The sequence below is a fragment of the Lynx canadensis genome, chromosome B3 (genome assembly GCF_007474595.2).
Source record: "Lynx canadensis isolate LIC74 chromosome B3, mLynCan4.pri.v2, whole genome shotgun sequence".
Lineage (NCBI taxonomy): Eukaryota > Metazoa > Chordata > Mammalia > Carnivora > Felidae > Lynx > Lynx canadensis.
Window position 1 is genome coordinate 109,915,461 of NC_044308.2, and position 72,089 is coordinate 109,987,549.

The 72,089-nt window shown below is 38.7% G+C and overlaps 1 protein-coding gene across 1 annotated transcript; it reads right to left on the reverse strand.

Annotated features, from left to right (window-relative positions):
- Positions 1-408: 408 nt before the first annotated feature.
- Positions 409-36,076, reverse strand: SGPP1 (sphingosine-1-phosphate phosphatase 1). The gene is made up of 3 exons (XM_030319268.1): positions 35,222-36,076; positions 14,809-14,898; positions 409-2,697 (listed from the first exon to the last, which is right to left on the reverse strand). The coding sequence occupies exons 1-3, from the start codon at positions 35,921-35,923 to the stop codon at positions 2,146-2,148; spliced, it is 1,344 nt and encodes a 447-aa protein (XP_030175128.1). The 5' UTR covers positions 35,924-36,076; the 3' UTR covers positions 409-2,145.
- Positions 36,077-72,089: the final 36,013 nt, after the last annotated feature.

Below are 72,089 nucleotides of genomic sequence, written 5' to 3' on the forward strand. Positions count from 1 at the left end.
GATTCTGCTGAAACATTTTATTCATGTTTCTTAATATTATGAAACTTTTTACTAAAAGTACAATGTCAGAATGATCACAATTGGAGCCCAAAGTCAGTTTGAACCCTGAAGAATTTCTTTGATATCTTCTATTACTGAAAACAGAACTCTGGTTTTGAATAAGATGCTTCAGAGGAAAAGCCTGCTAGAATGAAAATCCTAAGTATATTTTATAAATATCAGATAATACAGAGAACAAATGCAAAGAAGGTAAACAAAACAAAATACTCTTCAATTCTGAATTTGGCTTTTATTTTAAAATACATTTAGCATGGAGATACCATAGGACAGAAAATAATAAATCACAAAGAAATGGAATATTTTCAAATACCTTTTAAGCTAGATATAAAAATTAATAAGATAGCATAGATCCAAATTATGGGAAATAGTTCCTAAAATTCAATTCATTAAACACATTTTGAAAGAAAAGTTCTTTGCACATTTTCCAACGTACCGATATGTTCCTAAGTGCCTCGGTTTCCTACTAACAGCTAAAGGTCCCAAATTTAGTTGTTTTACTTAAAATTATCATATTCAGTGTTGGTAAAAATTACCATGTCCCTAAATTCTCAATCGGAATTATAAAAATATGAGTTCAAATAGTTATGCTGTCCAAAATAGAAACATCTTAAGTGATACTTCTGGATAATCAGACAGATATTGCACTAAAGTCAGTAATTCCATACCTGATGCTCATTTATATGGAAAGTTAATTCTCTTAAGAAAAACTTACTACAAATAAACTTAATGTTAACCTAATTACAATTACACTTCAAAATATAAAGGCACAGACAGAAGAAAGAATAGTTTAATACCCAAATTTTCCACTGTGAAAATAATAAAAATTGAAAAAATAATAGGATCTAAAATACTGATACTTTCAGATTTTATAATTTACCTTAAGTAGCTAATAAATGGGTATTAAAAGTTAACACTGCTAAATCCAATCCTTTCCAAATAATTTAGAAAAACGGTTTGTTTATAAATTAAGTGTGTGCATTGTCCCATCTATAAATTTCAATTACATTTCCATTCATTGGAAGTATCTACCTGCAGTATAATCAAGACAATGTACAAAAAATATATCTTGTTCCTAAAACTTACAATGCACAGAAAAATACCTACAAAAATGGAAATATTTATCCATTTAGCTACCCAATAAATTAGTGAGAAAGTTTAACCCATTCCACATTTCTTTCCAAACAAAGGCTAAAGAATTGAGGGTGGCTTGCTTCTAGCCCTGTTAGTTTGACATGTATTTTTAAAACATTTGCCTGATTATATGTAACTTAAGATAAAGATAGTATCTTATTTTTGTATCACAGTATACATGGCATTTCTTAATTCAGCAACAGAAAGGCACAATTAGCAAGCAATAAAATTCAGTACCTGAATTATTAAACTGATGTCCAGAACAACTGCAAATAAAGTACATTCAACACAGTGTACAGAATTGAAAAAAAAAAAAAACTCTAATTTTTCTGAAAATTTGGTCCATTAAAAATGCCTCCCATGCTCAACATCATGGGTAACATGAAAGGTGACGGCAGTGTAAAAAGAGGCAGTAAAATATTATGTGGTGGCATATGAATTCTGGTCTAGTAATTACGCAATTCAATTAGGAAATGGTTCCCATAGTAAATAAATGTTAAATATATCTGTTAATAACAACGTGCCTGTACTAAATCCAAATATACCGGCACACTGTTTGCATATTATTATTGATTTTATAATAACAGCCCCACAGTTTCAAATAACTTAGGTATATTATTTCATATATAACATACATTAGATACATAATTGTACATTATGTATCTTAATATATATTATATATAACTCGAATTCATAACAGCATAAAACTCTCCAAACATTACATGAACATTCTAAATGGATACTTATCATTTTCTCAGTGTTGAAATAGCTCAGCTCACCTAAAACAATATCTGGATGTGCAATGATAAAATGCACTGACTCTTACGAATTTACTTAAATAATTATTTAAGTTAAATTCCTGCAAAAGCCTAACTCTGATTTGGCTTTTAACTAGGATATATTTTTAGATATCAGTAACTGATACCCTCCTTTCTTATAAACAGTATTTCTGCATCAAGAGATACCAATAAAGAAAAATAGATAAGGAACCAAAAATGTGATAGAGAAACCAACCATTCCATAGGTAATATACCGATAAGGAAGTTCAACTTCCATGTGTTGTCTTGCTTTTCGAATATCATCACATGGTATACTGAAGATTTTACAGGCTAAAGGAATGGTGATCCTTTTCATTATATCTCTGACTATTAGTACAAATACCATCCCGATGAGGATCCGCAGTATGGCTTTTCCAAACATAGTCACGGTAATGGGGGGCAGAGCTAATGGTAGTATATCCAGAGAAGGATCTAACATTAGACCCACGTTATGGCTAACATGAGATCCACATGCAATTCCAGCACCACTTCCTAGAATCTCAGCTGTGTCTCCTCGGGATGTACTCCAGGTGTCAAGAGTGAAAGAAAAGATCCCCAAGGCTAAATGAAGCCCGATGATGATTAATGGAGCATATTTGTGAGTTTGGTTGAAGTCGTCAATCAGGTCCACAAACGGATAGAAGATAGCTAAGATTAAAATGGTATATAGGAATCCGGCAATAATATCCTGGGAAAAGAGAAAAGTAAAGTTGTTCAGCATAATACTATTTTTGACATTTAAAAACATATATTTCACATTTTAAATGTTAATACAGATTCTTTAGATGTCATATTTTCAAACGTTACTGACCATATAATAAATACTAAACATTTAGTGATAATAAAAAGATTAATTTGATAATAATAATGAAAGTATTATGTTTTTGGGGCGCCTGGGTGGCCCACTCATTTGCGCATCTGACTCTTGACTTCGGTTCAGGCCGGGATCTCATGGTTCATGTGATCAAGCCCTATGTCGGGCTCTGTGCTGACAGTGCACAGCTGGCTTGGGATTCTCTCTCTCCCTCTCTCTTTACCCCTTGCCTGCTGGTGCTCATGCACGTGCATGCATGCCCTCTCTCTCAAAATAAACATTTAAAAGTTATGTTTTCATAATTCTACCTTTTTATAAACTAACTACATATATACTATATAAGATTTATATTTAAATCCTTAAACTCTGCCTAAATTGTGTAGTTTTTTTTAACTTTTTTAAAAAATTATTTATTTTATTTAGGAGAGAGAGTGGGGGCGCCTAGGTGGCTCAGTGGGTTAAGCATCTGACTTCAGCTCAGGTCACAATCCCACAGTTTGTGAGTTCGAGCCCCGTGTCGGGCTCTGTGCAGACAGCTCAGAGCCTGGAGCCTGCTTCGGATTCTCTGTCTCCCTCTCTCTCTGCCCCTCCCTTGCTCATGCTCTGTCTCTCTCTGTCTCTCAAAAAATGAATAAACGTTAAAAAAAAAATTTTTTTTTAAAGGAGAGAGAATGCAAGCGGGGCAGGGGCAGAAAGAGATGTGGAGAGAGTGAATCCCTAGCAGGCTCTGCATCTGCAGTGTGGAGCCCAACGCAGCGCTGGAAACCCATGAACCATGAGATCATGACTTGAGCAGAAACCAAGAGTCAGACACTTAACCAACTGAGTCATCCCCATGTGTAGTTTTGATTTCTGGGAAATTACACAGCTGACCCTTAAACAATGTGAGGATTGGGGTGGCCACCCCACATACAGTAAAAAACTCATATATAACTTTGACTCCCCCAAAACTCAACTACTAATAGCCTACTACTGACCTGAAGCCTTACCAATAACTAAACATCAACTAAAACATATAATTAATGCTATACATGTTATATACTGTATTCTTACAGTAAAGTAAGAGAAATAAAAGAGTAAAGAGAAAGTAAAGAGAAATAAAAATGTTAAGGAAATCATAAGAGAAAAGACATTCAGTACTATAAAAAATCTGCATATAAGTAGACCCATGCAACTCAAATCCATGTTGTTAAAGGGTCAACTGTAGTTGCCTAATGTTTTTCTGTCTTAAAATTTTTATTAGGTAATAACTGATACATAGAAAAAGATACGTAGAGTGTGTATGAAGTTATAAAATTCATATCTATGAAATCACTGCCGCAAAAAAGATAATAATATTACCAGTACTTTGAATCTTTTGTATGCTGTCTCCCAACTCTATCACTCTGTATCCTCCACAAAGGCAATTATAAACCTGAGTTTTGGCTGAATAAATACAGTAAAACCTTGGGTTGTGAGTAACTTGTTCTGCAAGTGTTCAAACATTTCTAATAAATTTTAATTTGATAAATGAGTGACGTCCTGCAATACAAGTAGTACATGATGCCGAATGTCACATGATCATAACTGAGCCAATGGTTCTTGAAATTCGCTTTGATATACGAGTGCTTCAGATTACAAGCATGTTTCTGGAACAAATTATGCTCACAAACCAAGGTTCTACTGCACTTGTTAAAAGCTTTCATCACATATCTCCAAACAAACAAAAAATGATCTAGTTTTGCTTCTTTCTGAGCTTATAAAAATGTTATATAGTGCACAGTTCAAGATTCATTCCTTATATGTAGTTGTAGGTCATTCACTTTCCCAACTGTGTAATACTTCGCTGTGTGATTATACAGTTTACTTATTCATTCTTCCACTGGTGGTCATTTAAGTTGTTCATAGGTTTTGGATTAGTTTATTGGCTATGGTTGAGCTTGAGTGCTTTCTTAATTAGATCTCTTCTTAAACCAACCAGGAATATTATAACCAGTGCAACCATTTTTTTTGTTTCAATGTTGCCTGGTGTGGACAAGAGTTTCCTAGAAACAGAATGGCAGAATCATAGGGTATGTGCATGTTCCATTTTATAAGATTAAAAATTTCCAAAATGTTCGTAAAAATTTACATCCCATCAGTTCTGCATTTCTTGATGTTTAAATTGCATTTTCCTGATTTTTTTATAAGATTATGAGTTATTCCTTTTCTCTGTAATGTATATTTGTGTCTTTTTGTAACCATTCTTTTAGATTTTTTTTCTTGTTGATTTACATGATTTTTTTAATATGGTATTCATATATAAATCCTTTATCAATAAAATCTCTTATCAATAACATGTTCTATAAACATCTTTTTTGGATTTTGTAGCTTGCCTTTTCATTTTCTTTATGGCACCTTTTAGTGAAGAGAAGTTCTAAATTTAATGTAGTCATATTTATCATTGTATCTTGTTTAAGAAAGCCCTCTCTGCCACAAAATCATAAAGGTATACTATTCAAAAAGTTTTTAAGTTTGCCTTCTACATTTAAGACTTCAGTATATCCTCAAACTCTTGCCATTGTCCTGATTGTGCAGAAGTTCAATGACTTTGTCATGGATCAGTGAAGTTAACAGTACAATGCACTGTTCTAAACTATGTAAAATTCTAAATCAGAATACTGTGGAATAGAAGAAGGGCTGAAGGTACAGACAATTCCTAAAGAGAGTAAGAACTGAATGTGCAGCTAAAAATTTTGAAGAATTTAAGTTCTTTAACTACCACCTTCCTGGGAAGCGTATCACATTGTAGACACTCAAATATTTATTGGACGAATAAATGAATCCCTTACATGAATCTAACAAAATCTACTAAATTACTTGTAAGTGAATCTTTACTCTGTTTTTCAACAATTACATTACAGGCATCATTAAAAAAACATTTTAAAAATTTATTTCTATATAGAACAAGTTTTTCCTGATATTTTCCAATTCTAAAAATATGAAATGAGATTATTTAAAAGCAATTGTGTTCTCTTTATATAAGTGACTGCTTTCATAGTAGGTCGAAGAAAAATATAAGCAATTAACAAAATGTTTATCAAATTGTGAGCTAAAGCAATATCACTTATGTATTCAAACTTCTTAGAAGGCATATAAAACATTTCATATCTGGCTTCTGCCTATCCTAACACTTCAATGCCAGGGGCCCCTGGCTGGCTCAGGCAGTAAAGCATATGACTCTTGATCTCGGAGTTCTAAGTTCGAGCCCCACAATGGATATAGAGATTACTTAATAAAAAGAATCTTAAACACAAAACGCTTCAATGCCAGGTCCCATAATGAATTTTAGACTATTTCTCTCATCTTGGAATTATCTTTCCTCCTCTATTTTAGGAAAACCATTACATATCCTTTGAGATTCTGCTCAGGCACCTCTCTTCTCCATAAACTTTCTCTTCTCCTACCCCATAATAAGGAATTCCCTCCTCTTTACCTCCATAGCATCTGCTACAAAAGTTACCACATTGTTTTCCATTTTTTGCTTTCTATTTCTATTAGAAAACCAAAGGTTCACAACCTCTGTGCCCTTTAGAAGTCACTAAAGAACTTTATAAATATTGATGCCTGGGCCAATCCTCAGAGATTCTGATTTAACTGAATTGAAGTGCGAGTAGGACATCAATTTTTTTTTAATGTATATTTATTTTTGAGAAAGAGAGAGAGAGAGAGACAAAGAGAGAGAACAAGCAGTGGAGGGGCAGTGAGGGAGGGAGAAAGAGAATCCCAAGTAGGCTCCACACTGTCAGCACAGAGCCCAATGTGGGGCTTGAACTCAATGAACAGTGATCATGACCTAACCAACTGAGTCACCCAGGCCCCCTGGGCATCAACTTCTTTCTAAAAAAAAAAAAAAAGAAAGAAAGAAAAAAGAAAGAAAAGAAAAAAAAGAGCTCCCCAGAGGCATCTGAGTGGCTCCATCGGTTAAGTTTCGGCTTAGGTCATGATCTCACCATTCGTGTGAGTTTGAGCCCCATGTCGGGCTCTGTGCTGACAACTCAGAGCCTGGAGCCTGCTTCGGATTCTGTGTCTCTCTCTCTGCCCCCTCCTCCACTCGCATTCTGTCTCTCAAAAATAAATAAAAATGTTAAAAAGTATTTTTTTAAAAGATAAAAATTTTAAAAAAGCTCCCCAGTGATTCTGTTGTGCAGCTCCAGTTGAGGAACCCCTGCATTACATATTTACATTACATATTACCTATTTAGACAGCGATCTCTCAAAAGTCTTTATCTTATTTATACATATATACCCAATGGCTGGCACACAGTAAGTAGGCAATAAATATTTGTTTAGTTAAACTGAGACAGAGAAATTCTTTAGATTCATCATATTGACTATATAATCCTGCTTGATAAGAACTCTGTATGAGAAATAGATGAAACATAATTTCTTCAATTTAGGCTAAAGACATTTTCAGGGAATAACAGTCTCTACACTGAAAACACTGTTCTAATACTTTACATTTAGTGTCATATTTGATCCTCACAAACACCCTGATATGGCTTCCCTGGAACAATCTCATTTTGCTCTCCTCTGTTGTCCCCAGAATAAATACTAAAAATGCCTTTTTTTCCCCTTTCAAGGAGTGTTCAAATTTAATAAAAATTTATGGTTACATTAGGCATTTTTTTGTTTTATTTTATGTTATCTTATTTTAATGTTTATTTATTTATTTTGGGAGGAAGAGAGGGCGACAGAAAAGGCCAACCAGGCTCCATGCTGTCAGCGCAGTGGGGCTTGAGCCCACAAACCATGAGATCATGACCTGGGCCGAAATCACGAGTCGGACGGTTAACTGACTGAGCCACCCAGGTGCCCCTGGCCAGTTTTTAAATAAAGAAAACTGGACTAATGTCATAGACCTAAGTATTTAATCTGATGGATTAAAGGTGCTCAATATATTTTGTTGAAAAAAAATGAATATTCAGCATTAGGAATTATATACTGGAGTGAAAAACTAAATTTTCAAATTTTTTTAACATGAGGTCTTCCATGAAAACTCAGATACATACTAAAAGTTACCTAAGAATTCTCATTAATTGAATTTTACTGCAGTCACTCAGATTCCAAAAGTGACCCAAATTCTGACCATACTTGTGGATATGGAGACCTCAAATTATGACTGTCAGACCTCTATTCTTCATATTTCAGATCACTAATTTCCATAGAATTACACTTTTATGAGGGTATAGTCCTTTGGTTGCTATCCTACCCTTTCTTCCCTACGATGTAATTAAAGGCACAGATCTCGTGAAATAACTACAGAATTTTGGCTATCAGAATAGAAGCTGTTGCTTTATTTCTTATTTAAATTTCATGATAGGGCGCCTGGGTGGCTCAGTTCATTGAGCATCCGACTTTGGCTCAGGTCATGATCTCATGGTCTATGAGTTCACGCCTCAAATCCAGTTCACTGCTGTTAGCACAGAGCCTGCTTTGGATCCTCTGTCCCCCTTTCCCTCTGCCCCTCCCCCCTGCATCTCAAAAATGTTTTATTTAACATTAAAAAAAATAAATTTCATGATTGATTCAAAAACTTTCAGAACATGCTAATGTGGAAATGTCTGAGCCTTGTAATTCTCAGAATGTGTACCAAGTTAGAAGTTTTAAATGACAATTGATGTTATTTACATAAAACCATATGTAATAAATTTACTGTAAAGTTAAGTGAAAGGAAGGGTTAATAGCTCTGAAGTTAGCTGGTTTTTTAATAGTTTTTTCTTACTATAGATATAAGTAGATGTTCATTCCTATAAAATGCTTATCATACTTTATTTATTTATTTTAATGTTTATTTATTTTTGAGACAGAGAGAGACAAAGCATAAACGGGGGAGGGTCAGAGAGAGAGGGAAACACAGAATCTGAAACAGGCTCCAGGCCCTGAGCTGTCAGCACAGAGCCCGACGTGGAGCTCGAACTCACGGACCATGAGATCATGACCTGAGCCGAAGTCGGACGCTTAACCAACTGAGCCACCCAGGCGCCCGCTTATAGTACTTTAGAAAATGAAAAACTTAATCAATTAAGTGACTTGTAAAGACATTCCTACATTTGACCACTTTTTAAAGTTTTTTTCATGTTTATTTCTTTATTGGGATTTAGAATACCAAGCAGGCTCTGCACTGTCAGCACAGAGCCCAATGTGGGGCTTGATCTCAAGAAGTGTGAGATCTTGACCCAAGCCGAAATCGAGTTGGACGCCTAACCAAATGAGCCACCCAGGCACCCCCTATTTTTTTTAAGTTTTAATTTATTCTTTATTTAAGTAATCTCTACACCCAAAATGGGGCTTGAACTCACAACCCTGAGATCAAGAGTAACACTTCTCTGAGCCAGCCAGGTGCCCCTACATTTTATCATGTTAAGAATTCTTTTTTTTTTTTTTTTTTTTTTAATTTTTTTTTTCAACGTTTATTTATTTTTGGGACAGAGAGAGACAGAGCATGAACGGGGGAGGGGCAGAGAGAGAGGGAGACACAGCATCGGAAACAGGCTCCAGGCTCTGAGCCATCAGCCCAGAGCCCGACGCGGGGCTCGAACTCACAGACCGCGAGATCATGACCTGGCTGAAGTCGGACGCTTAACCGACTGCACCACCCAGGCGCCCCGATCATGTTAAGAATTCTTAAAAATAATTCAAAACAATTATAATTCTAGAAATATATTTCGGTATGACACAAAATATCCAAAATTTGTTGTCCTCAATTTTTTTTGTAGAGCTCCATGAATATTAAACTAGATTGTTTCAAGACTCTATACAAATTTACCTCCCTTTCTGATTATTAGTTATTTATATTATCCTGAATAGTGAGGGCAAACTGAGGCACGTAGGTGTCTCAGTTGGTTAAGCATCTGACTCTTGGTTTGGGCTCAGATCATGATCTCGTAGTTCATGAGTTCGAGCCCCATGTCGGGCTCTCCTGTCAGTGCAGAGCCCGCTTGGGATTCTCTCTCTCTGCCCCTCCCCTGCTTGCTCTCTATCAAAATAAATAAATAAACTTAAAAAAATAGTAAGGGCAAACTGAACTTCCAAGCAACAGAACCAGAAGGAAGGAAGGAATTAATTCAGGGCATAAACATGCTAGCTATAACTGTGATATCAATTTAATGTATGACATTAAAATGTATACTAAGTGGTTTTAAGCACTACAGCACAAAGTATGTAATAAAGGAAAGTTAATGTTAAAGGTAGCAAAAAGAACTTAAATTAGCAAATTAAAAAAAAAACCTTAGCACATAATTTTAGATACTAATCACAGATAACTTAATATTCCCTCAAAGTTAATAGATAATTACACACACAAAGTTAATAGATAATTTGAATGGAATATTCAAGGTTATCAAATTTATGGAAGGAAGAAGGTATCAAGTACCATAAATTCAACACAGATTTATTACATATTAAGTCTAAACTTTTATCCTTTTCATTTCTTCCGATCAGGAAATAGACATAGAGAGGCTGGTGATTTGCTAAGATTAGAATTCCAGGCTCCTATGATATCCTAGTGAGTTGCTGGGGTGTTTTCAATTATAATATTTTATTTTATTTTATGTTGAGAGAGAGAGTACACGCACAAATGGGGGAGAGGGGCAGAGGCAGAGAGAGAGAATCTTCATGAGATCGAGAGAATTGACATGGGGGCTCGATCCCATGACCCTGGGATCGTGACCTGAGCCAAAATCAAGAGTTGGACGCTCAACCGACTGAGCCACCAGGCACCTCAATTATAACATATTTTACGTGTCCTGCTTCTTATTTCAATATGCTAATACACTACTATAAGTGCACTATTAAGGACAGATTTTGGAATATTTACCTTTAATTAAAATTCAGATTTAATACGCGATCATTATAGGAAAACTAGAAAATACAAATAATAACAAGTAGGTGGTGGTGTGTTTTTTTTTTTTACATTTTATTCATTTTTGAGCGACAGAGACAGAGTGTGAGCAGGGGAGGGGCAGAGAGAGAGGAAGACACAGAATCTGAAGCAGGCTTCAGGCTCTGAGCTGTCAGCACAGAGCCTAATGCAGGGCTTGAAAGACAAATCATGAGATCATGACCTGAGCCAAAGTTGGACGCTTAACTGACTGAGTCACCCAGGTGCCCCAATAAGCAGTTATTACCCAGGTACAGTTACTATTAAAACTCTCAATGTTTATTGCTCTAGATCTTTCTCTCTAACATGTTTTTGGATTTTTGGGGGGTTTTTTTTGTGTGTATATGGTTGGTTTGATTTTATTTCTTCTTATAAAAATGGGTTTGAGGTATACTTACTACTTTATAATCTCATAATATCTTTCTAAAAAGACTTTACACATATAGACACATAAAATTGTTTGGAAAATTTTGGGTACATGGATTTACAATATATTCATAATTTTACTAATACAGAAACAAAACAGTAGTTTGACAAGTACCCAGTCCAGTAACTTAAAAAATGGCCTGTGGTTTTATGAATTTAATATTTTTTAAGTTTATTTGTTTAGAGAGAGAGACTGCATCCACACACGTGAGCCAGGGAAGGTCAGGGAAAGGGAGGAGAGAATCCCAAGCAGGCTCCATACTGTCAGCACAGAGCCTGATGGGGGGCTCAATTCCAAGAACCATGAGATCATGACCTGAGCTGAAACCAAGAGTGGGACACTTAACCAACTGAGCTACCCAGGCACCCCATGAATTTAAATTTTGAGAGCTAGGTTTATAACAAATAAATAGATGTAGTAACTCCTCTATACTTTTCTTGGAAGTTAAGAAAATCAATTTAGGAAAGTAGGCGGATGTTGAAAATAAACTAAGCTGTTGCTCTTTGTGTTGTAACAAAAACATACAGAACTTATGGAAAATACTGAATGAAGTGTTCATTATAAATCATTTAGAATAAATGATAAATAACACAAGAAGCCTCTTCTTGTGTTAATGAAGACATCCACTTAATAATAATAGGTATCTAAGCACCTATTAGCAACTTGTAGGGCAAACACTGCCTATAGCTCCATACTAATTTCACAATAAATAGTAAAGATACAAACTATGATCAAGAAAATAGTTAAAAGGGCACCTGGGTAGCTCAGGAAGTCAAGCATCAGACTCCTGATTTCAGCTCAGGTCATGATCTCAAGTTTCATGAGATCAAGCCCCATGAAGAGCTCTGTGCTGACAGCATGGAGCCTGCTTGTGATTTTCTCCCTCTCTTTCTGCCCCCCCACCCCTCTCCCTCCCTCCCTCTCTCTCTCTCTCTCCCAAAATAAATAAATAGAAAATAATTCAAAATGAAGGTAATTACTGAAATATTAAAATATAGGAAAAAGTGAAAATTGTGGGAATATATTAGATCCATAATGTAAGAAAGGGAGGGATTCATTATAGGTACAGTTTCATCCATCAACTATCAAATAATAAGCAATGTATTTCTTATTAGGAATAATTGTGGTTATAACACAGGATCATAGTTTGTAACGTCTGCAAATTACTCATGATTTTACTTTTAAAAAGAAATAAAATAAAAAATAAAAGGAAAAAAAATTTGTAATACTACACATAAAATTCAGTACCTAGTCTGAATAAAATTGATGAAACATTCTATGGGACAAGAAGGTTTTTGAATAAAGGACTAGGATTATCAGACTCATGATTTGAAAAATAATACATCAATATTGTTTTTAGGTCAGCTGATTCAAAAACAGAAGTCCAGTATATAAAAACTGAACTGAACTCAGCTTGAATGTTTGATCAATCCACTAAACTTGTTTTTAAAGAACACATCTTTTATTATTTTTATTTTTTTTTAATTTTTAACGTTTATTTATTCATTTTGAGAGAGATAGGTAGAGCAAGCAGAGGAGGGGCAGAGAGAGAGGGAGAGAGAGAATTCCAAGCAGGCTCTGTCCTGTCAGCATGGAGCCCGATGTGAGGCTTGAACTCATGAACTGTGAGATCATGACCTGAGCTGAAACCAAGAGTCAGACACTTAACCAACTGAGCCACCCAGGAGCCCCAAAAGCACATCTTTTAGAAAGTATATTAAATATAATCAGATTCTTATTCCCCTTTTTATTATGATAATGAACCTAAGGGTAATATCTAATAGCTTTATCTTCCAGAAATATCAGGGATCCATTTTTTATCACTCAAAGATACATAACCATTTGGTAAATTTTTAGGAGCAATATTACTAACTTTTGTAGTTGGAAGAGAATCATTAACAAGGCACAGAAATGGATAACATTTTCTTGTGACAAATGCTAGATATGATATAAAAATCAGATACTGGGGGCGCCTGGGTGGCTCAGTCAGTTAAGCGTCCAACTTCAGTTCAGGTCATGATCTCACAGTTTGTGAGTTCAAGCCCTGCGTCAGGCTCTGTGCTGACAGCTCAGAGCCTGGAGCCTCCTTCGAATTCTGTGTCTCCCTCTCTCTCCCCCCCTCCCCTGCTCACACTCTTTCTCTGTCTCTCAAAAAATAAATAAACGCTAAAAAAAAAAAAAAATTTTTAAATGATACTGAGGCTTATAAAATTAGTAGAGATTAATCAGAAAGGAAATTATATGTAAATTCACAATTTGTATTAATACAATTAATTATAAAAAGTTGAACACAAATAATTTGCTTATTAAAATAGTATTTGGGACTTGTGGAAATTTACTAGTGAAGGGGCAGCTACTGGAGGCAAGCAATCCAAGTTAAGAAATAGAAACCCAATATTTCTACAGCTATGAAACAAGCTAATTAGATACTTTCATGAGTAGAAAATTCTAAAAGTGTTAAATTGTTGCAAAGGACAAGAAAAATTTGATATAGCCAGTTATAAATTTTTTGATCACATGAACTAGTTCATATTTCTCCACTTTTTTCTGATCCTTTATCTACTAAATACATAATACGTTCATAGAGTGCAGTAAGAGACACTACACTAGATGCAAGGGATAGTGAGGGAACATAGAGTTACTTTTCTTATGTTGCTTATTTTCTAGTGGGGGTGACAGATAAGGAAAAAAGAAGTTGTAGTTGTGCCAGAATTATGCTCAAGATGCTCTGGGAGAAAGGTCATCTAGCCAGTCTAGAGAAAGGCAAGATGGGGAATGTAACAAGGCTTTTAAGAGATAAGAACACTTTTTGTGAATCCTGAAGAATGGATAGTTAGCTAGACAAAGGGAAAAGGGTATTCCAAGCAGAAGTTACAACTTTCCTAAAGGTATCGAGGTAAGAGACACCAATTACATTCGAGGAAACAAGTCATTCAGTATGGCGTCATGTTTGTGCTTTGGAAGTAAACTACAACAGGAGGCTAGACACCGTATGGAATGTGGTCAGACTGGAAGTAGGGCTACTAATTTAGAAGCTGTTACAGTCCTCTGGTGATGAGATGGTGCAAGCTAGAATGTCAATGGGAAGGGGAGAAAGGGAGGTGAGTAGTTGTGGCTAAAGAGGAGAGGGTCCCTGTGCTGGTGCTTTTTAAACTGAATAGCATTCTTAAAATAAAGTAACTGTTGGAAGCCCTAAAGTACCGTTGGGGAAAAGAAGAAAACTAGAGTTTAATATGTAAATACAAGTGGCACCAGGATGGTTTAAGTTCATGTTGTTTCTAGTCAGTGGGTGTTCACTACTGAGTAGAGCTCGCATTGATGTCTATATTCACATTGCTGCTTTGACTCTGGTGGAGAGGCACAAAAGACCATAAGAAGGAAAATCAAATGGAGACTGGAAGACGGGAGAAACCTTATTCCTTATCCTGAACATAATACTTGGTTATTTGTGATTGTTGGGAACGGTTTCTAAAAAATACAATTACTACATTAAATGCTCACAAAACAATATGTTAATATATATATTTTTTGCAAAACAAAGAAGATTTACAGTAATATTTTCTCAGGTTTCTTGTAAGTTTGAAAATGATTAAAAACTATAAAATAGCCTGTCATTTTCAGAGAAAAATAAAGCACTATGAACACAAATTTTCCTTACCAGAATGGAGTGCATTCCCATGTAAATTCTACTTAGGCAAACTAGAGAACACCAGCAGGGAATAAGAATCAGTCCACATAGAAGAGGATACTAAAGGGGAAAAAAAGTAAAATGGGTTATATAAATTAGGTTAAATATAAACAAGGAAATAAAAAACATATCACTATACCACAGAACTCCACAAAAACAAGAACTATGTGTTTTTACTCCCCATTGTATTCCTAGCGCCTAACACTAAGCATGGCACATAGCTGACATTTAAGAAAAAGTTTTGCATGATTTTAACTTTTGCATAATTGAACAAATGAATGAAATCTGGTGTTTCTACAACTCTTCATTGTGAAAACTGGCTCATTTTCATTTCTACGGTAAAGACTTAATCACCAGCATGCTGCAGAGGAAGAAAAATAGGGAGGAGACATTTTTCATGTGGCTCCAAAATGAAATACCTCTGGAATAGTGCTTGACTCTGATCCCTGTAAGTGTCCTTCGTTTCCCTGCGTAGAAGAACTGAGCAGTATCTCCCTCTCAGTTCCATCAGTGACTGCTACTTGTAGTTTCTGTTGATATTTCACCATCTTCTATTCAATATTCAACAACTTGTCATTTGTTTTCCACTTCTGCCCCTCCACTAAAATTTCAAATGGTAACCTTTTTGAGAAAAATCTTTGGGGGATACTGGGATCAGAAAGTCTTTTTTTTTTACTTTTTTAATTTTTTTTTTTAACGTTTATTTATTTTTGAGACAGAGAGAGACAGAGCATGAACGGGGGAGGGTCAGAGAGAGGGAGACACAGAATCCGAAACAGGCTCCAGGCTCTGAGTTGTCAGCACAGAGCCCGACGCGGGGCTCGAACTCACGGACTGCAAGATCGTGACCTGAGCCGAAGTCGGCCGCCTAACCGACTGAGCCACTCAGGCACCCCCAGAAAGTCTTAAAAAGGGAAAACAATAAAATATAGACAACTCTGGGTATCAAGGGCACTAATGTTAAGAGTTGGCTTTGAATCTCCTTATATTAGAGGGAAGGAGCAAACAATGGATGGCCATGGTGGCAAGTTTGTGAAGGAAGAAGGAGGGGGGCACATCTGAAGCAGTTAACACCCTATAATTGGAAATTTCTCCATAAAAATTGAAGCCAACGCAGTTCAATCCAATAGGAAATCAACATGGTTCAATAACAAGTGGGGTCGAAAGAAGGGAATTAAGACTGCAAGAAGACTGGTAAAGATTTGGTACGTACTTGTTTTGATTTGACTTCTCTACTGCATTTGACATAGCCACCACTTCCCTGAAAGTCTAAACACCCTTGATATCTACAGTATCACATTCTCCTGGTTCCTCTTTCACCATCTTTGGTTTTTTCGGTGTTTCCCGCACAAGAGCGTATCTTTCTGTTCCTGTTCCTTGAACACAAGCATGCATGCATACATACATACATACATAAGGATTTTGCCCTTAGTACTTAGTGGTAGTCTCTGCTTTTCTTATTTTTTAACTACTACTTTGCAAGCTGAAGACCTATCTGTTTCCTTGGGTTAAGAACCATACAGCCATCTCCTGCATGTGTCTTCACCTTGAGGTCTCTATGGAGTTAAACTCACTATACTTCAAACCAATGTCATCATCCTACCACCCAAACTTGTTCCCCCTGTCATATTCTCTATTTCACTTGGAAACTTCATAATATACATAATAAACTTAAATGAGAAACATGAATTATCCTTGATTCTTTCCTTACCTTTCATATTCAACAAATAATCAAGTCTTGCTGATTTTACCTTCTAAATATTTCTTGATTCTATCATCTCTTCTCCACTCTACTTAAACTGCCTTTATTCAGATCCTCCTAGTTTCTTTTCTAGACTCTACCTATGTCTCCAGCCATTCTTCCACATGCATGAGGAACTTGGTTGATGGGGCAGACAGACATGTAACTATATAATGAGGTAAGTGCTATGACAGTATACTAAAAATTCAGATGGAGTCTAAGGGATGAGCACTTAACTTAAAGATGTTAGCAAAGTCATCCAGATAAAGTTAAGATCCAAGTTGTCCTGAGAAATAAGTAGGATTTCACCTTTAGAAAAAAGGAGTACAGGGGCGCCTGGGTGGCTCAGTCGGTTGAACGCCGACTTCGGCTCAGGTCACGATCTCGCGGTCCGTGAGTTCGAGCCCCGCATCGGGCCCCTGTGCTGACAGCTCAGAGCCCGGAGCCTGTTTCAGATTCTGTGTCTCCCTCTCTCTGACCCTCCCCCGTTCATGCTCTGTCTCTCTCTGTCTCAAAAATAAATGTTAAAAAAAAATTTAAAAAAAAAAAAAAGAAAAAAGGAGTACAGGGCAAAAAAGATAAAAAGCATCACAGTAGGAACACTGAGCAAAGGCTTATAGGCAAGAAATTGTAAGCAGTGTGATTTTCTAGGAGAATAAGCTTATGCTTTTGCTGAGGGGAAGGCACTAAATAGTAAACACAAAACATGCAAATTATATGATATTTAAATATATATAAATTATATATTATAGAAAATATATTAATAACATAATAAAATGTGTTCATTACGTTGGAGAAATAAAAGGAGAACAGGTGTTGAAACATTAATGTTCATCAAATATTCCTTATGCTCCTCTACATTTTCGGGTTCTCTTGAAGTTAGATTGGGACCATGTGATTAGTTTGGCCAATGAGCTGTGATGAAAGTGACTTATGCCACTTTCAATCATTCTGTGATCTCTCTCTTCCCTATTTATGCCACATGCTGAGATGGATCACAAGACAGGCAAACTGTCATCAGCCTCAGTCCCTGAAGTCCGGATGGTTTCACTGGTGAATTTTACCAGATATTTAATATCAATCTTTCTCAAGCTCTTCCCCTTGATTTCAGCTCAGGTCATGATCTCACTTTGTGAGTTTGAGCCCCTCATTGGGCTCTGTGCTGACAGCTCTGAGCCTGGAGCCTCCTTCAGATTCTGTCTCCCTCTCTCTCTGCCCCTACCCTACTCTACTCTGCTCTCACTCTGTCTGTCTCCCTCTCTCTCAAAAATAAACATTAAAAATTTTTTTTTAAATAAATAACATTAATATACACTTTCTAAAACAAAGTAACTAAATTGTATAGAAATATAAAAACCTCCCCCCACCCCCAAACAAATAAATTTTAAATAAATAGGCAAGCAAGCAAGCAGGCTCCATGCTGCCAGCCAGGCTCGAACTCATGAAACTGTGAGATCATGACCTGAGCCAAAACCAAGAGTCCAATGCTTAACCAACAGCCAGGCCAATGCCTAACCAACAGAGCCACCCAGGCACCTCAATAAATAAAAATTTTCAAAAATATATTATACACTGGGGGGTGGAAGGGGAAAATATTACACACCATGACCAAGTGGGATCTATCACAGAAATGCAAGGGTGGTTCAACAAAGAAAAATCAATGTAATATACTGTATTAATAGAATTAAGAAAAAAATATACATGATCATCCTTCGTAATAAAAGGATTTAAAAAACTAGGAAAGAAGGGAATTTCTTCAACATGATAAAGGGCATTTATGAACTACCTACAGCTAACGTACTCAATGGTGAAAAAGTAAAAGGTTTCCCAAGATTAGAAACAAGACAAAAAATTCCTGATTCCCTCTTTGGAAACCAGAGTAGAAACAACAGAAACTTAGTAAATTCAGTCTTCCAGGCAGTTTCCAATTCATTACTTTATTCCAATTCCAATCTGTCAAAGAATTTTTTTATCTAATTGTCTCTTGGGTAATCTAGCCCTACTTGCTACAAGGCCCCAGAGAATTTCTCCAGTTGTCTAATATGGATTCTGTGGAGATTTGTTTTTTAAGAAATCCCTATTCAAATCTCCAGGGTTGGGAGCAAATCTAGTCTGGGGCGGCAATAGCTCTTCCTGAGCTGCTTTAGCACTTGGGACAGTAAGTGGAATGGGAGCAATTAAATACAGTAATTTTCAAAATGCAAAAGGCATTGTCATGGGAAACTCAAGTTGTCTTCTCCACATTGGCAAATTTAGCAATTCTGTAAAAGTCCGTAAGAGCCCTCGTTTCTATTTTTAAAAAAGTCATCTTCCTCTTTCTCTTTGTGATAACAATCTAACCAACCTTTCTCTCACTTCTGATATACACATATTTGTTGTTCTGTCCTTCCCTTGACTGTCACTCTCTACCCCTAATTCCTACCCAACCCAATCCTTTATTTCTGACAAATAAACTGTCTGGATTTTTTAAAAGCCAAAAGTGACGTTAGAACAAATACATGTCAATTTGTTCTTTACTGAAGGGTTAGTAGATTAAATAATTTTACTGAACATAAAACTTACTATGTACCAGGCACTATCCTAAGAGCTTTATAAATATTAGCTCATTTAATCATCAGAACAACCCTATGAGGTAGGTATTCTAATTTAAAGGAAACTGAGGAAAAAAGAGGTCTAAGATTAAATAGGTATTAAGGTATGGAGCTGAGATTCAAACATTGAGAGTCTAATTCCGAAGTCTAAGCTCTTAACCACTATTTACTAAGCTGTCCTTCATGTATGAAGTGTGTTGTTTAATTCCTTGTATCCCTAGGATAAAGCAGATTATCACTGAGGTATTTTTTATGTGGGTTTTTCTTAGAATGGAGGCTAGGTACAAACTTTACTTACTTAGAGGCAAAAGGGATATTGAAGACATTAATTCCATCACCCTCTCCTCTCTTTACAGATAAAGAAACAGATGCAGAGATGCCAAATAACATTTAGTATTATATTCCAGTGGTCTATTCTGATGTCTTCCAATTTACTGTGCTTGTTACTTTACACTTTTATCACTATACAAATAGTAATTTTAAGTTTGGTAGTGGTTCCTAGCTTCTATTTTTCTGTCTCTCTCTCTCTTTTTTTTTTTTTTTTTTTTTTTTAGAGACTGTTGAGCTTTATCTGCTAAATTTATGTTATTTCCTCTTATAAAAAGGTTTTTTCTTAAATCTTTAGGTCTTACCAAAAAAGCTGAAAGAAGGGGCGCCTGGGTGGCTCAGTTGGTTAAGCATCTGACTTCGGCTAGGTCATGATCTCACGGTTCATGAGTTTGAGCCCCAGGTCAGGTTCATGAGTTTGAGCCCCAGCTGTGCTGACAGCTCAGAGCCTGGAACCTGCTTTGGATTATGTGTCTCCCCTTCTCTCTGCCTCTCCCCATCTTTCCCTCTCTCTCAAAATAAATAAATAAATAAATAAGCAAACAAACATTAAAAAAAAAATACTTTAAAAAAAAGCTGAAACACAAGTCCTTCATGTTATTTTCAAATTAATAAAAATTTACCAAACTGAAAACGGATCACATGACCTCCTAGATGCTTTTAATTTCATACCACTATCTAATCTTTTCATTGCACAGTCTATTACAAGAACACTTATCTAAACATTTCCTTCAGTTATTATACCAAACAGCTCTATTCTTACTGATACAGTTTCCTTAACTATCACACATAATCAGAATTATTTTTTATATTGTGGCATTTGTCATTTACATTCTTTGAAGTTAGAAAAAAAAGTCAATAAAATGACTTGCCATTAAAGCAATTACAAGAACTGTCTTCAACAGAATTTAAAATTTTCAGAGTAATTTAAATATGGGACAAAGGCAGGCACCAGAAAAAAATTATATTTTGAATTCAAGAAATGGATAGTGTATATGTAAACAAGAGATGACTAGGATACCACATTAGTGACACATCTGCCTTGTTCTCATACCCTGTTAGTGGAATAAAAATTGATGCCCCCTTTTAGAAAGCATTTTGCCAATACATAAAAGTCTAAATGTTCATATACTTTGACCCAGTGATCTCTCTCCTAGAATTCTATACCAAAGACATAGAAATGTGGGCAAGGATTCATATATAAACATGTTTATCATAAAATTATATATAGCATACAGCAATGAATTAATATTGACTCTAATGTAGTAGTTTAAAATACGGGTTTTTGGAGCTACACAGATCTGGTTCTAGACATTTACTATATGCATTTACTGGGACGCTGAAAAATGGAAATAACAGAATCAACTCATGTTGAGAAAAAAGAAGCTGCATTATAAGGATACAGAGTCACTGAACCTTAAGGCAAAAGGAAGCTAAGCTTCAAGAAGAAACTGCAACTATAAATGGTCACAGGACCATCTCTTCTTATTACATACATCCTTTTCTGTGTAGCAGCTTTTCTGTTCTTTAGTCCACACGGTAAATGGAGGTTTTTCTATTTACTTCTTTAGTGAAGAAACCTGCCCAAACTCAATTTCTGATTTGAGAAAATACAGTTGCCCTAAAGGTGAGGGACCTTTAGAGGGTTGTGAGCTAGGCTGACTACTCCAAAGGTGCCTACCTCTTCAGGTGTAGGACAACGCACTAGTTTCATAAGCTCTTTGCATCACAGCTTCCTCATCTATAAATGGAGGTAATATATCTATAGTAAGGACAATCCTATAATATAAAAACTATTTTGCAAGAATATGTAAGGGCTTCATTCATTAAGAATGTTTTCTAGGAATGTTTGCTAAAAGGAAAAAGTATGACCTATTAGAGCTCTCCAGAATAATGAAACCAATAAGGTCTATATGTACACATATATGGAGATAGATTTATTCCAAGGAATTGGCTTTATTATTGGATTTATTTCAATGATCATGGAGGCTGGAGAGTCCAAAATCTGCAGGTAGGCCAGCAGACTGGACATCTAGGAAAGAGTTAATGTAGCTCAAGTCCAAAGACAGTAGCAGCACAGAATCCCCTCCTCCTTGGGGCGGGGGGAGGGGGGGGTGGGAGGGTGGGGGGGAGGAGACAGTCTTTTTTCTCTTAAGGCTTTCAATTGATTGGATAAAAGCCCCACCCATATTATGGAAGGTAATCTCAAAGTCTACAGATTTAAATGTTAATGTCATATAAAAAATATCTTCACAGAAACATCTACAAGTGTTTAACCAAAAATCGGGGTATCATGGCCTAGCTAAAAGACACATAAAATTAACCATCACACATTATATAAAAAAAGAATAAACGCTATATATAACATGGCCCCAATTATTTTCAAACTGTAAGGAAATACCAAAATGTTAACATTAGATTTTTCCTATTTTTATTTTCCAAGTCTTCTATAAAGCTCAGTGCTTATCTTGCTTGTTCTTTTAGCAGCATTTAAAAATATTAACTGCTTTCCTTTTCTAGAAACACTCTCACTTGCAGCTTCCCTTTATAGTATATTCTTTTTATGATATTGTCCAATTTTCACTCTTTTCTTCTGCAAATATTCCCCACTTAGACCCAGCAGGGTGGCCCTGGAGACATGCTCCTACTGTATGATCCTGCTCTTCCGACTACAGCTCTTGGTCAGGCATGGACACCTGGCCCTACAGCAGTAAATCCATTGGCTGGGTTGGGCTAATTAGATTCTCTTTCCTGATAGTAGTTTGAAAGCAAGTCAGTCTCTGTTGTGTGCTTGAATTTGGAAATGATGTAGAAGTAGGGATAAGGCTGAAACATGTGTGCCAAAGCAGAGAGAGAAGAAAGAAGCAGAAATGGGAGACCATGCAACCCCAAGAAAAGGGATGAACGGCATTGCCTTTAGTTCTAATAGCGTTCTAGAGGCCTGGCTCTAATTCCTCCAGAAGCCTGGCAGCACTTTCTTGACTTTGACTTCTATGAGAAGATACCCATTCTAGTCCTCAAATAAATTTTTTTTTTCTAGTACAAATGAGTTACTAGAGCCCTACACGCAAACACACACACACACACACACACACACACACACACACACACACACACACACAACCTTAGTTAGACAAACCTCTCAAACTGCTGCTTGTCAGATTCTGTTTCAGGTTCTTTTTACCCTATCCATTCCTTAAATATTGAAGTCTTTAAAGGTTTTTTTTTTCCTTGGGGGCACCTGGGTGGCTCAATCAGTTAAGCATCTGACTTTGGCTCAGGTCACAAGCTCACAATTAACTAGTTCAAGCCCCATGTCGGGCTCTGTACTGACAGCTCAGAGCCTGGAGCCTGCTTCACATTCTGTGTCTCCCTCTCTCTCTGCCCCTTCCCTGCTCATGCTGTGTCTCTCTCTCAAAAATAAATAAACATCAAAATAATTTTTTTTTACTAAAAAAAAAAAGGTTTTTCCCTAGACTCTCTGTTCTTCTGTGTGTACCCTCCAAGGGCAGGACCATCCACTCTCATCACTTCATTCTGCACATGTATGCTGATGATACCAAACCTCTCCAGGTCTCTTTCATGTGCAGAATTGCCTGCCAGATAGTTCAGTCTTACAGACACCTCAAATTCAACATATCTAAAATGGAATTTTCCTCCATACTCCTGCTCCTTTCTGCAATTTCTATAAATCACACTACTATTTCACAGCTTTCCAAATAGTAAATCTAGGAATAATCCTTTACTCCTGTTTTTCTTCTTTACTGTCATTTGCAATTAATCACCATGTCTTATCAATTCTACATCTTAGTATCTCTCAAATGTATCCATTTCTTTCTACTCCCACTGACACTATTTAGGTCAGGAGCCAGCCAAGTTCTTTTGTAAAGAGCCAGATAGTAACTATGTTGGGCTTTGTGGATTATATAGTCAATGTCACAATTACTCAATTCTGCTGCCATAGCACAAAGGCACCACAGACAAGATATATATAAATGAATGGACACGGCTGTGATCCAATAAAGCTTTATGTATAGCCACTAAAACTATTAATTTCATATAATTTGCACATGTCACAAAATAAATAATCTTGTGGCCTTTGTCAACTATTTAAAATGTAAAAAACCGGGGCGCCTGGGTGGCGCAGTCGGTTAAGCGTCCGACTTCAGCCAGGTCACGATCTCGCGGTCCGTGAGTTCGAGACCCGCATCGGGCTCTGGGCTGATGGCTCAGAGCCTGGAGCCTGGTTTCCGATTCTGTGTCTCCCTCTCTCTCTGCCCCTCCCCCGTTCATGCTCTGTCTCTCTCTGTCCCAAAAATAAATAAACGTTGAAAAAAAAAAATTTTAAGTTAAAATGTAAAAAACCATTCATACTTCACAGGTCATATAAAATCAGGCAGCAGGCCGTTGTTTATAGTCTCCTGTAGGTCTCCATCTTCTCTCCCTTGAACTGGTGGAGTAACGTCTTACCTGGTCTGCTTCCCCTGCCTCCAGTCTTACTGCTCTCTAGTCACTTTCCATACTATAGATACAAGAATCTTCCTAAAACACCAATCTAATCCCCTCAAGCAAACAGACTATATTTTTGTTTTATTTGCCCTCTTATCTGTAGGACTTATGTGACTGGCTAGTACTTATTAGAAATGAAATGATTATATTTATGGAATTTAATGTCATTACCATTGTTAAAGCTTTTTGGTCAACAAAAATGTATAATTGCAACAAAAGAAATAAACTTGTCATTATTCTCAGCTGACATATTTTCTCTATAAAGAACAGATGAGAATATACATCTAATTATTAAATTAATGGAGAGTTGAAAAAAGTTGTATATATGATCAATACATAAAAATCAAGTATGTTTCTATATTCCAGTCACAAAAAGTTATATTTGAATTTTAACAAGGTATCACGACAATAACAAAAAACATAAACTACAAACAAGTCTAACAGAAGATATACTTGATTTATATGGAGGAAATTATAAAACTCCATTGAAATATATTTAAGAAAACCTAAATAAAGATTTACCATATTCAGGGAGCCTGGGTGGCTGAGTCATTTAAGCATTTGACTTTGGCTCAGGTCACGATCTCACAGTTCATGGGTTCAAGCCCCATGTCAGGCTCCGTGCTGACAGCTTAGGGCCTGAAGCCTGCTTCGGATTTTGTGTCTCCCTCTCTGTCTGCCCCTACCCTACCCTGCTTGTGCTCTGTCTCGCTCTCTCAAAAATAAACATTAAAAAAAAAAAAAAGATTTACCATATTCATAGACAAATTCAATATTGTAAGGCTATCAATTCTCTCCACATTAATTTATAAATCGTTGCAATTTCAATAAAAGTCCAGAGATTTTTATGGAAATTAAAGAGCTCATTCTAAGATGTATATTGAAAGCAAATACTCAAAAATAGCCAAGACAATCTTGAAGAATATGGTAGAGAACATTCATAAACAGATATTAAGACTTAGTCTAAAGCAATTAAAGCATAATGATGATATTGATAAAGATACAGACAAATAAAAGAGACCAGTGAAACAGAATACAAAACCCAGAATCACAGCCATACACTTATAGAAACTTGGTACATAACAAAGTGGGATTACAGATAAGGGGAGAAAGGATGAACTATTCAAAAATAGTATTAGCTTAATTATCAATATGAAAAAAATACATCAGACCTATTTCTCACAACATATACCAAAACCACTAAAGGTAGATCAAAGATTTAAACATGAAAGTATGATTTTATCTTTTTAGTAAAACAGCAAAAGGATTTTTCTTTTGGAACTAGAAAAACAAAATCTAAAGTACATACAGAAGACTGTATAAACAAGTAAAAACAGCAAGAATAAGTGAAAAAATATTATAAAGCTATAGTAAATATAATAGTATGGAACTTGCACACAAATAGCAGATGTATCAATTCGAAGTAAAAAATATGGATACAGACCCCAATATATACCTGTATTTAATCTATGATTAATACAGGGGCACCTGGGTGGCTCAGTAAGTTAAGCATCAGACTCTTGATTTTGGCTCAGGTCATGATCTCATGATTCCTGAGATCAAGCCCCCAATCGGGCTCTGTGCTGATAGCACAGAGCTGCTTGGGATTCTCTCCCTCTCTTTCTGCCTCCACTTGTGCTCATTTGTGTGTGCACTTGTACTCTCTCTGTCAAAATAAATAAATAAACTTAAAAAAAAGGTGACAGTTAAAGTCAGGGGAAAATGGACTATTCAATAAACGGTGCCATTGGGAAATATCAATTTAGATTCCTTACTCAAAGCAAGAGATGGCGGGGCGCCTGGGTGGCGCAGTCGGTTAAGCATCCGACTTCAGCCAGGTCACGATCTCGCGGTCCAGGAGTTCGAGCCCCGCGTCAGGCTCTGGGCTGATGGCTCAGAGCTTGGAGCCTGTTTCCGATTCTGTGTCTCCCTCTCTCTCTGCCCCTCCCCCGTTCATGCTCTGTCTCCCTCTGTCCCAAAAATAAATAAACGTTGAAAAAAAAAAAAACTATAAAAAAAAAAGCAAGAGATGGTTCAAAGCCATCTTTTAAGCATAAAAAAACAAAAACAAAAACCATAAAAGTACTACAACAAATCATGGTAGAAGACTATTCTAAATATTACACAAAACCTAGAAACCACGAAACAAAAGACTGACGTATAAAAAGAAAATAATTCTGCTTGAAAAACAAAAAAGCAGAAGAGAAGTAACAATTTAGGAACACGTATTTCTAAATCACACACAGACAAAAGGCTAATTTGAACACAATATAAAGGGCTTCAAAAAGCAAAAAGTAACCCAAGAGAAACAAAAGCATATGTCCATGCAAAAATTTATACAAAAATATCCATAGCAACATTATTCAAAATAAAGTAAAACCAAATGTCTACCAGCAAATGAAAGGATAAATAAAATGTGGTATATCTATCTGATGGAATATTACTTAGCAATAAAAAGGAATGAAGTACTGATACATGCTATAATACAGATGAATCTTAAAACATGCTAAGTGAAAGAAGCCAGCAACAGACTAAATATTGTATGTTCCCATTTATATGAAATGTCCAGAGTAGGCAAATCTATAGAGACATAAAGTGGATTAGTGGTTGTCTAGGGTTACCTAGGAATTGGGGGGAAATGGGGAATGACTGCTACGAGTATGGGATTCCTTTGGGTGGTAGAAAATGTTCTAAAATTGACTGTGATGATGGTTGCACAACTCTATGAATATACTGAGAGGTATTTTTTTTATTTTTTTAATGTTTATTTATTTTTGAGAGACACACACAGAGCAAGAGTGGGGGAGGGGCAGAGAGAGGGAGACACAGAGTTTGAAGCAAGCTCCAGACTCTGAGCTGTCAGCACACAGCCCAACGTGGGGCTTGCACTCATGAACCATGAGATCATGACCTGAGCCAAAGTCTGATGCTTCATCAACTGAGCCACCCCTATTGAAAGCTATTGAATTGCATAATTTAAATGGGTGAACTGTATGGTACATGAATTACATCTCAATACATTTTTTAACATAAAAAACAAAAACCAGTAAGTAGAGGTGAGAGGATTTGTTTCTGCCCATAAAGGATTAACTGTTGTAAGTACAGCTGTTCCATTGTAAACATCCAGAAAATGAGACAAATTATATAAAACAACCATTTTCAGATACTGGAAAACAAGCAGCACAGAACTGTAATTCATGAGAAAAGGGAAACAAATGAGATGGGCCCTACTACTGCCCTAGGTTGCCGCTGGAGGCAGTTTCCAGGCTGTAGCATGGGAGGAGGAACCAAAACAAATTCTAGCAGTCTCACTGAGTTAAGGGGAAGAAGACTGGAATTTCCAGAGGCCAAGGCAACTATTAGTTTGCAGGACAGAACACTGGAGAGAGGAATCGCACAAGTCCAGAAGATCTGTAGGGGGTCTCTGCAAATAGTTTGCTGAGTATTAATCTGTGCATGCATGGGGTGAAAGTCCACAAGGATGGGAGAAAAAAATACCAGAAAACAGTAGGCCAATCAATTCCCAAAGTTCACACAGGCCTGGAATCACTTTCCTACCCAGCAGAGTACTAAGGGAATTGGGTACTCTTTAGAAGGTTATTGCTTGGGGCACCTGGCTGGCTCAGTCCTTACAAAGAACAAGCTCTTGATCTTGGGGGTTTTAAACTCAAGCCCCATGTTGGGTGTAGAGATTATTTAAAAAAAAAAAATCTTAAAAAAAAATAAGAATCTTATGGCCTTAGCAGTGAGGACAAATTAGCTCTAACCTATGGTTATTCTGGACTCTCTCTAGCAAGCTTAAAAACATTAAACTGTAACCACAACAAAGTCCAACATTATTTAAAGGAATACAACAAAATCTAAAACTCTTAAAAATTACCAAAGAAGCAGAATAATATAATCCATAACCAGGAGAAATATTAGAACCACACAAAGATGACAAAGATGATGAAACTAGTGGATAAGAACTTTAAAACAGTTATTAAAATCTTATACTCAGGGGCGTCTGGGTAGCTCAGTCAGTTAAATGTCTGACTTAACTTCCACTCAGGTCATGATCTCGCGGTCCATGAATTTGAGCCCCATGTGGGACTCTGTGCTGACAGCTCAGAGTCTGGAGCCTTCTTCGGACTCCGTGTCTCCCTCTCTTTCTGCCCCTACCCCACTCATGCTCTATCTCTCAAAAATGAATAAACATTAAAAAAATTTTTTTTTCATTTTTTTTTTTTTAATCTTATACTCAAGGGGCATGTGGGTGGCTCAGCCGCTTAAGCGTCTGACTTTGGCTCAGGTCATGATTTCACAATTTGTGAGGTCAAGCCCAAGTCGGGTTCTGTGCTGACAGCTTGGAGACTGGAGGCAGTTTTCGAGTTCTGTGTCTCCCTCTCTCTCTGCCCCTCCTCCCCCCTCAAAAATAAATGAACATTACAAATAGAATAAAGTATTATATTCAAGAATGTAAAAGAAATAAGAACATAATGAGCAGGAAAAAAGGAAGATTAAAAAAACATCTAATTGGAGCTTCTAGATATAAAATATATACTATGTGAAAATATATCCCATCCTACTTGAGTCCACCAGAAAATCAGATACTGCAGAAGAAAAGATCAGTGAACTGGAAGTTATGGTAATAGAGATGATCTAAAACGAAGCACCAAGAGCAAAAACATTGCACTCATCATCATCATCATCATCATCATCATCATCATCATCACCATCACATCAGTGATCTGTGAGTGACCAGTGTTAAACAATTTAACATACATGAAACTGAATTTCTAAGATTTGGAGGGAGATAGAGGAAGAGGGGAGAAAAAAAAATTTCTAGAAAGCTGGAACATTACACAAAAATGTATTATTGTGAGTTTTATAACATATGTAGATGTAAAGTGTATGACAACAATAATAAAAAAAAAAGAGAGGGAAAATGAAAGTATACTATTGCAAGCTTCTTAGGCTATACTTGAAATAGAACATTATTTGAAGGCAGAACAGCAGTTTAAAAAGAAAAAGGAAAACCCAAGAGGTATAGTTTAATTTTTTTAATTTTTTTTTTTTATTAGAGAGAGAGTGTGCACGCATGCACAAAGCAAACAGGGGAGGGGTGGAGGGAGAAGAGTGAGAATCTTTGCAGGCTCCACGCACAGCACAGAGCCCCATGTGGGGCTCAATCTCCCAACAGTGAGCCACCCAGACACCCCAAGGTAGAATTTAAAAAAAAAAAAATCAGTAAGTAAAATGCCAGCAATCTAATAGAAAAAAAAAAATGAGAAAGCTTTGAATACACAGTACTGAAATAGTCAACCTACTAAATAAATTACACTATGTTAATATATTGGAAAGTAATGTAAATGTGAAAAAATTAATACAGCTATTTATACAGTATGGAAAGTGCCGGGGTGCCTGGGTGGCCCAGTCAGTTAAGCAGCTGACTTCCACTCAGGCGGTTCAGGCTCCATGCTGACAGTGTGGAGCCTGCTTGGGATTTTCTCTCTCTTCCTCTCTTTCTGCCCGTCCCCTGCTTGTGCATGCTCACGCATGCACACATGCTCACGCTCTGATCTCAAACTGTTAAAAAAAAAAATGTATATATACATGTATGTGTGTGTGTATATATACACACACATACAATGGAAACTGCTAACACGGAGAGACAATATAATACAGTAGCATAGTGTAATTGTGCAGCTAAACTCTAGGTTTAGGGGCGCCTGGGTGGCTCTGTCGGTTAAGCGTCTGACTTCATCTCGGGTTATGATCTCGCGGTTCGTGATTTCAAGCCCTGCATTGGACTCTGTGCTGACAGTTCAGAGCCTGGTGCCTGCTTCAGATTCGGTGTCTCCCTCTATCTCTGCCCCTCTCCCGCTCTTGCTCTGTCTCTGTCTCTCTCAAAACTAAATAAAGATTAAAAAAAAAAATCTTTTAAACTCTCTAGGTTTGAATCCAGGGTCTGTTAGGTACTTGTAAGAGTCAACTGGAGCAAATTACTTAATTTCCCTCTACCTCAATTTCTTCTTCTGCAAATAGGTGATAATACTCTGAGGATTTTAGGGGGATTAAAACAATTAAGTCATGTAAAGCATTTAAAACAACTGTTAAGCACAAAAAGTTAGTACTCATTAACTGCTGGGTAAAAGAAAAGGAAAATCTTCCCACAATATATTTCTAAATGAAAAAAGCAAGGTCCAGAAAAGTATAGTATGCTACCATTTGTATGAAAAATAAACTATATAGATATATGTCTACAAAAGTAAAGATTCTCCAGAAGGCTAAACAACAGACTTAGAACAATGAATTCTTCTGGAAAAGAGATTCTGGTAGCTTTGGAATAGAAAAAGAAAAGAAATGTACTCTCCTCTTCATATTTTCATGTAAATATTAAATTTTCTATTAAGTATTCCCTACTCAAACAAATAAATTCAATTATTTTTAAAGGAAGGATTAATAGTAAGCACTTACAAAATCAGGAAAATGTGCATTTCAAGCACAAGTATGATATGAGGTAAAAAGAAATCAAAGAGCAAACCAATTTGATTTTTTAATGAACTGTGTTTCTTCCCAGAATTACCAGTGTGATCAGTTTTCCTTGGCTCTTGAAGCCTTTTCTAGCTTTTGTCATTACTGACCCACTTTTGTAGTTTTTCTTGCCTTCCTTTTATTTTTTCATGACCTCATGGATATCTTTATTATTTACAATAAACTATATTTTAATAAAATATCTTATGTTTTTCTTTTCCAAAGCTCTTATTATATTTACTGAATTTTTTATTTATATTAGAAAAATAGAGGAAAAGGAAGGGTGAGAAAAATCAGCACTGATTTCAGTCAACAACTTAATACATGTTTAAAACATAAATATTTGTGGCTATTGCATATGTGTTTATATACACACATTATCTTCTCAAGGCATGTTTCTAAAAGCTTCTCAAGCTTCTAAAAAGCTGTTTGTGTAGTTTGACACAATCCTATTTCAAAAATATTTATTATTGAAAAGATTCTTTAAAAATCACATAGTGTGATTTCAAAAGAATTTTCTGCATAAGCTCTGGAGTCTGTAAGATTAAAAATTTTTTTCTAATGTTTATTTATTTTTGAGACAGAAAGATAGAGCATGAGCTATGGAGGGACATAAAGAGAGGTAACACAATCCGAAGCAGACTCCAGGCTCTGAGCTGTTAGCACAGAGACTGATGCTGGGCTCAAACTCACGGACAGACCATGAGATCATGACCTGAACCAGTTGAGATCATGACCTGAGCCAAAGCTGGATGCTTAACAGACTGAGCCCCCCAGGTGCCCCTGAAGTCTGTAAGATTTAAATTTTCCCTGTGAGACTTACTAGCTATGTTACTTCGAATAAATTAATCTTCCTCTACCTTACTTTCCTGATCTGTAAACTTGTATTAATAGTAGGACCAAACATTGGGAAGTTATAAAAGTAGACTAAATCAGGTAATAGACATTTTAAAAAATGTCTGACCTTCATACATGTTAACACTAGAATTACTATTATTATTATTAAAATTAGTGAGAGCATATGGACCAGTTGGGAATGGGTTTGGCTATAAAGTGTATGATGACAATTTTTTAAAATGAGATTAATCTAAAACTTTCTTAACGTCATTAATGCAAGTATATAATTAGAACTCATATGCAATATTATTTAAAAATTAAGAATTTTTATTTTTGGAAAGAACGTGCAAAAATAAGTACAAAAGGAGTGCTTTACTTTTAATTTTAGATTATTCTTCAAAGGACCATGTTCTTAATACCTAATGCTCCTGATTTCTTATTTTTTCCCAATTCAGGCTACAAAAAAATTCCAACAAATAATATGAAAGCAGTAATTATTATCCTGGCTAATGGATTTCAAGTTACTTAATACCTGGAAATGCCATACACTTTCTATCTTGCATCAGCATGAAAAAAAATTCTTCTAGTATCAAATAACTGCTTGGAGTCATACTGTTGCGATCTCTCTTTTGATATAACATACCTTAAAAAGATTCAAAGACTGGAATTGCAAAAAAGGTGAGACAACAATGTTGGAGAAATACAAAATATATTTTAAGGATCAAGAGTTAATTTTACTTATTAGGGGTTTAAGAAAATACTTTTTTTTTTCCTCAAAAATCTTTGGGAAACTTCAGTAAAATGCAATAGACCTCACTTAGCTAGCTAATGGATCAGAATCTCTGAGAGTAGGGATAGAAACCTGCACTTTAAACAAGCCCGAAGTAATTTTGTTAGTCTATGGTCATTTTAAGAATAAATGAGGATTAATGAAACAGAAGGGGTTAATTAAAAATAAAAAGGCTCTGTGTAGGGGCACTTGGTAGGTTCCGTGGGTTAAGCATCAGACTCCTGGTTTTGGCTCATGTCAGGATCTCAAGGTTTAATGAGTTCAAGTCCCACTTGGGGCTCTGCAATGGCAGAATGGAGCCTGCTTGGGATTCTCTCTCTCCCCAGCTCTCTCTGCTCCTCCCCCACTTGCACGGTCTCTGTCTCTCTCAAAATAAATAAACTTAAAAAAAAATTTTTTTAAACAGCCAAAAATGGGGGGGGGGGGGAAGATACTCTTTATAGGAAGTCAATCTTGAGCAGATTTCAAAAGCTGATTTCACATTAATTGGCAGGGAGCAGTTATTCCACACCAAAAGGATGGTATGTGAGAGAACTGTTTCCAGAGATGTTTCAGCATCCCAGGCATATAGAAATAACCACACTTGTCCTGAATAAGCACTAGGGGCCCAGCAGATAGACAGGACTATCAACCCAAACTACTATTAATTAGAAAAACACCAGGCTTTCATTGCTTAATTCTTACCCCAGTTTCCAGTATCGTTTTTTCATTACACACTCCTGAAAATATAAGCCACCAAACTACTACAATACTAACTGACAGAGAGTAGGACCAAAACAGCTTAAGCAAAGGAAGGTACTTTTGTTTTCAATTATAACAGGATTTTTTTAAAGAGTAAAAAAATTGGGGCGCCTGGGTGGCTCAGTCAATTGAGCATCAGACATTGGCTCAAGTCATGATCTCACAGTTCATGTGTTTGAGCCCGGCGACGGGCTCTGTGCTGACAGCTCAGAGCCTGGAGCTTGCTTTGGATTCTGTGTCTCTCTTTCTCTCTGCCCCTCTCCCACTCACCTTTGTCTCTCTCTCTCAAAAGTAAACATAAAAAAAAGTAGAAAGTAAAAAAGCATTTTGTTTTTCATACTAGGTTATTAAAAACATTTATAAACACAGAACTTCCATACAAGGGAGCCTTTCTTCTATAACCAAAAGATAAACAATTATTCGAATTTAGAAGTTTACTCGAATTTAAAGTAAAAAAATCTAAAATAAGAAATTTAATTTTACAAGATTAATTCTAATAGTTCAGTCTCCACATATGTAAAATACAGTTTGAGAGTAGGTGATTTTTAAAGTCATGTCTAGCTAAATTTATAAAATTGTACAATATACGAATTCCTCAAACTTTGAATTAAACATACTAGGTTGTCCAAAACTATAATGTAAGCTTTTTCTAAGAATTCAAGTAACCCTGAAATATTACAATACTAATATCTACAATTCATAAATCATCAGCAGTACAGTTTTCAGACTTTCTGTTAGCACGTGCTTTGAATAAGTGAGCAAAAAATAACTTTTTTTTTTTTACTTGGACTCTAATAGTAACACCATGCAACATAGCTACTCATTGAGGAATTATAAAAGACCCTACAGTTACAGTTTTTTCCTGAAAGTCTCATGAAAATAAGACAAACATCATTAGCTAACCAGAAAATACGCCAAACATAAATCAATGACAATCTTAAATTCTAAAATATTTAGATCAAATAAAACACGATATTTATCTTTCATGCAAAATAGGCAGCACTATTTTACAATTTTGAGTATCACCTATATCGCCTTTGGCTAAATAGGAAAAAAATAATTGTCCATGGTAATCTTCTGTCGTAATTCTGTCATTCTTACTCTGCACATTACATATTTTGCATGATACTGTAAGAGAGATGTACTGCACAGAAGTGCCCATGGGGAGAAGACATTATACTGCAATTAAATCTGGAATGAGTAAGCTTAACATAATGGAGTTTTACACAGAATTGAGTATATCTCAATTTAAGATGATTTCGTGCTCTGATGGAAAAAAAAAAATTGAGGATGTCTAATTCTTTAGATTCTCCATGATTACTAAGTTTATTCTTAAATTAAGGGACTGGTCTACAGTAGGAACAAAGCTCCTTACAATTTTTAAAAGATGGATAAAACAAAATAGCAGTCTAAGAATAAATGTTGCTTCTATAAAAAAGAGAATCAGTATTCAAACCTAAGTAACATGAAAGAGTGAAAAATGGGAGGCCAAAAGAAGGAGGCAAAATATAAGATATTTCCCATTAGAAACTCATCCCTGATTGTCAGGCTGTCCTTGCTGTCGTTACGTGTCATTTTTATAAACCCACTAGTCTGACCAAGAGCCCTGATTTTAAGAAAAACTGTAAGAAAAGTATGCACTTTCAAAGCTAATGAAACAGTAATACTGTAACAGCTCAACAACTGATACTACAAATCAGTGATTTAGGAGATTAATTAAACTTTGTATCCAACAGCAAATTAGCAGCCACACCCCTAAAAAAGATAACTCAGGCTGCGTTCCATTCACTTCCATAAACAGTGGCCTTCGTTTAAAATTCATTTCTTCATAGCCTCGAACGACCATGTTTGTTTTGCAATTACACGACGGTTTTATAAACACTGTCTCAGAGTAAATAAAGCTCAAGACTTTACCCAAGCCTGGCAGAATTAGTCTGGGGCAAGGCATCATTATGGTGAAACTGGGTCTTGGTTAAGTGTAAGACCATCATACTTAATTACAATTATATTCTCCGCATCACAAGAATTAAAACCATTTTAAAAACTCAACCAAAGCTCAATGATAATGTTACTCCACGAATAGCGTTTCCTTTGGGTTCTAAGAAAGGCACTGTTATTAGAATACAGTTTGACAGCTAAGTCTCTTAAGTTTTCCCGGATCACTTAATTTTTTAAAACCTAGAAAAGGCCTGTTTGCGGGGACTGTGAAATCCCGCGGAAAGAGAGGTTTGGGAGGGGAACGGCCAAATTAACATAACTGCGGGGAGTGAAGACAACTCCGGGTAGTTTAACTCTCCAAGGCTGGGCAGACGACAGACAAGGGACCCTTACCTGCCAGCGGCCGTAGGTGAGGAGGATCATGGAGATGGGGATTGCGGTGCCGGACATGGCATGGGTGGAGGGCATGCTGTACTCGGAGTTGTAGAAGACCTCCAACTTGACCACGGGCGGCGAGGCGGGCCGCGGCCAGCGGATGATGTCCTTGGTGCACTGGCCCAGGTACATGACCAGCACCCAGATGACCACGAGCCTCCGGCCCACCAGGGCGTCCAGGTTCCAGATCCAGAAGGGGAAGAACAGGATGTAAAAGAGTTCGTTGCCCAGCTCGGTGCCGAAGCAGAACAGGTAGTAGAGCGGCCAGTTGCTCACGTGGGCCAGCTCACCCTCCTCGCCCGTCAGCGAGTTGCGCCGCAGGGCCCCCACGCGCGGCGGCGAGGCCGGGCCCAGCTCGGTCGCCAGCCCGTTCCGCACGCCGTTGGGGGCGCCGCCGCCGCCGCCGCCGGGCTTGGCGGGACACTGATTGCGGTCGTTCCCGGGCGGCTGGGGGCCTGCAGACGCCCCAGGCTGCGGCTCTCGGCGCCGGGCGTCTCCGGCTAGGGGCGCCTCCGCCTTCTCATCCTCCCTCGGATCGGTGGCGGGAGCGGCGGAGCGGCGAGGCAGCGCTTCCACCCCGCACAGCCGCTGGAAACGGGCCACTTTCTGCGGCTCCTGCAGACGGCGAGCCAGCTGGGCCAGGCGCTGCCTCAGCGACATGATAACGGGACCCTGGCGGCCCGCAGACGGGAGGACGTCGGCGGCGGGAAGGCGGGCCGGACCCTGGCGCAGCCGGGAATCGTCCCCGCGCACCTGGCCAGCGGCAGCAGCGCCTAGCCGGACCCGCTCGGCTCTGCCCGGTGACGGCGCCACAGGCCGCAGCCGCCGCCGCCGCGCGCCTCCGCCCCGCGCGCCCCTCCCAGGCCGCGCGCGCTCCGCCACCGCCCGCGGCCTCCACGCGCCGGCGCGCGCAGCGCCCAGCCCCGCCCCCCACTGTCGCGCCGGGAGGGCGCCTGGCCGCGCGCGGCCGCCTCGAGCGCATCCGGCGGCGTGGGGGTGCTGAGGCTCAGCGGGGTGGCTGCGTTGAGGTTCGCCTTGACACCCGCCAGGCGTCGCGGCGCTGGGCGGGCGGACCTTGTCCGACCCCTTCTCCAACTCAGCCCTCGTTTCCCTCCGGCTGCTGCTGCCGGCTTGCCTCTGACCACCGTTGGTTCGGAGAGGCCACGACCCTGGGGGCCGGCGTCCTAGGTGCGAGTGGCCAAGCACCCGGACATCCTGCTGGCACAGAATCAAGTGTTTAATGGTGAATGAAGGCGAAATAACCACCATAGGCCCGGAATCGTTCGACTCAAGTAATCACAAGTAATTACAGAGCTGTTTCTGACGGCTCATGTCCTGAAAGCCACGTGCCAATTGACCAGTGGTGGCAAGATTAGATGTAGATCCCAGGACAATACTGCGCCATTGATCAAATAAGTTAAGAGATCACAGTTATCTTGACTTAAATGTAGTATTTTAATAAATTCTAATAGCTACGTGGGGTTGCACAGAAGAAATTAATTGGTTCCTGGATGCAGGCTGTAGATTTTTTGAGCTTGATGAGGCTGATTTAGAGGCTTAACTTCCATGTCAGGAAAGTTACAAACTTGACTTCTAGAAAATACAGTTTTTATTAGAAAGTCTCTGAACTTTTTTTTTTAATATTTATTATTGAGAGAGAGAACACAAATGGGGGAGGGGCAGAGAGAGAGGGAGATAACAGAATTTGAAGCAGGCTCCTGGCTCTGAGCTGTCAGCACAGAGCCCCAGGTGGGGCTCCAACCCACGACCAATGAGATCATGACCTGAGCCAAAGTTGGACTAGCCACCCAGGTGCCCCAGAGATTCTCTGAACTCTTAATTCCAAGAAGCTACTTCAAGTAAGGTGGATGTCAATAATTAAAGAATTTGAACCTCTTCCAAGAAAGTTGGGAAATTTCCCCTACCTGTGTCTTTAGCAGTATTTCCTTCATTTCCTAGGGAAATTATTCTCTTCCTCCCACTTCACTTGCTACGCTATAGCCATAGGAAGATAAATAAATCATCATCTCTGTCTTAAAGTTGCTCACAGTATAAATGGAAAATGCTAAAATGGAGATAAACAACATGCTCTGGAACGGAGAAGAAACAAGTTGACTAGGGACAACAAGCCAGGTAAGAAGTGATCCTCTTGAGCTGGGATCCTTTATTAAAGAGCATGATGAGAGTAGGTGGAGAAACTCATCTTAGGAAAGACAGAAAATGAAGAAAGATGGGATAGGAATGTGCAAAGATGTATTTGATAAACAGTAGCTCATAGAATACACAGTAGGAGGAGTAAGTGGTTGGAATGGGGTTAGAAAGAGGTGATGGGACCAGATTGTGAAGCCCTTGAATGCCAAGCTGGAGATTTTATTTGTAGGCAGTGGAGAGCCATGGAGGGCTTTTAACCTAGGGAGTGACACCATCAGAACTGCTTTAGAAAGATAACTGAGAAGGAAATCGAAGGTAAATTGCCAGAGGTCAGAGAGCAAAGGCTAGGTAAATAATTAGAAGATGATTGCAGTAGTCAGGTGAGAGGGAATGGGGACAGGAACTTGGACTGTGGTTCTGGGAATCAGAAGGAAGAGATTTGGAAAGGATTTTGGAACTAGGAAAAAGTTAAAGCATTTCATTTGAATTCATAGGTCTGCAGGCAAATAATTGTCCGTCCTTGATTAGAACTCATTGTGTCTAATATTGAGGCATTTATAATCTACTGAGGGGGACAAAACATGCGAGTATATTCAAAGACATAAAGCCAGACATACCAAACGGATCAAAGAAATCAGACACAAGCAATCACTTCATGGAGTAAGCAGAGAGGTGGCATTAGGTTATCTATGAATGGTCCTGTGAAATGGATGATTAGCTGGCATTTGAAAACAAGGAGCAACTTTTACAAAGGTGGGAGGAGCCTGGTTTCTGTCAAAATCATTTGTTTATAAAGGCTGAATTTTTTTTTTGAGAGAGAGAGAGAGAGAGAGAGAGAGAGAGAGAGAGAGCAGGTACGAGCAGGGGAGAAGGACAGAAGGAGAGAATCTCAAGCACACTCCAAGCTCAGTGTGGATCCCACAACCCTGGGATCACAACCTGAGCAAGCCAAAATCAAGAGACGCTCAACTGACTGAGCCACTCAGGTGCCCCTTGTTCAGATAAAGAATTATTCGGATTCATTCAAGGAATTTCCAATTCTGGGGACTAATTAGTCTAAAGAGGGCAGAGAAAGAGGAAAACATATAAAACAAAGTAGGAGGTGATATTTATATCCTATGGCTAAAATATGACTTGATCACTGGCATATTTTGTCAGAATGTAATATCCTCTTTACAAGAGAATAAAGAGGGGCACCTGGGTGGCTCAGTTGGCTAAGGGTCCGACTTCAGCTCAGGTCATGATCTCATGGCTCATGAGTTTGAGTCCGCATTGGACTCTGTGCTGACAGCTCAGAGCCTAGAGCCTGCCTTGGGTTCTATGTCTGCCTCTCTCTCTGCCCCACCCCCCCTCCCTGCCCTGCTTGCGTTCTGTGTGTGTGTGTGTGTGTGTGTGTGTGTGTGTCTTTCTCTCTCTAAAAATAAACATTAAAAAAAATTTTTTTAAGACAATACAGAGACAAAGATGATGGGGAGGTGGGAATTTGGCCTCTGACTGCACTGAAGAGGAAAAGAATGCAAGTCAAAAGACAAAACTTGAAAAGGCTCACAGTGTCCTGCTGCTGCTGTAAATCTGTTAATGATAAGGACAAGGCCAAAAGCACCAAAGCACCATGATGAAAAGAATAGTTCTGGTGGATTCTGTTTACACTCACTCTGATACTTTTCATCTTGAAACTTAACAGAAATTGAACCATATCAAAAGATTCAAATATAAACTTTCTGTGGCAAGCATATTTTATAACAAAGCATAAACATTTTTTAAAAAGAAATACATTGCTACCAAGTAATGACATGATTATCTGGGTGTAATTCGGTGTCTTCCCTGCAAAGCCAAATGTCTTAGTTTATGTTGCATAATTAACATGTTAAATTTTGTTAGATCCTTCTCTGTACTTGAGTTTAACTTTATGTAATATTGAAATCTTTTTTGTGATACATGAACTATACAAAGGTAAAATATTGCTGTCATTTCTTTCATAAAAGTAGTAGGGAAACACAATATATAGGCTTAGCCTTGGTCATTTTGCCTTCCACAACTAATTTAAATAAAGTTGTATTTTGTCATATTGGGTTGAGATAAATCATTGATTGAACTAATTTTACAATGAAGTCAAAGAATTTTACCTTTAGAAATACGTCTTCTAAGTAATATATATTTAAAACTGTTATACCATATTGTATATTTGAAAGTTACTGAGATAATAGATCTTAAAATCTCATCATAAGAAAAAAAATTGTAACTATGTGAGTTGATGGATGTTAACTAAAATTGTGGTTATCATTTTGTAATATATACATAAATCATTATGTTATACACTTCAAACTGATACAGACTTCTACGTCAATTATACAATGAAACTAGGAGGGAAAAAACTACATTACTTAATAAGAAAATGATAATACTTATTTTAAACTGAATATTTAGGGGCGCCTGGGTGGCGCAGTCGGTTGAGCGTCCGACTTCAGCCAGGTCACGATCTCGCGGTCCGTGGGTTCGAGCCCCGCGTCGGGCTCTGGGCTGATGGCTCAGAGCCTGGAGCCTGTTTCCGATTCTGTGTCTCCCTCTCTCTCTGCCCCTCCCCCATTCATGCTCTGTCTCTCTCTGTCCCAAAAATAAATAAACGTTGAAAAAAAAAAATTTTTTTAAACTGAATATTTATTATAATTTTTTTGAGCCTGGAATATAACTTAATTTCTTATTCATTAAACTACAAAATTTATATATTGCAAGCTATTTAGCCTAAATTATTACTATTAACTATCACTAGAATAGTCTTGACATGTAGATGTCAGTACATAGTGCATTATGGGCATCAAAAATGGTGAATATGAATTTATTTTTGAAATATTAAACCTATGTTTTTTTTAATTCTTTGCATAAATACCTACTGGTTTTATCCTGCATCTTTGATTAGTTTTATTTTCTAAAAAATAGGATTTCCTCTGAATTCTTGAAAAGATGCCTAGCATAGCACAAATATAAATAAAATGTGATAAACATAAAATTTGTAATTAACAGATAAGGAATTTTCTATGCTTTGTGTTTTCTATGCCCTAACATTTCAAATCACTTTTACTCAGAGTAAGATTCGAAGGAAGAAAACCTTACAGAAAATGATCTGAGAGTATTTTAGGCAAAAAAATATATGGCCTCTCACCCACTTTAATTCTAATCCATGCTGGCTGAGATGACCATGGAATTCTTTCCTTACCATATAGACCATTTATACACAGTTTTATTTTACCCCAAATTTATAGTACTTTTTTTTAAAACCATTTTTTTCTTCCTAAGAATTTCCCCCTTTGTTAATGTCTCTATCCAGTTCCAGTTTTCTTATTATTAAAATCTGGCTCTTGGCTTTTTCTTTTCTAGAAATGATTGGCAATACACGTGTATACCCAACTCAGAAGATTTTTTTTTTTTTTAATTCAAGACTTGAAACCTCCAACCACATCTACCCATTCATCATTCCAGACATTTTGGTAGGTGTTGATTTGCCCCTAATATTTCTATGTTTGTAATATACTAAATGCTCCATTAATCAAAATGGTTAATTTAATTTTCTGAAGAACATAACTTGTTTTTATAAACTAGCCATTGGTAAAACTATTTATAAAATATGTTTGGTAAATTTTCTTTTTGTTTTTCCTTTTTTTTTTAATTGTGGTATATTTGACAACATTATGTTAGCTTCAAATGTATCACTTGGTAATTCAACACTGGTATACATTGCAAAATAATCACCAAAATAAGTCTCTTTACCAGCTATTACCATACAAAGTTAATGGGGTATTACTGACTGTATTCCCCATGCTGTACATTATATCCCCGTGACTTTTTTATCTTAGTCCTGAAAGTTTGTACCTCTTGATCCCTGTCACCCATATCTCCCCCCAGCAATCTTCTTTCTTCCCTGGCACCCACCAGTCTGGTTTCTATATCTAGGAGTCTACGCTTTGTGTTGTTTTGTTTTTTAGGTTCCACATACAAGTAAGATCGTGTAGTATTTGCCTTTCTCTGTCTGACCTATTTCCTTTGCAGAGTACCCTCAAGGTCCATCCATATTGTTGCAAATGGCATAATTTCATTCTTTTTAATAGCTGAGTAGTATTCCATTATATTTATATGCCACATCTTTATACATTCATCCATCAATGGACACTTAGGTTGTTTCTATATCTTAGTTACTATAAATTAATGCTGCAACAAACATAAGGGTACATATATCTTTTCCATTTAGTGTTTTCTTTTTCTTCAGACAGAAAACCCAGCGTGGAATTTCTTCATCATATGGCAGGCCTATTTTTAATTTTTTTAGGAATCTCCATACTGTTTTCCATAGTGGGTGCACAAATTTACATTCCCATCAACAGTCTACAAGAGTTTCTTTTTCTCTACATCCTCACCTAAACCTTTTATTTCTTGTCTTTTTTATAATATCTATTCTGACAGATGTGTGATGATATTTCATTTATTTACCTGATGATTGGTAATATTGAGCATCTTTTCATGTGCCTGTTGGCCTTCTGTATGTCTTCTTTGGGAAAAAATGTGTATTCAGATCTTCTGCCCATTAAAAAAATTTTTTGTTATGAATTGTCTGAATTTTTAAGTATGTTTTGGATATTAACCCCTTATCAGGTATATGATTTGAAAATATCTTCTCCCATTTGATAGGTTTACTTTTTCTTTTGCTGATGGTTTCCTTCGCTGTGTGGAAACTTTTCAGTTTGGTGTAGTCCAACTTGTTTATTTTTGCTTTTGGAGCCAGTTCCAAAAAAAAAAAAAAATCACTAATACTGATGTCAAGGAGCCTACTGCCTGTTTTCTTCTGGGAGTTTTATGGTTTCATGTCTTAACATTCAAATCTTTAATCCATATTGAGTTAATTTTTATAAACGGTACAAGATAGTGGTCCAGTTTCATTCTTTTACATGTAGCTGTCCAGTCTGCACAACATTTATTAAAGAGTCTATCCTTTCTCTTTTGTATGTTCTTGCCTCCTCTGTCATAAATTAATTGGCCATATATGTGTGGGTTTATTTCTGAGCTCTCTTTCCTAATGCATTGATCTATGTGTCTGCTTTTATGCCAATACCATACTATTTTGATTGCTATAGTGTTGTAGTATCATTTGAAATCAGGGAGTGGGATACCTCTGACTTTGTTCTTTCTCAAGATTATTTTGGCTATTCAGGATGTTTTGTGATTCTGTATAAATTTTAGGATTGTTTGTTTCTAGTCCTGTAAAAACTGCCATTGGAATTTTGATGAGGTTTGCATTGAATCTGTAGATTCCTTTGGGTAATATGGACATTTAACAATATTTATACTTCCAATCCATGTGCATGGAATAGCTTCCCATTTATTTGTAACTTCTTGAATTTCTTTCAAGTCATATTTTTCAGTGTACAGGTCTTTTACTCCTTGGTTAAATTTATTCCTAGGTATTTTATTCTTTCTGATGCAGTTGTAAATGGGATTGTTTTCTTGATTTCTCTCTCTCTTTTTTAAATGTTTATTTTTGAGAGAGAGTGAAAGCAGGAGAGGGGCAGAGAAAGAGGGAGACAGAGGATCTAAGTGAGCTCTGTGACAACAGCAAAGAGCCTGATGTGGGGCTCGAACTCACAAACCGTGAGATCTTAACCTGAACCGAAGTCACTTAACTGACTGAGCCACCCAGGTGCCTCTCTGTCTCTTTTTTTAAATGTTAATTTATTTTTGAGAGAGAGATAAAAGAGCACAAGCAGGGGAGGGGCAGAGAGAGAGGGACAGAGGATCCAAAGCAGGCTCTTCACTGATAGCAGAGAGCCTGATGCAGGGCTCAAACCCCTGAGTCTTTAGATCATGACCTGAGCCGAAGTCAGGTGCTTAACCAACTGAGCCACCCAGGCACCCCTTGATTTCTCTTTCTGATAGTCCATTATTAGTGTATAGAAATGCAAGAGATTTTTGTATATTAATTTTGTATCCTGCAACCTCACTGAAGTCATTAATTATTCCTAGCGGTGTTTTGATAGTGTCTTTAGGGTTTTCTATATATAGTATTATGTCATCTGCAAATAGTGACAGTTTTACTTCTTCCTTTTTGTATGCCTTTTATTTCTTTTCTTGCCTAATTGCTGTGGGTAGGGCTGCAAATACTATGTTGAATAAGATTGGGGAGAGGGGTACCTGACTGGCTCTATCAGAAGAGCATGTGACTCTTGATCTCGGGATTGTGAGTCTGAGCTCCAATTGGGTGTAGAGATTACTTAAAAATTAAAAAGTGGGGAGGGGCACCTGGGTGGCTCAGTCAGTTGAGCCTCTGACTTTGGCTCAGGTCATGATCTCATGGTTTGTGAGTTTGAGCCCTGTGTCAGGCTTTGTGCTGACAGCTCAGAGCCTGGAGCCTGCTTTGGATTCTGTGTCTCCCTCTCTGTGTGCCCCTCCCCCGCTCACGTTCTGTCTCTCTCTCTCAAAAGTAAATAAACATTAAAAAAAATTTTTTAATTAAAAAGTGGGGAGAGTGGGCATTCTTGTTTTATTTCTCATCTTAAAGGAGAAAGTTTTCACTTTTTTACCATTAAGTGTAATATTACCTATGTATTTGTCATATATGGTCTTTATTAGGTCAAGTATACTGATTTTGTTGAGTTTTTTGATTCATAAATGAAGGCTGAATTTTGTCAAATCCTTTCTCAACATTTATTGAGATGATTATATGATTTTAATCTTTCATTTATTCTTATTTTTTATCTTTTTAAATGTTTATTTGGGCCACCTGGGTGGCTCAGTGGGTTGAATGTTCAACTTCAGCTGAGGTCATGATCTCACAGTTCATGATTTCGATGCTGTCAGAGCAGAGCCTGCTTCAGATCCTCTGTCCATCTATCTCTCTGCCCCTCCCCTGCTCATACTCACTCTCTCAAAAATAAATAAAACATTTTTTAAAAAACACTCTAAATATTTATTTATTTTGAGAGAGACAGAGAGAGTGTGTGAGCCAGAGAGGGGCAGAGAGAGAATCCCAAGTAGACTCCATGAGAATCCCAAACCCAACATGAGGCTTGATCCCATGACTGTGAGATCACGACCTGTGCCAGAATCAAGAGTTGGATGCTAAACCAACTGAGCCACCCATGTGCCCCAAAAGCTGATGTTTTCTTGTTGATTTCCTATCTGTATAATTTATCCATTGATGTAAGTGGAGTGTGAAGGTCCTCTATTATTACTGTGTTGTCATCAATTTCTCCCTTTTTGGTCCATTAATATTTGCTTTATATATTTTAGTGCTCCTATATTGGCTGCATATGTACTTATAAATGTTATATCTTTTTGCTAGATTGACCCTTTTATCATTATATAGTGTCCCTCCTTATCTTTTATTACAATCTTTGCTTTAAAGTCTATTTTGTCTGGGGGCACCTGGCTGGCTCAGTCAATGGAGCATGTGACGCTTGATCTCAGGGTCATGAGTTCAAGCCCCATGTTGGGCGTGGAGCCTACTTTAAAAATAAATAAATAAATAAAGTCTATTTTGTCTGATACAAGAATAGCTGTACTAGTTTTCTTTTTGTTTCCCTTAGCATGGAATATCTTTTTCTATCCCTTCACTTTCAGTCTGTGTGTATTTTTACTTCTGAAGTGAGTCTCTTCTCAGCAGTATATAGATGTGTCTTGTTTCTTTATTCATTCAGCCACCCATTCATTTTGAGTGGAGAACTTGATCCAATTACATTTAAAGTGATTATTGATAGGTATGTGTTGTCATTTTTTTTTTCTGGCTGTTTTTATAGTTCCTCTCAGTCCCTTTCTTTGTCTCTTTCTTCCCTTGTGGTTTGATAACTTTCTTCAGCGTTATGTTTAGTTTACTTTCTCATTTTCTTTGGTGTATTTTCTATAAGTTTTTGTTTCATGTTTACTGTGAGGTTTTTTTTTTTAATTTTTTTTTTAATGTTTATTTATTTTTGAGAGAGAGAGAGGGAGACACAGAGTCTGAAGCAGGCTCCAGGCTCTGAGCTGTCAGCACAGAGCCCGACGCGGGGCTCGAGCTCACAGACCGCGAGATCATGACCTGAGCTGAAGTCGGACACTTACCAACTGAGCCACCCAGGTGCCCCGTGGGTAAATTTGAACACTTTCTAAAACTACAAGTTTACTCTCTTCCCCTCAACATTTTGTTTTTGACATCGCATTTTACATCTTTGTATCTTATGTATCCTTTAACTATTATAGTTTAATTTTACTACTTTCTTTTTATTTTTATTTTTTTTTTTATTTTAGGGAGAGAGTGTGCGAATGAAGGAGAGGGGCAGGGGAGAGAGAATCTTAAGCAGGCTCCGTGCTGAGCATGGAGTAGGCTCAGCATGGAGCCTGACACAGCACTTGATCCCATGACCCTGGGATCATGACCTGAGCCAAAATCAAGATGCTAGATGCCTGATGCTCAACTGAGCTACCCAGGTGCCCCACCAGTTTTGTCTTTTAACCTTCATAGTCACTTTATAAGTATTTAATCCACTACCTTGTATATATTTGCCTTCTACAGTGAGATTTTTACTTTCATATGTTTTCTTGTATTAATTAGTGCTACTTCTTTTCAGATTAAAGAAATCTCCTTAATGGGGCACCTGGGTATCTCAGTTGGTTAAGCTTCTGACTCTTGATCTCAGCTTAGGTCTTGATCTCAGGATCATGAGTTCAAGCCCCATGTTGGGCTCTGTGTTGGGCATGAAGCCTACTTAAAAAAAAAAAAAAAAATGAAGGGCACCTGAGTGGCCAGTTAGGCATTTGACTTCAGCTCAGTTCATGATCTCATGGTTCGTGGGTTCAAACCCTGCATCAGGTGCAGTGCTGACAGCTTAGAGCCTGGAGCCTGCTTTGGATTCTGTCTCTCTCTCTCTCTGTCTCTCTGTCTCTGTCTGTCTGTCTGTCTCTCTCTCTCTCTTTGACCCTCCCCCGCTCATGCTCTGTCTCTCTTTCTCAGAACTAAATAAACATTAAAAAAAAAAAAAAGAAAGAGGGGCACCTGGGTGGCTCAGTCGGTTAAGCGTCCAACTTCGGCTCAGGTCATGATCTCACAGTCTGTGAGTTCGAGCCCCGCGTCGGGCTCTGTGCTGACCGCTCAGAGCCTGGAGCCTGTTTCAAATTCTGTGTCTCCCTCTCTCTCTGACCCTCCCCCGTTCATGCTCTGTCTCTCTCTGTCTCAAAAATAAATAAACATTAAGAAAAAAAAGCAAAAAAAAAAAAACAAAAGAAAGAAAGAAAAAAATCTCAACATCTCCTCTAAGTCTGATTTAGTAGTGATGAACTCCTTTAGTTTTTGCTTGTCTGGAAAACTCTTATCTCACCTTCTATTCTGAATGATAATCTTGCTGGGTGGCGTATTCTTGGTTGGAAGTTTTTCCTTTTAGCACTTTGAATAGTCATGCTTCTTCCCTCTGGTCAACAATGTTTCTGCTGAGAAATCTTCTGATAGTTTTATAGGATTTCACCTGCACACAACAACTTGTTTTTCTCTGGCTGCTTTTAAGAGTCTCTCCTTATCTTTGACTTTTGTTATTTTAATTATGTGTCTTAATGTGGATCCCTTTTGGTTATCTTATTTGGAACTCTCTGAGATTCCTGAACCTGGATGTTTCCTTTCACAGGTTAGGGAAGTTTTCTGCCCCTTTGTCTCTCTCTTCTTTTGGGCCCCCTGTAATGTGGATGTTATTCCACTTGACGTTGCCCCATAGGTTTCTTTTTTCTTTTTTTTTTTTTTTTTAAGGTTTATTTATTTTTGAGAGAGAGAGACAGAGAACTAGGGCAGGGGCAGGGAGTGCAAAGAGAAAAGGAGACACAGACTACAAAGCAGGCTCCAGGCTCTGAGCTGTCAGCACAGAGCCTAACATGGGGCCTGAACTCACAAACCATGAGATCATGACCTGAGCCGAAGTTGGACACTTAACCGACTGAGCCACTCAGGCGCCCCTACCCCATGGGTTTCTTTTTATATATTTTTTTTTTTACTTTTTTTTTTTAATGTTTTCATTCATTTTTTGAGAGACAAAGAGAGACTGTGAGCAGCGGAGCAGCAGAGAGAGAGGGAGACCCAGAATCCGAAGCAGGCTCCAGGCTGTGAGCTGTCAACACAGAGCCTGATGCAGGGCTCGAACCCACAATCCGCGTGATCATGACCTGAGCTGAAGTCTGCCGCTTCACTGACTGAGCCACCCAGGCACCCCTAGGTTTCTTAAATTACTTGCATTGTTTCTTTTTTTTTTTTTCTTTTTGCTGGTATGTCTGGGTAAATTCCATTGCTTTGTCTGAGTACTTACTGATTCACTCTGCTTCATCCAGTTTGCTGTTGAATCCCTCTATAGATGTTTATTTTTCAGTTCAGTTATTGTATTCTTCGGTTCTGCAACTCCTGTTGGTACTTTTAAAATATTTTTTACCTCTTTCTTGAAGTTCTCAGCGTGTTCATTGTTCTTCCAAGTTCACTGAGCATCGTTATGACCATTACTTTGAATCTTTATAGGGTAGAATACTTACCTTCGTATCATTAAGGTCTTTTTCTGAGGTTTTGTGTTGCTCTTTCATTTGCAGCATACTTTTCATTTTGCTTGACTCTCTGTTTGCTTCTATATATCAGGCAAAATAACTACTTCTCCCAGTCTTGAAGGCATGGCCTTATGTAGGTGATAAATGTTCTAGTTCAACTTTGCCCTAGTTCTTGGTTGTCTCTGGAACCTTTGTGATTGACTACACTGCTGATTTATTCTGATACGTCCTGTTATTGAGGACATGCCAAGACCTATTAGTGTTCCAAGGGGAGGACTCTCATTTACCATCTAGTTTCAAGATGACTGGAAGCCAGGCCCTCAGGTAGCAGCTTTTTTTTTTCTTTAAGATTTTATTTTTGGGGCACCTGGGTGACCCAGTCAGTTAAGCATTCAACTCTTGATTTCAGCTCAGATCATGATCTCATGGTTCATGGGTTTGAGCCCCTAGTCAGGCTCCATGCTGGCAGTGAGGAGCCTGCTTGGGATTCTCTCTCTCCCCCTGCCCTTCCCCTGCTCTCTCTGTCATAAATAAACTTTAAAATAAATTTTTTTTTAATTTTAATTTTTTAAGTGTTTATTTATTATTGACAGAGAGAGAGACAGAGCATGAGCGGGAGAGGGGCAGAGAGAGAGGGAGACACAGAATCTGAAGCAGGCTCCAGGCTCTGAGCTGTCAGCACAGAGCCTGACACGGGGCTCGAACTCACGGACAGCAAGATCATGACCTGAGCCGAAGTTGGACGCCTAACCGACTGAGCCACCCAGGTGCCCCTAAAATAAAATTTTTTAAAAAGATTTTATTTTTAAGTAATCTCTACACCCATGTGAGACTCAAACTCACAACCCTGAGATCAAGAGTTGCGTGCTCTACTGATGGAGCCAGCCAGGCACCCCAGTAGCAGTTTTTAAAGGAAGCAAAGGTATATAGTCCTGTGGGGCTGCAATCATAATCCCTGCTGGCGTCAAGACCAGGAGATCAGGAGGTATACCCTGAGAGTTTGACTAGTCCTTTCTGATTAGATACGGTAGTTGACATTTTTATTTGGAAGTAGGAGATGGATTTTGGTAATACATTTTCTAGTCAAATTATGTCTAGTAGTATCGATGCAGATTTTTGGCTCATAGTTAGGCTCATTTTTGATGGGAGGCGGTGTATTACGATTGGAAAATACCCTAAGAGGTTAGAGAACTTAAAAAGATTTGAGGGGTATTTAAATTTTAAGTTTTTGGCCGCGAGGTTGAGTTCTAATGCCAGGATAAAGCCTGTGATAGTCACGGCAAGGGCAGTTAGTTTCAGATAATGGGGTATAGTTATTTGTGGGATGGTTGTGTGAGTGACAGTTACAAAAATTGGGACTCCAGACAAGTGTATGAGCTCCCTTCTGGGATGTCTTGTTGAGCTGTAGTGAGGCCAAAGGAGTGTGGAGGATGGTGTCTTCCTGCTTATATTCTCTGGGAACGCCTACATAGCCTCTAGATGTTTCAGAAACCTAAAGCCTGTCCCTCAGGCTGCAGCTCCGCTAAGTAAATAGTCCTTTTTCATAAGACTGGGGTTGTGTTTCAGTTCGCTGCCTATGCAGCACCCCGGGGGTGGTGACCAACCAAGAACTGTCTTTCCGACCATTACATTCCTGTGGAGCCCAGGAATGCCAGCCCCTTTGGCCACCAGGACCAGGTGATCAAGGGGCATCCCCTGTATGTATCGCACACACCCACTAGCTTTAGCTAGGCAGCTGGAGAGTGTGAGGAGTAGGGGCATTCTCACGGGGATTCAAAAGGCAGCTGGAAAATGTCTTGGCTGTACATACCCGGGGGTTTCAGGAACCAGTGGGAGAGCACCTTGTCCGTGTGCTTGAACCAGCTTCACACCAGGAGCGGGACAATGCCACAGCTCTCTGTCTGCCCAACCTGGCCAGGAAGCGGGAGAGTGCTGCCACCACCAGCAAGGCAGTGGCCTCGTGCCACCGCTGCTCACTCCCACCTGTGTCAGTAAGGCAGCAGGAGGGTGAGGCCTTGGAGTTTGCTACCTGTGCCAGCAGGAGAGCTGGACGATGCACCTGCCATCTGCTAGCACTCCTTCTCTGGGGGGATTTCAGCTGTTCCCTGCCCCTCAAGCAGATGCTTTTATATTAGCAAATGAGTCTCCTCCACGTATAGACTAGGCACTTTTCAGCCTGATGTTTTTTCTCTGGGTCTCAGGGCAGGTGAGCCCTTTAAAAAAAGATAATCTCAGTTGCCTCTGGCACTTTGGGTCCCTGGGACATCAGCCCTGTTTGTCTTCTAAGTCAGACGTTCTGAGGGCTCATCTCCCTGGGGCAGATCCCAGGAGTTGGGGCGCCTGATGGGAACACCAGCCCCTCACTCCTCTGGGAGAAGTACCATACAGGTGAGATTCCCCCACCTCATGCATCGCTGAGCTGGGAATGAGGTTTTTGCCAAGACTGTGTCTCTACCTCCCCTACTTGTCTTTTTATCTTTTTTGTGGAGAAGTAGTCCATCTACTTTTCGGATCTTTTTCAGAGAGAAATGAACCATATGTAGCTGTAGATTTGGTGTTTTGGAGGGAGGAGGTGAGTGCAGGATTGCCCTATGCTGTCATCTTGCCACAACTGGTATATTTTCAAATGTAGGTTTTTGAAAATACAGTAGAATCAACAGCCTAACTTTTTGGGGCTTTTATTGTGGCCAAAAATACATAACATAAGGGGTGCCTGGGTGGCTCAGTTGGTTAAGCGGCCGACTTCGGCTCAGGTCATGATCTCACGGTCTGTGGGTTCGAGCCCCACATTGGGCTCTGTGCTGACAGCTCAGAGCCTGGAGCCTGTTTCAGATTCTGTGTCTCCCTCTCTCTGACCCTCCCCTGTTCATGCTCTGTCTCTCTCTGTCTCAAAAATAAATAAACATTAAAAAAAATACATAACATAAAATTTGCCATCTTAACCTTTTAAAAAACAAGTTTTGGGGTGCCAGGGTGTCTCAGTTGGTTAAACGTCCAACTTCATTTCAGGTCATGATTTCACAGTTCATGGGTTCCAGCCCTGCATCGGGCTCCGTGCTGACAGCGCAGAGCCTGGAGCCTGCTTTGGATTCTGTGTCTCCCTCTCTCTCTGTCCCTCCCCTGCTCATGCTCTGTCTCTCTCTGTCTCAAAAATAAATAAACATTAAAAAAATAAAAAAACAAGTTTTTTTGTATGTGGGTATTTGTGGACTTTGAAGAGTTTTAAGATCAGAATTGGAAATGGATTCAAAGAATTGCATTGCTAGAAGAGGCTTAGAAGCCATTATATTAATCTCATTATATGAGAGTCATGCAGTTTATTAATCTTGTAAATTAAGTACCAACTATGCCAGATTCCTGGAGATACAATGTTATTAAGACACTTCTCCTGCTTTCCAATATGCTTATGTTCAAATAGTCACTGAAGGTGCTATCAAGAGCCGTCATCTTTTTTATAGGCTCCCAGATTAGGTGACTGGGTATTATCTCTCGAGTTTTCCTTTTCTGAATTCTGTCACCCGTTCTTCTTTATCCCCACTGCCACAACTCTAAGCCAAGTTCAGTTGACAAGGAAGGAGCATTCTAAGAAATGAAAGTCTATGTTACAGAAGAGAGTTTCAGAGTCACAGTTGAATTTATACAAGAAACCTGTAACAGCTGCTTCAACCAAAACAAATTCTGTGTTTACCTTTTATTAAATGCTTCAAAAAATTTTTTTAATTTTAATTTTATTTATTTTGAGAGAGAGAATGCGTTCACACCCGCAAGCAGGGAGGAACAGAAGGAGAGAGAAGGGGGGGGGAGGGGAGAGAATCTTAAGCAGGCTCCATGCTGGGCTCAGAGTCTGACACAGGGCTCAATCCCATGACTGTGAGATCATAACCTGAGCCAAAATCAAGAGTCAGTCGCTTAACCAAGTGAGCCACCCAGGTGCCCTGTGTTTACCTTTTATTATTTTTTTTTCAGTTTATAAGTTTTATTTTATTATTTTTGAGAGAGAGAGCATTGGGGAAGGACAGAGAGAGAGAGGGGAAGAGAGAGAACTGCAAACAGGCTACATGCTGTCAGCACAGAGCCTGACACAGGGTTCAACCTCACCAACTTCAAGATCATGACCTGAGCCAAAATCCAGAGTCAGACAGTCACCCCTGTGTTTACCTTTTATTTCATTTTATTTAAAAAAATTTTTTTAACATTTTTTAATTTATTTTTGAGAGATAGAGCATGAGCATAGGAAGGGCAGAGAGAGGGAAAGACACAGAATCCGAAGCAGGCTCCAGGCTCTGAGCTGTCAGCACAGAGCTCAACATGGGGCTCAAACTCACGGAGCACGAGATCATGACCTGAGCTGAAGTTGGCCGCTTAACTGACTGAGCCACCCAAGAGCACCGATCCTGTGTTTACCTTTTAGACCTGTCATCATGCTCAGTTCCTCCTTTGGCAATCCAATGTGATTTTCTGTGGGAACAAGGATGCGGCCTCCCCTCCAATCAGGCTTGTCTTTTATTCATAGGCCACCCACGTCAACAACTCCAAACCTCCTTCTCTAGGTGAAACTCTGGTTTTCTTTCCTTCTCCCTAGCTATATAATAATGCCCATATTCAAGGCTCATGTCTTTCATAAAGTACTTAAGAAAATGAACACCTAAGTTAATCTTGCTAGCACTCTGTGGAATTGATTCCTCCAGTAACCACAGGTTAGACACCCACCTTCTCCTGGGCCAGGGGAGCAACAGGTTCCTTGACACTTTCTTTTTTTTTTTTTTTTTTCTTCTAATTTAATTTTCTTAAACTTTTTTTCAGTATATGAAATTTATTGTCAAATTGGTTTCCATACAACACCCAGTGCTCATCCCAAAAGGTGCCCTTCTCAATACCCATCACCCACCCCCCCCCCCCCCCTCCATCAACCCTCAGTTTGTTCTCAGTTTTTAAGAGTCTCTTATGCTTTGGCTCTCTCCCACTCTAACCTCCTTTTTTTTTTTTCCCCCTTCCCCTCTCCCATGGGTTTCTGTTAAGTTTTTCAGGATCCACATAAGAGTGAAAACATATGGTATCTGTCTTTCTCTGCCTGACTTACTTCACTTAGCATAACACTCTCCAGTTCCATCCACGTTGCTACAAAGGGCCATATTTCGTTCTTTCTCATTGCCACGTAGTACTCCATTGTGTATATAAACCACAATTTCTTTATCCATTCATCAGTTGATGGACATTTAGGCTCTTTCCACAATTTGGCTATTGTTGAGAGTGCTGCTATAAACATTGGGGTACAAGTGCCCCTATGCATCAGTACTCCTGTATCCCTTGGGTAAATTCCTAGCAGTGCTACTGCTGGTCATAGGGTAGGTCTATTTTTAATTTTTTGAGGAACCCCCAACACTGTTTTCCAGAGTAGCTGCACCAGTTTGCATTCCCACCAACAGTGCAAGAGGGTTCCCGTTTCTCCACATCCTCGCCAGCATCTATAGTCTCCTGTTTTGTTCATTTTGGCCACTCTGACTGGCGTGAGGTGATATCTGAATGTGGTTTTGATTTGTATTTCCCTGCGATGTTGGAGCGATGTTGAGCATCTTTTCATGTGCCTGTTGGCCATCCGGATGTCTTCTTTAGAGAAGTGTCTATTCATGTTTTCTGCCCATTTCTTCACTGGGTTATTTGTTTTTTGGGTGTGGAGTTTGGTGAGCTCTTTATAGATTTTGGATACTAGCCCTTTGTCCGATATGTCATTTGCAAATATCTTTTCCCATTCCGTTGGTTGCCTTTTAGTTTTGTTGGCTGTTTCCTTTGCTGTGCAGAAGCTTTTTATCTTCATAAGGTCCCAGTAGTTCATTTTTGCTTTTAATTCCCTTGCCTTTGGGGATGTGTCCTGGACACTTTCTTACTTGAGTCCCATGAAGGATTGGAGTGATCTCTCTCCAACGGCTAAAGCTTTCACTTCTAAAATCAGAAACATAGTAGACATATTTCTTCCTTTAGAGAAAGCTAGTTAGCAGCAGGGAGAAAGTGAAACTGCCACACGGACAGCAGCAGAAACAAAAAATCAAATTTGAAGACTCCTGACAAGGTTTGAGCCTCCCCTTTCCACTTGTTCCCAAGAGCTGTCTCTGCAGCCTCACCTTTCCTGATCCTGGACTGTTCATACCTTCCTTGGATTTCATGAACCAGTCAATTCCCCTTTCTCTTGAAGTTCATTTGAAATGGGTTTCTGTTATCTTCAAATAAAATACAATCAAACAGGTGGTTAGAGGTGGAATTAGAACCGGAAGCCAGATCTGACTGCTGGTCTACAACTTTGCCAGCAATCAGTGCTGTTGTCTCTGTGCTGATTGTCTAATTCTTTTTTATTTCCGCTAAAGTAGTGCTAAGAGTGGGGTAGACGCTGAATGAGAGTTGATGGGTTACTGGGAGTGCATGCAGTTTCCCGCTGAGAGAACATACTCCTGGAGCTGGGTTCAGGGTGTGGCCCTGCCCTGACTTCCTCTGTGATCCTAGACAAATGAATCACTTCTAATCTCAGAGGCATAAATCCTCACTGCAAAATGGGAGGACCAGCAGTTCTGTCTACCTTACAGGATCATGGAAAGGCTAAAATGACATAGTATATAGGTAAGAAATTTTTAAACCGTCAAGTGAATTAACAACTACAAACATATAATTGTAGTAGTTACATGAAATCGTACTGAGGGTGCGCTGAGGGCAAAATATACCTTGGAACTTTTATTTAAAGAGCTGAATCCCATCTCTTACTGTCATCTTAACATCACTATTCAAATACGCATCGTGTTCTCCAACTCAGCATGTTCAGACAGTGCACTGTCTTCGTCGTACCTCTGCCAGCGTTCGCCACCCCTCGAATCTCTTCCCCACGCTGCTTTTGCAGCTGCTTTCTGAAAGGCGAAGTTGATCCCAGTCCTGTCCTGCTTAAAATCCTTCCGCTTTTCCCCATTGCCTTCAGGATAAAGTTCAAATTTTACTTGGGGATTCACAACAAACTAAATTCAGGTTGTCCAGTGCAGGCAAAGAAAAACAGGTGATTGAGGCCTAGCTTCCTCAGAACTTTGGTCTCACAGAGCCTGGTTGGCAATGTACCTGGCTTTTTGTTTTCTTCTCCCTCCCCGCCACGGTGTATGCAAGTTGAGGGGACTTCGACAGAGTGAGGGAAACCAGACGCTATTCACATATGAGGTTTTCATCATCCTACCCATGCCTGTCTCTCCTACCATGGCCCACATGCCCTCACTCCAAAGTCACTTATCCTTTTTTTTTTAACCATATTTATTTGAGAGAGAGAGAAAGAGAGAGTGTGAGTGGGAGAGGGGTGTGAGAGAGGGAGAGAGAATCCCAAACAGGCTCCACACTATTAGCACAGAACCTGACATAGGGCTCAAACTCACAAACCATGAGATCATGACATGAGCTGAAATCAAGAGTTGGACCCTCAAATGACTGAGCCACCCAGAAGCCCATCTCTCTCTCTTTTTTTTTAAGAATTAAAAAAAGTTTTATTTGAGACAGGGGCACCTGGGTGGCTCAGTTGGTTTAGCGTCTTACTTCGGATTCTCTGTCTCCCTTTCACTCTGCCCCTCCTCTGATCCATCTCTCTCCTTCTCAGAAATAAATAAACATTTAAAAAAACTTTAATTTTTATTTTAGGGAGAGAAAGCATGAGCAGGGGAGAGGGGCAGAGGGAGAGAGAGAGAGAATCTTAGGTAAGCTCCATGTTCACTGTGGAGCCAGACGTAGGACTCAATCCCATGACCCTGGGATCGTGACCCGAGCCGAATCAAGAGTCAGATGCTCAATGACTGAGCCACCCAGTCGCCCAGATCTTTCTGTCTTCATCCTACAAAAGAAAAATTGGGGCTCGGAAACATGGAATATGCTCAAGGTCACACAGCTAGTGAGTGGTACAACCTGGTTTCAGACATCTGAAACCAGAACCCACACTCTTAACACATTATGCTGTCTTGCCTCCCAAGAACTCTCAGAACGGCTGGATCAGTCTTCGCTATTCTCTTATTACCGTCATATTTAGGAGAGTCTATCTTCTGCCTTATAGTAAACAACATTCAATTGACTTCTGAGTCCTGAACGCTCACATTATATTCCGTTGGTCATTAGAGACGATAAACATACATTACAGAAAATGTTACATGGAACCACAAAGGAAATAGAATAGTTTTCCATTTGTTTTAATTAACAAAACGAATATTGAGTGCTTTCCAAGTGTGAGGTATTAGGCTAAGGGCCAGAGAAGATACACAGAGGAATAAGATTCTGTCTTGCCCTCAAAAAGCTTATAATCTAGAAGGACAGATTTTAAAATGTATACAAGTTGCTGTAATAAAAGACAACTAGTTTAGGAGCACCTGGGTGGTTCAGTCGGTTAAGCGTCCAACTCTTGATTTTGGCTCAGGTCATGATCTCACTGTTCATGGGTTTGAACCCACATCTGCTGTCAGCACAGAGCCTGCTCTGCCCTGCCTTCCCTCTCTCTCAAAATAAATAAATAAACTTAAAAAAATTTTTTTTAAACAACAACTATCTTAAATGCTTTAATGAAGGTACAGACACAGTGTCAGGGGAATAATAATGGAAGAGATTGATTCCCAAACAGGGAAGGAATAGCATTTGTATTGGATAAAAATTCAGGGAGGGGCCTAGGGCACCTGGGTGGCTCAGTCAGTTGAACTTCCAGCTTTTGATTTGGGCTCAGGTCATGGTCCAAGAGTTGTGGGATAGAGCCCTGAGTCAGGCTCCATGCTGAATGGAGAGCCTGCTTGGGATTCTCTCTCTCCCTTAGCCCCTCTCCCCTGCTCATGCTCTTTCCCTCTCTGTCTTAAGTAAGTAAATAAATAAATAATAGAGAAAAGAAAAGAAAAGGAATTCAGGGAAGGGAGGATTTGGGAGGAAAAACCTTGGAGGTACAGAAAAAAGTAAATGGACTACACAATGAGACTGGAGAAAAAAGGCAGGTTTTAGAAACAGCTGGAAGGGTTCATGGGAGGAAGAGATGAGGTTAGTCCTTGCTGTAGAAAAACAAATGCTACACTAAGGAATTTGGACTTTATTCTTAGGCAAAAAAGGAGCAAAAAAAAAAAAAAAAAAAGAATTGGAGGAATAATCTTTAGGAAGATAGACTTAGTAGCAATATGAAAAGGTAAATAAAATTGGAGGCTGAGGAGATCAGTACATAATGGGCCAGGATAAGGTTAATAAGGGTCTGGACAAGAGCAGTGGCAATGGAAAGAAAGGAAATGGCAGGTGCGAGATACTCAGAAAATACCTATCTAGGATGAAATAATGGGAAATCAGTTTAAGAAATGTTATATTAGGGGTGCCTGGCTGGCTCAATTGGTTGAATGTCCTACTCTTGATTTTGGCTCAGGTCATGATCCCAGGGTCATGGGATTGAGCCCCACATCAGGCTCTGCACTGAGCATGGAGCCTGCTTGGGACTCTCTCTCTCTCTCTCTCTCTCTCTCTCTCTCTCTCACCTTCTCCCTCACCCTCTTCCTCTTCCTTCTCCCTCACCTGTACTCTCTCTCTCCCTTTCTAAAACAAAAAATATATATTTTAAAAATACCATATTCAAAGACAGATTATGTCAGAGGAAAAACCAGTCTGAAACAAGTATCCGGTGGGGGGTGGGGCTGCTACAGTAAGGAGAACCCCTCACCATAAGGCTTGCAAGCATCTCAAAAGTTGGGCAAAAAGTGTTTTTGTTTTATACAGCAAGTGAACAAAGGTAGAGAGAACCGGGTATGGGGACAGGAGGTGGAGAGAATATTTTACCCAGAGACCAGCCTCTTTCCAGGAACTTGCCCTTAAGAAGGGGGTTGGCTGCATGCTGACTCAGCATCAGAGTGAGCCAAAGTTCAGTGTCCTGGGGGACGGAAAGAAGCTTAACCAGGGTTTGCTTAATATCATTTTATTCCTGTTAACCAGTAAGGACAAAATTAGTTCAGCTAGTCACTCATGAGGCGAAAAGTGGGAATTTGGAGCGTCTGTGTCTGGCAGTGTCCTATGTAAACAAGGCAGGCACCTTTCCCGTCTTATGCCCCAAAGGGTGGTTCCCTGCAGTATGTGAGTGGTGAGAGGACTTCTTAACCTTCAGGTAGTTCAACATTGCCAAATACAATAAGGAGGCATTACTGGATAGTCAGATTACCATTGAGGAGGAGAAGTGTTAGCATTCTTTGGCCCAAATCTATTTGCTTTTCATTTCAACACCTACTCTGATGCACCCACATCCGATAACAGGACAAACCCCATTACAGGTTCCCCTCCCCACCCCCGCACTGCTACCTGAAAGTAGAGTGTTCCTTATGAAAACTTTCATAACCCAAAATGGCCTAAAATGAAAGTCCCATTTCGATTTCTTTCAGTTAGCAAAGACAGATACTATTGTAGGTCTCCCATATAAGTGAGTGGCATAATGCAGACTTCCAAACAATGGGATGTGCCTGTATTTTGAGATTCATTTGGAGCATGGCCATTCCATTGTCTTCGAAGCTGTTATTACAGATTCATGCCCTAGGCTAGTCAGTAAGAATAAAAGTGGCTGCCCGACACTAAAATTGTTGCTGAAAGGTGAACTGCAATTGGAAGACCGTAGGCTTTTAACCTGTAGTTTGAACATTGCATTTTTTTAAGTTTATTTATTGATTCTGAGAGAGAAGAGTGAGTGTGCAAGCGGGGGAGAGACAGAGAGAGAGGGAGAGAGAGAATCCCAAGCAGCCTCCACACTGACAGTATACAGCCCGATGAAACCACAATATGGTTTCATTTGTATAGACTAAAGTATACAGCCCGAGCTCATGAACCATGAGACTGTGACCCGAGCTGAGATCAAGAATCAGATGCTTAACCGACTGAGCCACCCAGGCATCCCTGAACATTGAAGTTTTAATTGTTGCTAGTTCAGGATAACAAGGAAAGTTAGCATGAAACAACCTTAGATTTTCACAATGTGAGGCTAGAAAAAGCTGATATTTTAACCGTCACGTCAAGAGACAGACATCACAGCCACTGACAGAGACTCTCCTACACCAAGCCTGAGTCAGACTCCTTGAGCCCTCTTCTCAACTGGGCCCAACCTTGGGCTGTGTTCTTGGCAGCTTAGTCCAGTTGTAGCAAGAATTTTGATTAGTCAGTTTAGTGAAAAATCTCCTACCCTTGGTATTTGATCACCCTCAACACTGGATAAGATTCCTCATCCTGCACCCTTGCTATCTTATCATCCTGACCTACCTTCAGCAAGAATCCTTGTTGAGTTGATCTGGCAAGAATCCCTTTTACCCCCATGTTTGTTCTTAGTAAATTTCCATCCACTGACCTCTGTTCTGCTCCACTTGTCCTTGGATTCAGAGTTGAGCCCACTGCAACTCCTCTACTGCAAAACTTCCATGTGGTGGGCCTTCTGAGATGTCAATAAAACCCACAAAAGATTAGTAATCAGAATAAATATAAGATTGTGAGTTAATAAGACAATCTAATACAAAAAACAAAAGACACAAACAGGCATTTCATCAAAGAAGAAACCAATGGCTAATAACCATATAAAAATTTGTTCAAACTATAATCAGGGAAATGAAAATTGAAGCCCAACAAAGATACTATTTAACTACATCCAGACTGGCAAAAAGTTTAAGTTGGCTAATATCAGGCGTTGGGAAGAATATGTGGAACAATCAGAACTTGGATACATTGCTGGTAGGAGTCTAAATTACTACAACTGTTTTGAAAAGTAATTTGGCATTTTCTAGAAAAAGAGATCACAAGTATAACCAACATGCCACCATTTCCACTCCTAAGTACAGCTGAAGGCATCTCTTACACATGTGCCCTAAAAGCATGTACAAAAATGACCATAAAAGCATTGTTTGTGATCGAAAAAACTGGGAAACCCAAGTGTTCTTCTATAGTAAGATAGGTAAGTAAATTGCTCGATGTTCCCAGAATAGAATACCTACATAACAGTGAAAACTAATTAACTTCTTTCTGTAGGTTGACATAGACGATTCTCAAAAACAAAATGCTGAGGGGCGCCTGGGTGGCGCAGTCAGTTAAGCGTCCGACTTCAGCCAGGTCACGATCTCGCGGTCCGTGAGTTCGAGCCCCGAGTCGGGCTCTGTGCTGACGGCTCAGAGCCTGGAGCCTGTTTCCGATTCTGTGTCTCCCTCTCTCTCTGCCCCTCCCCCGTTCATGCTCTGTCTCTCTCTGTCCCAAAAATAAAATAAAACGTTGAAAAAAAAAATTAAAAAAAAAAAATGCTGAGAGAAAAATTCAAGTCAGAAAAAAAACCACAATATGGTTTCATTTGTATAGACTAAAGAAACACAAACCCAAATAATAGATATTTGTCTCTCAGACAATTGGAGAAGGACACAAAGTGATTTTCTATTTCTTAATCTGGGGGTTATTGGACAGATGTTCCTTTTATTAGTATTCTCCAAATTGTGCAGATACATTTTTAGCCTTTTGTATGCATGATCCATTCCAGGATAAAAGAAAAATTTTAAATTAGTGCCATCATGATGGAGTTGTGCTTCGTCCTACCTACAAAGGCTCTGGTACATTTGCCAGAGTTTACGGACTCTTGAGATGCAGGTGCCTAAGATTATAGTAATATCTGGGTATTGCTGTCTTTATAGTATATATTTGTAATGTACCTATGGCCAGGGTTCTCTTTTATTTGCAAGGAGTGGACACCTAACTTAAACTAAACACAAACGGACTTCTGTTGGCTATGTAACTGGGCAACACAAGATTGCCTCCAGCTTCAACTACAGCTAGATTCAGGGTCTCAAATGATGTCATTGGAGTGCTGTCATACACCTACTCTCAGCATGTCCTTCTTGCTGTGTTTGGCTTTGTTCTCATTAGGCTTTTTCTACATCTCAGATAGGCAGGTGACAGAGTTGGCCATCTGTAGCTTTCGGCTTATATGTCCTCAAAGCTGGAGAGCCCAACAACAGAAAATGCCTTTCCTTCAATATGGTTGGCAAATGTCCCGAAGAGGATTGTGACTGCCCCAGCTAGGTCCCTCCATGTGGCCAATCCTTGTGTTTTTGTTTTTGTTTTTTTAATGATTATTTATTTATTTTTTAAATTATTTTTTAATGTTTATTTAATTTTGAGAGAGGCAGAGTGCAAGCAGGGGAGGTTTGGAGAGAGAGGGAGACACAGAATCTTGAAGAAGGCTCCAGGCTCTGAGCTGTCAGCACAGAGCCCAATCCGGGGCTTGAACCCACAAAACACGAGATTGTGACCTAAGCCGAAGTCGGACACTTAACTGACGAAGCCACCCAGGCGTCCCTGATTATTTATTTATTTTTGAGAGAGAGATAGAGAGTGAGCAGGGGAGGGGCAGAGAGAGAAGGAGACAGAATCCCAAGCAGGCTCCGTGCTGACAGCACAGATCCTGACGTGGCGCTTGAACTCATGAACTGTGAGATCATGACCTGAGCCAAAACCAGGAGTTTGGGTCCTTAACCAACTGAGCCACACAGACACCCCATGCACCATCTGTTTACCCTTAAGGTGGTGGTGGTGGTAGTGGTATATGCGGTGTATGCTTGGTGAAGAGGCTTTATGGAATCAGCCTTATCTGTGGGATTTCTCCACAAGAAAACAGGGAGAAAATATCTACTGGGCAGAAAAAAGACTACAACTATCATAATTCACTACCAATACTAAAGTGGCCTTTCATGTCCAGCATCTTGCATTTGTTTTGTTTTTCTTTTAAGATTTATTCATTTTTTTAATGCTTATTGATTTTTGAGAGAGAGAGAGAGACAGAGCATGAGTGGGGGAGGGATAGAGAGAGAAAGAGACACAAAATCTGAAGCAGGCTCCAGGCTCTGAACTGTCAGCACAGTGGCTGAGGCAGGGCTTGAAATCACGGACCGCGAGATCGTGACCTGAGCCCAAGTCAGGACACTTAACCCACTGAGCCACGCAGCCACCCCGTAAGGTTTTGTTTTTTAAGTAATCTCTCCACCCAGCATGGGATGCAAACTTACAACCTGAGATCCCACATCTTACATTTGTTACTCACAAAAATAATTTCAGATCCTCAGTAGGCACTATTTCAACTTCTTAAACTTTGGAATTATCTCCAAGAAATTATTATCCTTCTTATGACATATAAAACATTTTGGCACATGGATCTAATGAGCACACGACAGGATTCTAGTTTGACAGTCAGCTCTGCTAGACTTTCTCAAGAAAGTCACGTATTGCAGCAATATATCGAAGTTTTATGACTTACACAAAACGTTTTACGAATCTTTCTGATCAATGTCTCTGCAACTTCACTACTCAGCTTTTGTATTGGTTTTATTGGTTGCTTACAGACTGATTATTTTACTTTGTCTAAGGCAGGTATTGTTGCCCAAGATACCAGACAGGTGCTAAGAATTTCTAGCTAGATTTTGGGGCTCATTTACAGAGTTTCATCTATCACCTCCCCAGTTTTCTTCCTGGTTTCCATTTTGAGTTATAAACTGTTAAACTCTTATTCTCTACCTCCCATGTGAGTCTGAGCCATGTCATTGTGCTTACAGAATTCCATCTCCAATATATGTTGTACTCAAGGCAGCGTGTATGGTGATTAGGAGATAAACCTTAGAGACAAGTAGAAGTGGGTTCAATTCCCAGCGCTGTTACTTGCTGCTCGTGTGATCTCGGAACAGGTAATAATGCTCACCTCATAGGGGTTTTGTGAAGAACAAAGAGCTTACTTATGTAAAAAGCTTAACAGTGCCTGAGAGATAGGAAATATTCAATACGTTGTAGTTATTACGGTTAATCCTCTTTACAACAAACTAACATTGTGTGCTCTCTCCCTTTCTCTCTTTTTGGAGTATTCATTGTAGCTTTTAACTTTTCTATCTCCTCACATCCCTTATTCTAGATAGATTCCTGCCTTTTGGTCACTGAAAGAAAATGTATTTGAATAATGGAAGATTCTAAAATAGCTCGATACCTCACTTGAAAAAAAACTGGTTTAGAGAGTAAGATGAATCTGTCACATCAGTGTTATTTAGAGCTGGTATTTAAAATTGGCAGTTATGAAGCACATGATACATAATGAGACAGCTTGTCTATAAAACACATAGGAGACCATAACCGAAATTTTAGCAACATATAGTTCCGAGGAGCCATATGATAGATTCCCTTAGCATTGCTGCAGTGTATCTCATGATATTTTTACAAAAAAGAAAAAAGGTGAATAAAGGCATGTTATGAAAATAAAGGAAACAAAAATTATGAGTATTGTATTGCCACACTACAGAAGGAATAATATTTTTAATGGGAGTTGCGCACAGGTGTGTTACCGTGTGATTAACTTTCTGTATTGGATTGATTAGGTGAGTGCTTCTTTTTTTTTTTTTTAATTTTTTTTTTAACGTTTATTTTTTTTGAGACAGAGAGACAGAGCATGAAAGGGGGGAGGGGCTGAGAGAGAGGGAGACACAGAATCTAGAGCAGGCTCCAGGCTCCAAGCTGTCAGCACAGAGCCCGACGCGGGGCTCGAACTAGTGAACGCACGAGATCATGACCTGAGCCGAAGTCGGACACTTAACCGACTGAGCCACCAGGCACCCCTAGGTGAGTGCTTCTAATTTGAGAAACATTATTGCTCCAAGTCTGTCTTACATCATGTTAATACTTTTTTTGCCAGCAATTTCAAACATACGCAGCTAAAGGCGCCTGGCGTTACTGCAATATTCTTATCATCCTAAGTCTATTATTAAAATAGTTTTAGGGGCATTTGAGTGGCTCAGTTGGTTGAGTGTCAGACTCTTGATTGTGGTCAGGTCCTGCGAGGGAGCCTCCCCATCCCCCTCCTCCACCGCCTCCACATTCACCTCCACATTCAACGTGGAGCCTCCTTGGGATTCTTTCTCTCCCTCTCACTCTGCCACTCCCCTGCTCATGCTCTCTCTTTCTCTCAAAATAAATAAATAAACATTTCATAAATATATTTTTAGGGGTACCTGGTTGGCTCAGTCGGTTAAGCATCCAACTGTAGCTCAGGTCATGATCTCGTCGTCCGTGAGTTTGATCCCGCATCCGGCTGTCTGCTGTCAGCACAGAGCCTGATTTGGATCCTCTGTCTCCCTCTTTGCCCCTCCCCAACTCGCAGTCTTGTGCTTGCGCACACACTTCTCTCTCTCAAAAATAAATATCTTAAAAATAAACAAATAAATAAATAAACAATATTTTTTAGAAGACATTCCTGTTGCCATTAACAAAAGAACCTTGGCAAGTGAAGACTTATACCCCTTTTGTTATAATCATCTACCCTCTACTGAGAATCATAACTTTAAAATTTCACTTTTATTAAACATTATAAATTGAAATTTTTGGGGTATTATTAGAATATCTAAACCTGAAAATGTTGAAAATTGTAAAGGATATTAGCTTTAATCCTGCCTCTGATCAGTGAAATTTAGTTTTAGTGGATTGAAAAGAAACACTTTTTTAAAGATTTGTTTATTTATTTATTTATCTGTCTATCTATCTATTTAAAGTAATCTCCACACCCACCATGGGGCTTGAACTCACAACCCCGAGATCAGGAGTTGCCCGTTCTACTGACTGAACTAGGCAGCCACCCCCTAGAAACACTTTTCTTAAAGCTGTGCTTCTTCAAAGAACCTAATATTTATTGGTGTAAGACTCTCTCACTATGCATATTGAAAATCCATTGACTGGGGGCACCTGGGTGGCTCAGTTGGTTAAGCGGCCGACTTCGGCTCAGGTCATGATCTCATGGTCCGTGAGTTCGAGCCCGGCGTCGGGCTCTGTGCTGACAGCTCAGAGCCTGGAGCCTGTTTCAGATTCTGTGTCTCCCTCTCTCTGACCCTCCGCCGTTCATGCTCTGTCTCTCTCTGTCTCAAAAGTAAATAAACGTTAAAAAAAAAAAAATCCATTGACTGAGATATTAACTGAATCTCATACCTATTCGAAGATTTATCCATTAAATTCTTGTTATCCTCATCTCATTTCGCTGAAAGCTAAAAGATTAATTCACTTTAGCTGTCTCTTGTAAAGTATTTGTTTTCAGTAATTTAGGACAAATGACCAAAGAAAGGAATACATGACTTAAAGAAGGATTAGAGTGGTGGAAATAGTTGTTTCATGTTTCAGAGTGGCTTCAATCTCTTTTATTTTTTTATAGCTTAAGCTGCTTATTTTGTTTGACATGTTTTTTCAGTGACTGCTGTTGGTAGTACCTCTTTGTTTGGGATATCTGCTTTTATTTTCCCTCACTGACTTTGTTGGCTTTACTGTAACTCCAGCCTTTCCTCAACCTGCAGCCACACCTTGCTTTTTTTTTTTTTTTTTTTTTTTGAGAGAGAGAGAAAGAAAGGGAGGGAGAAAGAGAGAGAGAGAGAACGAGAAGGGGAGAGGGGCAGAGAGAGAAAGAAAGAGAGAGAATCCCAAGCAGGCTCCACACTCAGCACAGAGCCAGCCCAGGGATCATGACCTGAGCTGAAATCAAGAGTTGGACACTCAACTGACTGAGCCACCCAGGTGTCCCACACACCTGGCTTTTGATGTATTCTTTCTATTTTTCACGCAGAAAGACTAGTGTGTTTGTTTGTTTGTTTGTTTAATAGAAATTCTAGCCAACAGCTTGAAGGTACTGGTGAAAGAAATACACATTCATTGTGTATTCAGATCTCCCGGCGTATTCAGACCTCTGTAGCTTCCTATGGTAGATGCCTCTGGGTTAATAGATCTTAGTCTCTTTGGCATGTGTGTGTACATGTGTGTGCGTGTATGTGTGTATATCTATATATACATATGCCACGTACAAATATATATATCACAGAAACAGAAATACAGCTGTGAAATAAGATCTTCACAGAACAAGAGCATAAACATCTAAGTAATGCCATCTTGGTATAGAATATACTGTGTATCTAAACAGCATGTTAGAGGTTTTTCTCATTTTCTTATAAAACCATCTAGGATGGATTTACTAGAAATGTTATCAGACAATTCTTCCTGATTATCAGTTTCTTTTTTTTTTTTTTTTTTACGTTTTATTTATTAATGAGAGAGAGAGAAACAGAGCATGAACATGGGAGGGGCAGAGAGAGGTGGAGACACAGAATCCAAAGCAGGCTCCAGGCTCTGAGCTGTCAGCACAGACCCTGACGCGGGGCTCGAACTCACAAGCTGTGAGATCATGACCTGGGCCGAAGTCGGTTGCCCAACTGACTAAGCCACCCAGGCACCCCATCAGTTTCTTTATTTCAATGCTCACGAGGGCATAAATGTCAAAATAAGTTGTTTTATATTTATTAATCTTATATATTCAGATATTTTTATACTTTATGAATTTATGTCTTTTACAAGTGAAAAGTGCAGGGGATTTAGCTATTCTTATGATTCCACCTATGTAAAAAAAGGTAGATAAAAAAGGTTAAAAGAAAATACATAAAATGATAAACTAGATGTCTGGGGGTATTTTTCCTTCATGTTATTTTCATGTCATTAAAAAATTCTCTATAATTATCTTAACAATTTGCAAAAAATAAGTACCATTGATTTAACATGTTTATAGAACTCTGGTGATTTTTAGTATATTTGATGATTATTGTAAAGGTTTCTAGTCTAAATGCAATAATTTAACATTTTATATTTTAGATATAATTTCAGTTTGTTCCTTTTGAAAAAGAAAGTTTGTCCCACAGCATTCTCAAAATAAGATCAAAAGGTACTGAATCAAAGTGAACCAACTTTAAAATACTCTCAAAAAATATCTTGCATATTATTTATTTCTACATTACATATATATATATTGCTATAGTAATATATAATGTACATTATAAATAGTGCACAGAATTTTTTTTAAGTTTATTTCTTATATATACAGAGAGTGTGTGGGAGGAACAGAGAAAGAGACAGACAGACAGACAGACAGAGACAGAGAATCCTGAACACTGATAGTATGGAAGCCGGATGTAGGGCTTGAATTCATGAACCATGAGATCATGACCCGAGCCAAAATCAAGAGTCAGACACTTAACCGACTGAGCCACCCAGGTGCCCCAATACACAGATATTTTTAAGCATGAAATAAAAATATCAGTAGACATGTGATAGTTTCTTCTGATATCCCCAGTGGATTGTCTTGTGTAGCCGTGAAGAACACACACCAGACACTGGAGAACATTGCCTTAGAAAACTAAAAAAAAAAGTTAAATAACTCAGGGTCTCACACTTATTTACATTCTGTTTGCTTTTCCATCATTAAAAAAATGTCTTTTGAAAGTAAATCCACACTGGGTGTGGAGCCTGCTTAAGATTCTCTCTCTCCCACTGCCCCTCGCCCACTTGCAAGCGGGAATACAGGTGCGTGGATGTGCAGGCCCTCTCTCTCTCAAAAAAAAAAAAAAAAAAAAAAGAATACTGAAAGTCTCTGAATTCTGGAGAGGTCACATAGGGAGAAAAAATGATAAATGTTTCAACATGTTTACAAAAGTATATTTAGCTTGAGATTAAAATTGCCTTAACACTGGAAAAACAAAACATTTAAAAAAATCCATTATGTTTCAAACAAAAAGTCATAAAAATCATAATTGTCCTCCTCAGTTCATTCAGTACCATGTTAATTCTTGTTTTGTTGAATCTACTTTTTTTGCTAGTCCCAGAAATTCTTACCTAGTTCAGTTTTATAATCTTAAGGTTATTAGCAGCTTGTACTCAGTTCTTTCCCTCAGTCTCACTGAAAATGAAACACATTTGCAGGAAGCTTTTGTAAAAGCATCTGAGTAAAAGTGTAACAGTCTATAAATAATAAAAGACTTAAAAATGGGCATGAGTGGGGCGCCTGGGTGGCTCAGTCGGTTAAGCGTCCGACTTCAGCTCAGGTCATGATCTCACACTCCGTGAGTTCAAGCCCCGCGTCGGGCTCTGTGCTAACAGCTCGGAGCCTGGAGCCTGCTTTGGATTCTGTGTCTCCTCTCTCTGCCCCTCCCTAACTTGTGCTCTGTCTCTGCCTCTCAAAAATAAATAAATGTAAAGAAAAAAAAATATTTTTAAATGGCCATGAATAAAGATCTTACTAGAGTTCGTTACTGTGCAATTAATAAGGAAATTTGGTTATTTCTGTGACACACAACATTTCAAGATAATAACATACTAGGAATCAGATTTCTAGGACTTTTCATTCAGTTTCTAAAAATACTTATTTTAATAATATATCTACACAAATATAATCTAAGAGGATTAATATCACTTATTTGACAATGCTTCATATGTAATTTAATGTACCAAATAAGTAATCAGTTTAATTTCTCACAAAATCTTTGCCGTCAAATGCTCTACCAATGAGCTATACCCCCTCTCACAAAATCATTGAAATGTTCAAGGGACCCTCTGGAACATTTCAATTAGATTGTAGCCAAAATACTTCATTTTAGAATTTGATTTTGAGAATTATGTCAAAAAATATCAAAAGGTTTGAACATTTGATTAAACAGAATCACAAATCATTATGCAACAACAGTAATTATCCATTTAACCAAAATGACAATAAAAGATACCAAAGGCAAATACAGAACATTACAGAGTTGTGAGCAAAATTTAGCTCTTTTAATGTTAGAACTCAGTTTTCTTGAGTAATCAGAGACCTGATAAACATAAGAAATAATTCTGGCAAATAACTTTGTTTTCTAGACAGATAACTTTAAAGGTAAGGAAAAACTTGTTTACAATTCCTTATTAACAGCAGACCGATAGTTCAAGAAAACTTTGTTCTTTTCACAAAGAGCAAGCAAAATTTAATATTGCACCAGTCTACTTTTCTGTTTGTTTGTTTTTTAATTTTTTATGTTTATTTCTTTTTTTGAGCAAGAGAGCAAGCCGGGAAGGGGTAGAGAGAGAGAAGGAGGGAGAATCCCAAGCAGGCTCTCACTGTCAGCACAGAGCCCAGTGTAGCTCCAATCCATGAACCTTAAGATCATGACCTGATATGAAACCAAGAGTCGGACAGTCGGACTGAGCCACCCAGCATCCCACCAATGGACTTTCGATATTAAAACAAATTTCATTTACTTAAATATATCCTAACCTTAGCCAGTACTGACCACACATGAAATTCCTTTCCAATGATATCTTCTCTGTAAACCTGCTACAACTTTCTTTTTTACATTCAGATTTTATCCTAAGTTTTCCCTCTTTGAATAACCAGCCTCACTTTAGGACAATTTTTCTTTTTTCTCAACAAATATGTATTTCTATTTCTTATACTTTTTCTTACCAAACACACATATCTTATTTTCCTTCCATGCAAAGACATTCCCTTATTATTTCCAGTAGGCCTAAATTACGTGTATTAGAATTCTTAACTCTTGGAAATCTTAATTTCTAGTAAAAACTAAATAGTAAGCAGTTGTGAACTGTTATGCCAGCATTCCCATTATGGAAACCAGAACTACCCCGTAAGCAATAACAGCTGCCAGGACAAAGAATTCCAACAGCCCAGACCACTCAGACCCTTTTGAACCCTCTGGAGTGACCTCCAGAATGATCGACAACTTTCTTGCCCTCGTTATAGTATTAAAATCTCCACCTAAGGAGGAACACAAGAGGAACCCAAGCTTCATTTACATAATATACAATGGTGTGTATAGACATGTTTCCTTAAGATGTATGGGAACCTTATGTCTGCCTCTACATATGATAACAAGTCTTTCCTATCTAAATATTAGTCCTAACCTAAATAAAAGGAACTTATCCAACTTCATGCAGGGAGTCACAGCTTTGGAAGTTATTCCCTGTAATCCCCTTATTTGCTGCAAATAAAGTTTCCTTTTTGCGACAACTCCACCTGGTATAGTTTCTATCTGTAACTCACCAAGGAGTGAACTCACATTAGTTCAGTTACAAAAAATGAACTTATTTGACTTTCAATAAATACAGGCAGAATAAAAGTTTTATATTTAATGCTGATTACTCTAAAGACATATCTATATAAGCCAAACTTAAAATACTTTAATATCACTACTAGGTATTTAGCCAAAGGATACAGAAGTGCTGATTCGAAGGGGCCTGTGTACCCCAATGTTTATTGCAGCGCTATCAACAATAGCCAAAGTATGGAAAGAGCCCAAATGTTCACCTAGTGATGAATGGATGCAGAAGATGTGGTGTGTATATATCTATATCTATAGATGAAGATATATACAATGGAATATTACTTGGCAATTAAAAAGAGTGAAATCTTGCCATTTGCAGCAATGTGGATGGAACTAGAGTGTATGATCCTAAGCGAAATAAGTGAAGTCAGAGAAAGAGACATATATGATTTCTCTCATATGTGGAATTTAAGAAACACAACAGATGAATATAGGGAAAGGGAAGCAAAAAGAATATAAAAACAGAAAGGGAGGCAAACCACAAGAGACTCTTAAATACAGAGAACAGACTAAGGGCTGCTGGCAAGGTTGTGAGTGGGGGGGATGGGCTAAATGGGCAAAGGGCATTAAGGAGGACACTTGTTGGGATGAGCACTGGGTGTTCTATGTAAGTGATGAATCACTAAATTCTATTCTCGAAATCATTTTTACACTATATGTCAACTAACTTTGATTTAAATTTAAATAAATAAATTAATAAGATAGCTTTAATATTGAATATTTTCTGAGATCACATGAACTTGAAAAACATTAGTTTCTATTTTTCTGAGTTTTAAAATGCCCAATTCTTGTAAGTCCTTGCCTTCAAAACAACTAAATAGAGCTCTTCTTTTTTTGAATGCAGTACCCATTCTTTTTATTTTTTTAAGTTTATTTATTTATTTTGAGAGAGAGAGAGAAAGCAGGGGAAGGGCAGAGAGAGAGGATCCCAAGCAGGCTCCGTGCTATCATCGAAGAGCCCAGCGCAGCACTTGAACTCACCAACTGAGATCATGACCTGAGCTGAAATCAAGATTCAGATGCTTAACCCTAATGGAGCTCTTTTACAAATTAATTTTAGCAATACTATCTGGAGGTAGAGAAAATATCTCACATTTACAACACATATGAACACACAAATAGACACATGCAAACAAAAATCTTACAGCTTTTCTTTTTTACTAACATTTTTGGCGAGGACACTATAGGCCCCATTTCCAAATATCTCCGTTTTCCCCCCTGCCCCCCCTTCCCCGATGGAAAACTTTTCCCTAAAATTTGTATTTCAAAGAGTTGCTCAGGGTGTCTGGTGGGTGGCTCAGTTGGTTAAGCATCTGACTTTGGTTTGGGTCATGATCTGGAAGTTCATGGGTTTGAGCCCCATGTTGTGCTCTCTGATATCAGCACAGAGCCTGCTTCAGGTCCTCTGTCTCCCCCTCTCTCTGCCCCTCCCCCACTTACATGTGCACACGGTGCATTCTCTCTCTCAAAAATAAAAATGTTAAAAAAAAACACCACACAAAACAGAGTGGCTTTTAGGTCCTAGAGAAGATGAGGGTAGAAAATTTACATCATAGGGGCTGCCTGGGTGGCTCAGTTGGTTGAGCATCCAACTCTTGATTTCATTTCAGGTCATGATCCCAGAGTCGTGGGATCGAGCCCCACATCTCTCCCTCTGCCCTCTCCCCTGCTCGTACTTGCTCTCTCTCTATGATAAAAAAAAAAAAAAAAAAAAAAAAGGAAATTTACATCATAAACACATAGAGCATGTACACAAGTTTTCTTCAAGGTGGACTTTTTAGGACATCTTAGCCTCTTACCAGAAGTGCCAGAGCTTTGGCAAAAAAAAAAAAAAAAAAAAAAAAAAAAGCCCTTTTAGCAGTTTGTATTTTTAAAAGGTCTTTCCCCACCTCCTCCATTTTTTTTTTCTTCAGGCAGGTGGTTGTGGGCTTTATTTACATTTCTTTTTTTTTTTCTTTTAATGTTTTTATTTCTTTTTGAAGGAGAGAGAGAGACAGAGATTGATCTGGGAAGGAGCAGAGAGAGAGGGAGACACAGAATCCGAAGTGAGCTCTGAGCTCTGAGCTGTCAGCACTGAGCCCGACGCAGGGCTTGAACTCAGGAGCTGTGAGATCATGACCTGAGCCGAAGTCAGACGCTTAACCGACTGAGACACCCAGGTGCCCTACTTTATTTATGTTTCAAAGACATGATCA

Coding starts and splice junctions, on each gene's coding strand:
- SGPP1 (XM_030319268.1), bottom strand. CDS start 35,923: ATGTCGCTGAGGCAGCGCCTGGCCCAGCTGGCTCGCCGTCTGCAGGAG. Junction 14,899..35,221: donor TCACCTACGGCCGCTGGCAG/GTAAGGGTCCCT, acceptor TTTCCCCTTTAG/TATCCTCTTCTATGTGGACT. Junction 2,698..14,808: donor TGGGAATGCACTCCATTCTG/GTAAGGAAAATT, acceptor CTCTTTTCCCAG/GATATTATTGCCGGATTCCT.